Source organism: Centropristis striata, chromosome 13 (genome assembly GCF_030273125.1).
Source record: "Centropristis striata isolate RG_2023a ecotype Rhode Island chromosome 13, C.striata_1.0, whole genome shotgun sequence".
Taxonomy (NCBI): Eukaryota; Metazoa; Chordata; class Actinopteri; order Perciformes; family Serranidae; genus Centropristis; species Centropristis striata.
In genome coordinates, this window is record NC_081529.1 from 811515 (window position 1) to 883603 (window position 72089).

Below are 72089 nucleotides of genomic sequence, written 5' to 3' on the forward strand. Positions count from 1 at the left end.
AAACAGGAGTTTTGAAGTCCATGGAGAAAACAGAAAATCAATATTTTTATTTAAAAACCTGTAATATTCTAATGGGTTCAATAATTCTATTTTGTCAATCTGTAGCTGCTAGCTTAGCTCAAATAGCAGACACTCTCTGGTCACAGGTACATTACCAGCCTGCATGTAGCTACTAGTTAATGATGCTGCCAAGCTTCATAAATCCAGGATCAGTCGGGCTATATTTTCCGTGCCATCACATATATTTTGAAATAAGTTTTATTAACATTATTTTAGATCAATTTCATACGACAGCGTATTAGGGCCAAGTATGAAAAAAAAAATTTGTCAGATCTATGTAAATCTACGAGAAAAAGTTGCAGATTTAGCAGTAAAAAAAAAGGCAAATCTAAGAGAAAAAAAATGCAGATTTATGAGAAAAAGGTCAAGGTCAAGGTCACGTTTATTTCTAGAGCACCTTATATACAACCAAGGTTGACCAGGACAAGGTTGCTTTACATAAATGAATAACAACAAAAAATCCAATCCAATACAAGATACACAGTTGAATAACAATAAACTCACAAATAAAAATAAATGACAATTTAATCTAATAATATATGAGATGAGATGTGACAAATCTCTGATAAAAAAGTAGCAGATTTATGAGAAAAAAGGTTTTTGTATTTTGTCAAGGAACCTGAACACACCACACCAAATGCAGGGGATGCCACACGGACACATTAGTGAAGAGGTGCAGCAGTATTGAACATACGCGTATCATTATCAAGGCAAAAATTAGCCAAAAAAGTCAAAGCATTGCCTCTTATCTCTGAAAAATATTATAATCCAATTAATCTGCTTGAAGCAGAACAATTTAAAGTTCAATAAGAACCACTGCAACTGGATTACTGTATAATCTGTGTCTTCCCTCAGTGTTTTTGGAAACAACCAGGGGTCAAAGACTCTCATGGGTTCACTATTTAAAGGCATAATATGCAGGAATTGTGTTTGTAAACAACACTGGGCTCAGTTCTGTCTGCTCGTTTTATTCTCCTCATATTTTCTCAGTGCTGTGTCCACTATTTTTGATGCCCAGAAAAAAAATCCAGAATCCAGCAAAATAAGATTTAATTGGCAAATACAGGCAGAGAGCAGAGTCTCCATGGGGACCGGCCAATGGAGACGTCTCATACCTCCTAACTCACTACATACTGTTGTTTTGCCTTTGGCATCTAATATGTTGGCACACAGTACACCTTTGCTACACCTTTGAACATTTGTGTGCTAGTTACATGCACAGTGGCTTTTCAGAATAAACTGTCCAACTGTTCACAGGAAGGGGTTAAACTTGCAAAATGATACCATTTGACAAAGGCAAAAGGTAAAAAACCCCCCCAAAAAACAGGGTTGGGCTTAAAAAGACCTACTTTGACATTTAGCTTTTGGATGCAGTTCAGCAGGTTGACTCCACATTACAACGTTGACTCTTGGTTGGCACGAAAACCGGTCTCCCGGCTCAAAAACCAGGGTTTGTTGGACCTACGCACCTCCCCGCCCACCTGCACTACTGGCACAACATCATTTACCCGAGGCGTATTTCACTGCATGGATGTGTTTACAGTGCAGCCACTGGAAAGTCCAGAGGAAGACAGAGGGCTGTGACAGAATGTTGATATGTGGGATTCAGCTCAACAACAAGCAAAACTTTTTAATCATCCACCTTCACTGGCTCCCGGTTAAATCACACATTGAATACAAACCCCTCCTCGCCCCTCCATATCTGACTGACCTCCTCCTCCCCGACACACCATCCTGAACCCTGAGGTCCTCTGAAATGCTGCCTCCCTCCCTGGACATTTTCAAAAAAATTCTCAAGCTCCATCTCTTCACAAAGGCTTTTGGACTCACTCAACCCACTCACTGCAAAATAAGAAAAGTTGGGTGAACTCAAAATTTCAAGGCAACAAACTTCCATAAAATTTTAAGATGGACAGTTAAACTAAATATTTTAAGTTTTGTTTTTTAGTCTGCTCAACTCTGAATTCAGATTTTTGTCAACTCAACTGTAAGTTGTACTAACTTATAATTTTACATTGTAATAACTTTTAATCCTTACTTCTGCTAACTTCTGCAATGTGCTGAATTGGCACGATTGTAACGCCGCTATGAAATGTCAGCTAATGTTGCGACCACAATTTTGAGTTAGCATTGATACGCTAATGGCTACTCTTGTAGCTGTAACAAGCAGCGCCACTAGCATCAGTTAGCTGCTAGCATCAGTTAGCCACTAGCTTTCTAATGAATTTCACCGCTTTCCTGCATTTCCCAACAAAGAAATAAGAGTTATCAGAACTATTGTCCCTTGTTGTGAACCCCAACTTAAAGATATAAGTAACAACAACTCACCAACTTGTTTTTGAGCAGACAACTGGCTTCCTTTGTTGTGCTAACTTACATTATTGCCCTAAATGTCAATCATTTATATTTCCAAGTTTTACCAACTTAAATCACTGTTTTAGGCAAAAAATACAAGTTGGCTTTTTTGCAGTGCTAAACCCGTCATCAGTGCCCAATTTTTAGTCATCCTACTCTATTGTATTGTATTGTATTGTATTGTAGGGCTGGGCGATATATCGATATAAAAATATATCGATATATTTTTAGATGTGATATTGAATTAGACCATATCGCATATATCGATATAGTTCATTTCATTTTTTTATTCCTTTATATATAAATGCTGCCCTTACTAGGGTTTGTCATATTTAGTTATTTTGTAATTTTCGTTATTCTTTTCTCATATAAATATATTTATTTCATTTTATATTATCATTTTTTTATTTTATTTCATAGGCTATTTTTATTTAAGATATTTTTTTATTTTAATGTGCACTTTATGGAGCTTTGGTTTGGAAAAAAGTCACTCCTGTTGTTATACAGTATTTATGTTCACTTATGTAAATAAACATTTTCAATAAAACTACTTGTGACATGTCATATTTGACTTTGACTGAACATTTGCTCTCACTTTGTGATAAAAATATCAGGATATATATCGTATATCGATATTCAACCTAAATATATCAGGACTTTTGGTCCATATCACCCAGCCCTATTGTATTGTATTGTATTGTATTGTAAAGTGTCCTTGGGTTTCTTGAAAGGTGCTATATAAATTTAAGTTATGATCATTATTATTAATTCCAAATGAAAAATTTCGGATTTGCAAATACATTTTTTTTGATCTGCAATCATACCCTTTGAATCGCTTATCTCAGTTATTATAAAACTTATTTTGATTGCAGTTTAGAAGGTTTGGCTCTCAAACTCATCTTGTTTGATTGTTTGATAAAGACACAAAAGTATCCCCATAAATCTTGTAAATAAAAAAAAATCCACATCTTTGAGAAGAATTTCGTACAACATGGAAAATATTGGCTCTCCGTCACTGGCTCAGTCTGGTTCTAACAGTATGGGAGTCAGTCTGATTTCTATCTGATCTGTGAGCTTCAGAGTTCAACTCCAGACAGCCTGATAGATGACGGCAATTAGAAGTTTCTCATTAATGTTGTTTTTAATCCAGCCCATCCACAGAGGGTATTCATCATCTCCCTCTGGTACCATGCATGCATGTGCAGGTGTTTGTTTATGTGTGTGAGCCAATGTGTGTTTTGATAGTGAAACAAGAGACAGAAAGAGAGGGAGAGAAATCAAGAAACAGAGAGGAATGAATGTGAAGTGTCCGGCTGCTAGTCTGTTGCTTTTGGCTTGATGTCGCTGTTACTTGAGTTGAGGGGAGGGAGGAAGTGAAAAGTGAGGGAACAGCTCTATTTGAACAGACACACATGCACGTACGCACCTGTTGTTTTATGATTGGAGGTTGCTTTTTTTTTTTTGGTTTGTTTTCTTCTTTATATCCAGGAATTTTTCAGTCATTTGGCATCCTGACAAAAATTTTTAATTCTTGACATATTATCATGCGTATTAATATGATTTATGTTGCTCATAATGACAAATGTGGAAATGATGCAATTACTTACATGAGTAATGTCAAGGATTACAGCGGGAAAAAATATTCAGGAGTGACTTTTAATTTATTTTAACTTTTGCAACACTTTAAATGATTGCATTTTTTTTTAGTAATTTGCCAAACATTGATTTTTTCTGATTATGAACATGATACTTGTCTCTTTCCTTATGTATTCTGGGCATAAGTACAAAATCATGATTGAAATGCATGTTTTCATAAAAGGTTGCCGTTAATTCACCATTAATCGTAGAAAGAAACTGTAAAAACAGGTAATATTGTCAACTATTTCATCGAAAACTTTCCAACAGTCCTGATGTTTCCTTTAGAAAAAGTAACCAAAACAAGCCTTAAAATTGTGATATTCTTGTAGAAAAATCACTTTATTTTACATGTCTAATTTAAAACATGGAAAATATTAAAAAATGAAAAATAATAATACAATAGTAGAGAGGTCGCCCACTGATCACAAGGTCGGTGGTTCGATCCCTGCATGGCATCCAACATGTCAAAGTGTCCTTGCAAGTTTTGGGGTACCCATGGGTAAGATACTCAACCCCAAATTGCTCCCAAGTGCTGTTCATCGACGTGTGAATGACTTCCTGATGGCGGCAGGTAGCACCATGTAAGGTAGGAGGATAGTTGTGTGTGTGAATGGGTGAATATAGTGGCTGACAGGACACAAGGTTTGTTAAAGTTTATTTATTCTGTCATATATATTAGTGGCTATATTTGTTGTCTTAACTATAGTAAAAGTGCTTGTTAGCTCAAGTGCTAATGCTAATGTTTGTTAGCTCCTACGGTGGATTCACAAGGTGTCAAGGGTCTTATTTTTATGTTCATGGAGCGATTTTAAATAAAACTTGTGAACTATCAGTTAAAGAGGCGAGTCTTTGCAGGTGGGTACGTAAACCACCTTCAAAATAAAAGCACTGCGGTTGTATTAATTTCTAATTTCTGGGTAACCTCACGCGGGCCGGACCAGGACAGCCAACGGGCCGGATGTCTCACCTTTCTCCTTTATGCAACAGGTAACTAATCGTCCCTGAGTGACTGTAGCTATGACAGAATGTGACTGTTCTGGCAGACGTCCAATGATTCTGTTCCACCCAGACGTCCATCGTGACATCGGCCTATGGAAAACTGACAAAAGCTTCTTTTAGACATGTAAACATTTAATTGATGGTGTCATTACAGTCATTACAGTATAGATGCACCCTTGTAAATATAAACTGTATTTAACTGCATAAGTGCACCTATTGTGTTGCACTTTTTAACATTAGAACACACTTGGCTGTGGAATGCGTTCTTCTCTTTATCTTACTCTCAGACCAATTAGCTAAATCTGCTCCTCAAAGTGGGAACGCCTACCACACCCCTCGGGCACCGCGCATAGTTCAGAAAACACACACACACACACACACTGGAAACCCATGCTGAACCAGGAACCATTTACAATGAAGCACATGCATGGACACACACCTGCAAATATCAAAGCTAACACGCCTCGAACCAGCCTGCCCACACAAACTATGAAATGAAAAGAATAGGGTGTAAATAATTAAATAAATAATCATGCAGGAAAAACTAGAAAACACATTCCTAGAACAAACTCACAGCTGAGGAACTTTGGGGTTTCGGCCTCAAATAATCAGTGTCCATGTGCAAAATGAGAAAGTGCATCATGATCTACCTGTAGTGGGATCAAGGCCAAGACAAAAGATCTTCAATGAGGCGTTTAAGTCCAAACATTTGATTGTGCATCTTCCTCTCCTCTCACCCTGATGGTCCGTTGAAACACTGGTTTACTAGTTTTCCGATTCATTGTGCATCTGCGTCACGCTATCCTCATCAAAGAGCAGCTGTTTACCACCGTTGTCAGGAAACAATGCAGCACCCATAGACCTGCACTACATGACATATGCAGGGGAAAGGGAGTAGAGTGAAGAGGCAGGTGGAGACTGGAAGGAGCATGACCTCAAAGGCCTTGATCAGACTGCCAGCCCATTTTTTGTCATATCCAGATTGCAGCTGGTTCTCCCGCCAAAAACGTCAATAAAGGTTGTGTGTACAGACCATAGACTGTATATAAATACTGGACGTAGTCACCGTGACGTCACCAGTTGGTTTGTGGCCCGTTGGAAGCATCGAGTTCATCGTTATACTCGTCTCCATCTTGTTTCCGATACGGGGAGCAGACCATATCTGGACTGTGGAGGAGGAGAGGGATCTGATCACTACAGCCTCTCTACACCTCAACCTGACTGAGAGAAGCTGCTGCTAATTCATGTTAGCATTAGCTGGAGCATTAACTGGGATGTTAGCTTTGGCTAGCAAAAAAACAAAAACTAAATGTATCTTTCTGACCTCAGAAAACTGAGCAGCGACTCCTTGGAGTGTCTGTTAGTCCAACCAAACACTGAACAAGACATTTAATGAACAAAACGTTCAAATAAACTGTCATTAAGTGAAAATACAGTGAAAGGGTCAAAGTTATGAGACCAAACCGCTAAACGTCCTCTTTTCTATCTATATAACGTTATATATAACTTTATTGACACGTTGCCTTGGATACGCATTGTTCTGCTTCTCTCCTGGTGACGGCTCGCCTTGTTAGCCACCTGTCAATCAAAGGTAGCCCCGCCCCAAGTCATATCATCATATACTGTTCATACTTCCACACACGTCTGTAATCTCATCGTCATCTTCGATCCAACCCTCTCCTTTGAATAACATGTTAATTAGACAAAGCTGAACCAACGGTATATTCTTCAGCTAACTAGAGAAAATACTATGGAAATTTCCACCACACTTCATGGCAACTGAGCCATCATTTGCACAACTAATTCCTGGCTAGTTTGCCTGTTGGCTAAGCAAGTAATCTGTCAGCTGTGGGGAGTGAAATACTTCCGCAGCCAACTAGCGGGGAGCTAGCTTGTTTGTGAGCTAGCTTGTAAATTGTGCCATGCTTTCAGTTTACACTGTTTATTTTTAGAAAATGAGCCGAACAAAGTCCTTGTCGGTTATTTGATAATAGCAATGTGCTCTCTTATGCCGTAAGAAGAGTGTGTGGATGAAGCATGAAGTTGTAACATTTTACTTATTTAGCTGGTGGGGAACTCAAGCTTTAGCATTAAAAATCTGCAACACCAGTGTAGCCTAACCCCATAGTTACTGACGCCTCATCAGTGCAAACAGTCTGATGGATGGATGGATGGATGGATAGATCAGTGGGCTCTGTCCTGATGTGTTGTATAGGGCAGGAAGATAGGGCTGCATTGAGTCTTGCTAAAAAGCCAATGCTGAAAAGTGCAACAGTCATAACTCGAGCGGTGTACGGGACTTTGTTGTATTGTAAAATAGCCATTCGGGGTTGTGCGGTGTAAGGAACACGAATGTGCTAATAAAACTTGCTGAATAGAGTATTGAGTGCTTTGTGTTTGGCCAGCTCACCCATTAACTTAGTGCAGTTGTCACAATTGCCACGACGATGGATGGATGGATGGATAGATGGATAGATGGATGGATGGATAGATGGATAGATGGATAGATAGATACTTTATTTATCCCGAGGGGAAATTCAAGATTTGGCATGAATATGATATTTACCTGCTGTCTGATTGTAGCCAAAGAGGTAAAACAGCCTACTTCAACATTCCCTCTTGAAATATGGATGGTAAATGGACCTGCACTTATATAGCTCTTTTCTAGTCTCTTTTTGACCACTCAAAGCTCTTTACACTACAGACTGCGCTCATTCACCCTTTCACCCACACATTCATACTGGTGGCAGTTGCTACCCTAAACGGTGCCACCTGCCACCATTGGGAATTCATTCACACACCGATGAACACAGCACATCGGGAGCAATTTGGGGTTCAGTATCTTGCTCAAGGATACTTCGACATGTAGGCTCGAACCACCAACCCTTCGGTTTTGGGGGCAACCAACTCTCCCAACTGAGCCACAGCCGCCCAATACAACATATTAAGTGGAATTGTATTAGCTTGATTGATGGCCTTGTTACTACATCTGTATTTACAGAATAATGTGTTGGAAACAGTGGTAGTGGCACACAAACCAAATTCATATTACCAAAGTTTTTAATTGTTACATTGTGCAGTTTTTTTTTTTTTTTAAAGAGCAGACTGCAGCTGCAGATCAACGTCTGGAAGATAGAGGCAACGTGTATCTGAAGTTCAGTTATTAAAATGATTGTGGAAAAAGGTGAGGCTGTCTTAAAACGTAACTGCTGTACAGTAACGTTAGTGAACTCAAGTGAGGCACTATTATTCATTTGAACAAATTGCATGTTATTAAACCTATTGCTATTTGACATGTGACAGCAGCATAAAGCACATACTGCACGTCGACAGACACTGACACTGCTGAAGTGCCCTCAAGCAAAACAATAAAAGCTGCCAGCTCTGAGGTTCTATGTGAGCAAAACAAAAAGATTTTGTTCTGGCCTCGTTTCCCGTACCACTTCACAACACAACCACTTACACTTTGACCACAGTGGTGATAACGATAATTATGAGCTATTCCAATATTTTGAAGTGGTTTAACAGAGTTTAACAGGGATGATTCACAGGCTACTCCTCCAGGTAATCCTTAGGACTGTTCCAAGATTATCAGATTCCTTCTGTACACTTGCTACAGATGAACCAAACATGCACAAACATGTACACCTGTAGTCATGTACACAATGATAAATGTTCTCATGTATACACTTTTATGGAGTATTAAATTCATATTCCTCCTAAGTAGAGGCTTATTGACTTTACTTCAAACAAAAACTTCTCAAGCTTTTAACCTTCCTCTTGTGTTAGTGGCGACCCGTTTTTAGGTTTCAAATGCATATAAGTTACACAAAACTTTTGTTTATTGCATCAAGGCTTTTTGACTTTGTCAGGAACTTCTATTTAAACAAAATAAATAAAAAATAATGTTTTTTTTACTAAATTATAAATTTCCCTGGTGAAAATGATAACGTTTGTGTTGTTAGTGTTGGTTTCGACCCAGTTATAAGTTTATAAAACAATATTTAGTGCCAAAACTTAAATCATAAACAAACTGTCAGCTCAAAAGGACAACTGTCCACAGCTCCTCTTGGGGGCTGTCCGGATTTGTAAGATGCATAAAACTAATTAATTTCCGGGTTGGTGACTTGCAGAGCACACATCTCTAGTTTGCAGCATGCAACATTTAGAAGAATGTTTACAACAAGCCAAGTTCTGGATCATATCTTTACTGAAAATGAGGCACAGAGCAGCATAGTGGTGGAGCAGGTTTCTGAGGAGGACCATGTGGAGGATCAACCAGAAGACACAGACACGTTTGATGCAATAAGAACAGAAAGACAAATCTATTCTGCTTCTGCAAAAAAAATGTCTCTGCAAAGTCAGTTTTTGCCACACATGCATCTAAAGACACACACATACACATGCTTGTTCTTGCACACAAAGACTTGAACTAGTACGACTTGATTTCTGTTGGTTTGATTGGTTGTTGTTTGTTTGTACATTTTGTATTATTACATATTTTGCTTTACATTTTTTTATTTTAGTATATTAAAACTAATCTTTTCATGGATAAGGAAGCCTAACAAGATAACCAAGAGGTAAGAAACAAATTGGATGATAAATAATTGTTTTGAGGGTATTTTATGGATAATTTAAAACACGGGTCAAAACCGACCCGCGAACACCATGGATAGTAACAGAAAGCTTATAGCGTTCTAGCAAGGAGGAAACTTTGGCTACAATATAAAAAATACATCCATTAATCATCCTGCTGATTCATAGATCCATTGGAACTATTTGCATCTGTAAGTGAGCTCCTATGACATTTTATTTTACTTGTAAATTGATACTATAGATATCATCAGCTCCAACCGTGGAAAGCCTCGATAGCATGTCAAAGTCAGGTGACCCAACACGCACATGCTGCATCCTTTCTGTTGTCACATACACCGTCTGGGTTTGATTCACTGCTTCTATCTCCTTTTAGCTGTGACTTTTTGATTTTTTAATGCGCAGCAGGCATGTTATTTCAATAGCAACGTCTTCTGTTTACATTCTTAAACTGTAATTGCTTGCTAAAAATCTTGTTAAATTAGTACTCTGTACTCATTTTCAATAAAATTCTTGTAAATCCTGGTGAGCTCTCTTTCTGTTTTCAGTGATTTAAACCAGTAGTTCTCAACCTTTTTGAGTCGCGACCCCCAATTTAACATGCATGTTGTCCGCGACCCCCGCTCACTGAACACAATCTCACACGCACAGTTCAGATCATACAAAAAAAGAAACAAAATGACCAAAAAAAGGAAACAAAATGACCAAAAAAGACTCAAAATGACCACAAAATGACTCAAAATTACCCAAAATGACACAAAATTAACCAAAAAAGAAAAAAAGACCAAAAAAAGACACAAAATTACTAAAAAAAAGACATAAAATGACCAAAAAAGGAAACAAAATTACCAAAAAAGACACAAATTGACCAGAAAATGATCAAAAAAAGACACAAAATGACCAAAAAAAAGACATTAAGTGACCAAAAAGACTAAAACAAAATGAGTTGAGAATAGCTGATTTAAACAACAGGGAACGGCTTTGAACATATATGGTTTACTTTTTTTTACCTTTCTGTTATGTTCAAAGTTTAAAAAATCTAAAAAAAATAATAGTTAAAAGTATTTTTGTATAATTAAACACAATTAAACAAATTGACCCACGAACATTTTCGCTGTTCCTGAGAAACGAACATAACAACCTGTGAAGAAGCGCTTGGCCCCTGCTGGGGCCCCTGCTGTGGCCCCTGTGTCAAATTCATAATAAAGTGATGAAAAACAATGAACGACAGAACAATTCTTACTTATTTTTTGTTCAAACAATACCTCATTGTAGACAAAAGGAACCCAGAATTTCATAGTTTAATTGTTCAATAAAAGCTTGTATATATCAATCATTATTACTGTACTGCACTTCCAAAATATGAAAAAAAGTATTTGTGCACAAAAATGAGAAAATGTCATAGTGGTACAAAAATAATTGTTATTGTTGGTGAGTCCCATTGTTTCAATGTATTTGTATCTTCCAAATATACTTAAATGAGATGTTTAAATAAGCTAAAATAAAGGGTTTGAATGCTTAAATATCATCTTTGCCGTTTTTTAATGTGCCCTCTGATTAAACACTGGCCCCTGCTTAGCCCCCACAGGAACACTGGTCTAGAACTGCCACTGACAGGAGGGTTAATATAATTAATATAATTAAAAACCCACAAATGTGTTGTACCAGTCCAAGTGATGTTTGGATGCCAATGTAGGCTCACAAAGCCATGAGCAACATTTGTAAAGGGATGATGATGTCGTCCACCTTTGTGTTTATTACAGTTGCGTAGACGTTTCCAGACGCACACTGCAAAAAAAGCCAACTTGTATTTTTTGGCCTAAAACAGTGATTTAAGTTGGTAAAACTTGGAAATATAAATTATTGACATTTAGGGCAATAATGTAAGTTAGCACAACAAAGGAAGCCAGTTGTCTGCTCAAAAACAAGTTGGTGAGTTGTTGTTACTTATATCTTTAAGTTGGGGTTCACAACAAGGGACAATAGTTCTGATAACTCTTATTTCTTTGTTGGGAAATTCGGTCATTAGCGAAAGCTAGCGGCTAACTGATGCTAGCAGCTAACTGATGCTAGCGGCTAACTGATGCTAGCGGCTAATTGATGCTGGCGGCTAACTGATGCTAGCGGCTAACTGATGCTAGCGGCTAACTGATGCTAGCAGCTAATTGATGCTAGCGGCTAACTGATGCTGGCGGCTAACTGATGCTAGCGGCGCTGCTTGTTACAGCTACAAGAGTAGCCATTAGCGTATCAATGCTAACTCAAAATTGTGGTCGCAACATTAGCTGACATTTCATAGCGGCGTTACAATCGTGCCAGAGAAATTCAGAGTTGAGCAAACTCAAAAACAAAACTTAAAATATTTAGTTTAATTGTCCAACTTAAAATTTTATCAAAGTTTGTTGCCTTGAAATTTTGAGTTCACCCAACTTTTCTTTGTTTTGCAGTGCAGCCTCTGGAAGAGTTGGCAGACTCTTTGACTCGGCAGCTGTCTGTCATGATGAACAAGCAGCGTTTCACCACAGTGTCCCTCCGTCAGCTGTGAGAGGACAATTAGGACATGCTAAACTTTCCCAGAGACGTTTCCAGTGTTAGCAGGCTAGTTTAAATGAGTCGGGGTCAACTGGAGGATAAGGGCAAGATCTGAGAACACAGCTGCTGGAACTGCTATCATCTGTTCTTTCATCTCATTTCTTTTTCTCTGTAGACTGTTAAGTTCATGCAGTGGTCACACAATTTTGGTAAGTTGGTGCACATAAATAAGAATTGCATTTACTGAATTTCCTATACACATGCCAAGAGTATAAATACTTTCCTTTATGGATGTTTGCCCTTTTTATTCTGAATCCTTTTATTGAGAATTGGGGTTGTTGGCAGTGGATTTTTAGGGGGAGATAGCAGGTCACAAATGGCCAAGTGGTTTTAAAACACAAACTTATCGAATTGTATCAAATTTGGATATTGAGATTGACTGACTTGACACATTCTCAATTTGTAACACTTCAAAATAAATTCCTTTCAATGCCGCTATTTATTTTGGCACCAGAACAGAATCAGCTCACATTTCAGTCCTGCAGGACTCAATGACAGGTTTAACCAACACTCTAAATACTATCAACTATGCATTGTGAACCCTCAGTATTAACAACTAATCCTCTACAGGTAGTTTACATAAGACATGTCATTATGATGACAACTATTTAGGTTTGATTCTAAGCGGATGTCTAGTTGTGGAACAAGTATTCAGATCATCTTCCTGAAGTGCACATATCATGGAAAAACTCACTTTTTCAGTCTAGCTGAGGCAACTACATGATATTCAGTTAGGGAGTTTATTCCAGTGGATCCAAACGTAGGGTTCTGCAACACAAATTTGTAATATTTTTAGTTTTTTGGTTGAATGTTTTATTCTTTTGTTAAATGACCTCTTTTCTGCCATTCATTGAAATGAATCCATTGTAGAAAATTAAGAGTCAAATGTCCAAATGTTGAGGAACCAGTGGGTAAATCAACGTATTGTACTTTCCCGACCTGTTTATTAATTAACTGAGAGAAGTCACTGCTAACTCATGTTAGCATGTTTTGGCTAGCAAAAAAACAAAAGTCCAACCAAACACTGAACAAGACATTTAATGAACAAAACGTTCAAATAAACTGTCATTAGGTGAAAATACAGTGAAAGGGTCAAAGTTATGAGACCAAACTGGTAAACATCCATATATTTTTATATTTTTAACTTTATCGACACGTTCCTGTGGATACGCATTGCTTTTCTTCTCTTCAGATGACGGCTCGCCTTGTCAGTGACCTGTCAATCAAAGGTAGCCCCGCCCCAAATCATACGATTCTTTATCTTCTATTTTCTTCTAAATGGGGCCATTATTAGAACTATTGACATCAAATTGTCTTGAAGAAGATTTTTTAGTAGCCATTGAGACCATAGTGTTGTCTGAGGTAATAAATCAAGTGAAAGTTTTCTCATTTTGTATTGACATGGATGGACCCAAATGCTTTTGCAGTCGTACCATTAGTTATGCATTAGCAAAAGTTAAAAAGATAAAGTTTAGTTAAAAGAGACCATTGTTTGGACTAATACCATTTTAAATGTTATACCGCCATTGGATACACACTCATGCCTCCTGGTTGGTAGACCTGTATATAAGGAGCCATCCAATTGTGGTGGGAACCGCATTTCTTTTCAGGGTACTGAATCTTTAGAATCCCTTCTTTAAAAAGATAAGTACAAAAGATTTGTATACCGAATCGGTTAGTACCCCCCTTGTGCTCGCTAACAGCCATACATGAAAAAGCCAATTTGCTTAGAATAAAGTAGGATAAAGCTGCAGTTTGCAAACTCAGAGTTGCAATAACAATTATAAAACACACAGAAATACAAGACTATTAATTGGAGCAAAACTCGTTGACTGTATCAAACCTTGCTACCATGAATTACTAAGTTTAATTTCAACCAAAATTTATTTAAACACAAAACACAATGAAATATGCAAGATTACTGGGAAAACTTACCTTATGCCTCTTCAGGGCCTAAAACATAAAACACTGAACTCCTTGGCGATATTTTTACAGTTTATTCTCACTTGAGTTTTTCAGATAGACAGGAAGTCTCTTTTTGTCCTTTCAAAATAAAAACGTCCGTTATCAAAACAGCCGACTCTCACAGGGCTCCAGTTCACTGTACCAGTACTTCAGTGAAGTCAGTGAACGTCTCACTCAGGCCCCGTTTACACCAGGACGCTTGCGGGTAAAAACAACAAAATATTTTATGGGAAGTGCCCTTCGTTTAGATGGTGGCGGCGTTTTTGGGGCTTAAAAGCGCAAAAATCTGAAACCACCCTCCAAATGTCCAGGATATGTGCAGATAGTATTAGTGAACAGAGAAGGATCTGGAATTACCTCCATCACATTCTGGATGCAGCGATTGGTGGGAGGAGCCAGACGGCTGTGAACGAGACCTGGGAGATCTAGTGATGGAGGAGAACTTTGTGGAAGGAGTAGTAATGGACAAAAAAAGACACAAAATGACAAAAAAAGACACAAATTGACAAAAAAGACACAAATGGACAAAAAAAAGATGCAAAATAGCAAAAAAAAGAAAATAACGGAAAAAGACACAAAATGACAAAAAAAAATACACAAAATGGCCAAAGACACAAATTGACCACAAAAAGATGCAAAATGGCCAAAAACCAGCCAGACGGCTTTGGAGGAGACCTGGGAGATCTAGTGATGGTGGAGAACTTTGTGGAATGAGTAGCTGATGAAAATGTGTGGTGTGAAAACTTCTGCATGCCCAAAGATGCTCTTATGGCTTTAAGTGATGCCGCCTGGCTGCATACAATCACATTCACACACTTTAGATCACCGTATCAGCAGATTTCCTCCTGGAAACACTCGAATAAACGAGGAATTAAAAGTGAAGACGAGACGCCACTTTAGGTCTTCTGTTCAGACCGTCACCATGGAAACGGAGCCTCAGTGAGATTGAGACAGAGAGCGAATCAGGAGTCTCGGTCCACGGGATAGTTGAACCTTCAGTCCATGAACTGAAACACTGACAGGGACGGACAGTTTGAGAGGGCGAGAAGGAGCTCCGGGGCAGAAGGTGGCGGTAGTGCACCTGTGCTGGTTGTTAACCACAGGTAAAACACAAAATAAGAAAAATAAAAATGAAAATAAAAAAGAAGAAGTCTGGAGTGAGGGGCGGACGGGAGTTGAGAAAAGAACAAAACTTTTCAGGAAGGGATTCAGTAATTATCGTTCTGCCAAGTAATTCATTTTTTTCATTTTAGTGCATTTTGGTTCTTGTAAAAAGTCTGAAGATATTTTGTAAACCCCTCTTGTTATAAAAATATTCAAATTGTATACAAATTTGTGAAAGTGTTGTTTTTTTGTTTTTTTGTATGAATGGTTCCAGAGGGAGACATCACTACCATCCAACACATTAACCTTCCCTTTGTGTGGTTGGACCTTCCCCATTAAACACTCGGCAAAGAGAAATAGGTGAGAGGTTTTTGTGTTGGAGTCAGATAAATTAATTTGAAAGGTTTCCTCAATCCTATTTCCCAAAAAACTTAACTGAAATGTGTCCCATGTGGACGGTTTAGACAATGAAGACCCTTGGGGAAGAGAGTTATAAGACCAGTTTAAGGCCTTTTTCACATTGCTGAATTCTATTTATCTGCTTCAGTCTCAGTGTCTTGGTATTGTTCATGATGGCTCACTGTCATGACTTCCTGTGACAGCTGAATAAAACAGTTACATGTTGAGTTTGCTTTTATAATAAAGTTTTATTCTTCAATTGAAATTCCCACACACTGTGAACTGGGTTGCGCTCCATAAATATTCCTGTATGTGGACATCAGACCACAGGCATCTACTTTTATGTTCTCCCCAAATGAACCTTGCAGGTTTCTTTTGTGTCAGTCATTAAAGTTAATTTACAGTCAGACGCTGACGGTCGATGACAAAACCGTCACTTTAACAGGCTCATTTCACGGATGAAGCGTACCTGCAGCAGATAAATACAGGTGTACGTCAAACCTTGGCTCGTCCTCAAACTCCTTCACATACATCTAGAACGTACAAACATGCAAATCGGTCTCAGTCAGTCTTTCTCCGTTTCTCTCACACACACCCTCTCTAGTGTACACACACACACACACACACTAGGAGACTCACGTGGGAGGGTTGACGCCGTGCTGTCTACGGTGTGTTGAGGAGTATTGTTATTAACTGCGGTGTGAATAGAGGCAGCAGAACATCCCCTGCTCTCCGGCTGCTGCAGGGCTGCAGGGCTCGCCTTTGTTCTGCTCTCCATAATGGCACGCCATAATTACAGTCTTAGAGAGGAGGCACACAGCAACGTCTCCCTCAGCCTAGCCTCACCTCACCTCACAGCCTAACACACACACACACACCTCTTTTATGTGTGCACGTATATATTAATATGTAGGTCCATGATGTGTGTCACTGTCACTGGAACTCACTGTTCTGTTCTTCTGCTTCCTCTCCTTCCAGGAAACTCAACTGTTCTCATAAACACAGTCATAAACACAGTTCATTGAAATAAACTTAAATGACATATAGGAAGAGTTTTGGACATTAAGTTGTATGAAATACTAACGAGTAGTGGAGTGGATGCTTACATAAATGCATCAATGCAAATAATCTAATAATGTATTTAGAATACAGTACAGGCCAAAAGTTTGGACACACCTTCTCATTCAATGCGTTTCCTTTATTTTCATGACTATTGACATTGTAGATTCATCAAAACTATTAATGAACACATGTGGAATTATGTACTTAACAAAAAAGTGTGAAATAACTGAAAACATGTCTTGTATTCTAGTAAGCAAAGGGTGGTTACTTTGAGGAATCTAAAATACAAGACATGTTTTCAGTTATTTCACTTTTTTTTTGTTAAGTACATAATTCCACGTGTTCATTCATAGTTTTGATGAATCTACAATGTAAATAGTCATGAAAATAAAGAAAAACGCATTGAATGAGAAGGTGTGTCCAAACTTTTGGCCTGTACTGTATATTAATATGTAGGTCCATGATGTGTGTCACTGTCACTGGAACTCTCTGTTCTGTTCTTCTGCTTCCTCTCCTTCCAGGAAACTCAACTGTACTCATAAACAAAGTCATAAACAAAGTTCATTGAAATAAACTTAAATGACATATAGGAAGAGTTTTGGACATTAAGTTGTATGAAATACTAACTAGTAGTGGAGTGGATTTAGTTTTTTACTCCACAAAACTATGTGTACACTAAAAGGTCACTTAAGTTCATTCTGATACTTTTGTACTTTTACTTCAGTAAGTTTTGAATGCAGGACTTTTACCTGTAGTGGAGTAATATCACAGTGTGGTAAAAAAACAAAAACATGATACATTTAAGTGATTATGCATGTTTATAAATTAAACCACATAATATTTTCATGTTCAATCTTGACCTGAAAAGTAACTAAAGCTGTCAGATAAATGTAGTAAAGTAAAAAGTACAATATTTGCCTCAAAATGTCGTGACATAGAAGTATAAAGTTACATAAAATTTAAATCCTCAAGAAAAGTGCAAGTACCTCAAAATTGTACTTCAGTAAAGAACTAAATGTGCTTAGTGATAATATTACACTCATCGGTACACAAAAACATATTTGAAGTGAAGCTTGTAAGAGAGGTTATTTTCACATCAGAACACCTGCAACTTCCACCAACTTTATCCAATCACCACGTTCTGCTGACCGCACAGTCACACAATCATCCTTTGTTGGAAGCTTTGGCCTTTTTCGTCTTTGCAAATCAAGAGCAACGTGGATAAATAGGTCGTAAAAACACAACGCTTTTCATTGGCAAATTTTACCCATCCTATATATTCACATCAAAAGCAACATGACTATAGAATAGGTTCTCTTGGCGGGAAAATGAGTCATCGTTGAGCAATTATGAGTTGAGCATTATACTACAAAGCAGGGTGTGCGGTTAACAAGGTCCCTCCAGGGTTAACTTTAGCTTCTGACTTCTACAACCGTTGGCTCCATTCTTGTTTTGCAAATCTTTTGTAATTTCCATTCAAAAACATTCAAAATTAAAAACTGGGACACTTTTCTTTGTTGTAAATATGGACACTCATTCGAAATTTTCAGCAAGCTGCACAGTGGAACAACCTTGATGCAAAAAAACATAAATGTTACATTGTTGAGGTAAAAGGGTTCAACAACACAGTGGTTTAAAAAAAAATGTATTAAAAAATGTCCTCTGGCGTATGAAGACGTATGGAGTCGGGGTCAGTCAAAATAACACAATCAGTGTCCACAGAACTATTTCTGTCTGACTTCAAATAAAAACCATCATCATTATAGAGATGATCATCAAACCATATATGGAAATGAGAGAAAGGCTAATATTAGAGTTATTACCAAAACTGTCCATGTAAACATCCATCACATTTAGCAGACCTATTGTTTTTTCTGTACTTGCATGTTCACACATCCATTAGTGAGTGATGATGAGTGACAGGTGTGGTCCCTTTTGGTTTCACCCAGAAGAAGCTGGTTTAGATAATCTGGCTAAACTGGAGGCGCCAACCGGCCCAGTCACATGACCGGTCCTGCTTCTTCACAACAAAAGGCTGTTAACCTTGTTATACTTTTACTGTCAATTAATGTCTATGATCAATCTTAATCCTCGTCATTTTACCTCCACTGCACTGCAAAAAAGCCAACTTGTATTTTTTGGCTAAAACAGTGATTTAAGTTGGTAAAACTTGGAAATATAAATTATTGACATTTAGGGCAATAATGTAAGTTAGCACAACAAAGGAAGCCAGTTGTCTGCTCAAAAACAAGTTGGTGAGTTGTTGTTACTTATATCTTTAAGTTGGGGTTCACAACAAGGGACAATAGTTCTGATAACTCTTATTTCTTTGTTGGGAAATGAGGTCATTAGCGAAAGCTAGCGGCTAACTGATGCTAGCGGCTAACTGATGCTAGCGGCGCTGCTTGTTACAGCTACAAGAGTAGCCATTAGCGTATCAATGCTAACTCAAAATTGTGGTCACAACATTAGCTAACATTTCATAGCGACGTTACAATCGTGCCAGAGAAATTCAGAGTTGAGCAAACTCAAAAACAAAACTTAAAATATTTAGTTTAATTGTCCAACTTAAAATTTTATCGAAGTTTGTTGCCTTGAAATTTTGAGTTCACCCAACTTTTCTTTGTTTGCAGTGCAGGACCCTTCATTGATGTGTTTAGAACAGTTTTTGGACAACCATGGAGTTGTATGGTGGTACAGAGGAATAAGATATATCAGACTTTGGTTACACATCAAAGGAAGCTGTAGTTTTTTTAATCACATCAGACGTTTTGATCAGAATGGTTGTAAACAAAACTAAGGTTCAGTTAAAACTTTCATCCCAAATAAGTCCTGAAAAACTATTTTAAACTGATTAAAACAGTTAGATTTTATTGGCCTCCATGTCTTCTCTCCCTCCTCCTCTATGTTCTCTTTCTTTCTCCCTGAAGGTGTAAATTAATCCGACCACGTTCCCACAAGCTCCTGTGATTGAGCTGCTCTCTCTGTGGGACAGTAACTCATCTCCCCTTGACACCTCATGACAAATTACCTCCCACAGGCCAACAAATCAGTGAGGTTGTTTGAACGCGGTCATTAGTCGATATTACTTGTTGAATCAGAGGTGTAACACTGTACCTCACCTGTCAATTCATGCATATTTATTTTTCACAAAACTGAGCTGCAACCAGTGGTGGAATGTAACTAAGTACATTTACTACAGTTCTGTACTTAAGTAGAATTTTAGGTAACGCTTTATATTAAGGTCCTTGTAATAACCAATAATTAACAAGTAATAAGGCCCTTGTAAGTCCTTACAAGATGCTTATTAACATTATTGTGTGTTAATTGTGCCCCTAGCATCAGCGGCTAACTGATGCTAGCAGCTAACTGATGCTAGCAGCTAACTGACGCTAGCGGCTAACTGACGCTAGCGGCTAACTGATGCTAGCGGCGCTGCTTGTTGCAGCTACAAGAGTAGCCATTAGCGTATCAATGCTAACTCAAAATTGTGGTCACAACATTAGCTGACATTTCATAGCGGCGTTACAATCGTGCCAATTCAGCACATTGCAGAAGTTAGCAGAAGTAAGGATTAAAAGTTATTACAATGTAAAATTATAAGTTAGTACAACTTACAGTTGAGTTGACAAAAATCTGAATTCAGAGTTGAGCAAACTCAAAAACAAAACTTAAAATATTTAGTTTAACTGTCCAACTTAAAATTTTATCGAAGTTTGTTGCCTTGAAATTTTGAGTTCACCCAACTTTTCTTTTTTTGCAGTGCACCACTGGCTACAACCAATGATCACCTTCATGTTAAATGTCAAATAACTTTGAAGTGTTGCAATTGCTTTCATTCAGAAATGATTCAAGGAGAATTCTTCCTGTTTAGCACTTTATATTAAGTCTTTTCCTGAGACTAAGGCTGGAGTGATGATGGGGAGATGAGGATGATTCCCTCCAGCTCTGCCAACTGACGGTGTGAAACCCCCCGCTCCACCCCCTCACAACAAAAAGAAAGAAAATTTGACGACTTAGCAAGATTGTGCCACTAAATAACAGCATTGACAGAGCGAGGAGGGTGTGCCCGGCGCTCTCAGAGGTGAAATCAGGGCGGGGAGGAATGTTGGCTGCAGATGAAAGCTGGGATGTGTAATAACTCTCCACATATCAGCCTGCTGGTATAATAAGCCGGATCCTGGAGGCAAGAGAAGAGAAACCAGGAAGAAACATGCCAAAACACCTCTCTCTCTCTCTCTCTCTCTCTCTCTCTCTCTCTCTCTCTCTCTCTCTCTCTCTCTCTCTCTCTCTCTGTCTGTCTGTCTCTCTTTGTCCCCAGTATGTTCAAATCATTAGTTTTTGTTCAGCTGGCATGACAAAATGTATGCTGTCAACGCTACACAACTTAATGCTGATGGGAGTACACTGCAAAAAGAAAAGAAAAGTTGGCTGAACTCAAAATTTCGAGGCAACAAACTTTGATAAAATTTTAAGTTGGACAATTAAACTAAATATTTTAAGTTTTGTTTTTGAGTTTGCTCAACTCTGAATTCAGATTTTTGTCAACTCAACTGTAAATTGTACTAACTTATAATTTTACATTGTAATAACTTTTAATCCTTACTTCTGCTAACTTCTGCAATGTGCTGAATTGGCACGATTGTAACGCTGCTATGAAATGTCAGCTAATGTTGCGACCACAATTTTGAGTTAGCATTGATACGCTAATGGCTACTCTTGTAGCTGTAACAAGCAGCGCCGCTAGCATCAGTTAGCCGCTAGCATCAGTTAGCCGCTAGCATCAGTTAGCCGCTAGCGTCAGTCAGCTGCTAGCTTTCACTAATGACCGAATTTCACCGCTTTCCTGCATTTCCCAACAAAGAAATAAGAGTTATCAGAACTATTGTCCCTTGTTGTGAACCCCAACTTAAAGATATAAGTAACAACAACTCACCAACTTGTTTTTGAGCAGACAACTGGCTTCCTTTGTTGTGCTAACTTACATTATTGCCCTAAATGTCAATAATTTATATTTCCAAGTTTTACCAACTTAAATCACTGTTTTAGGCCAAAAAATACAAGTTGGCTTTCTTGCAGTGTAGCTGACATTGATTGATTCATTTAAACTGGCTTTTGTGTGTGTGTGTGTGTGCATGTTTTGCAGATCAGAGTGACAGCAGAGCCTTCAAAGAGTCCTGTCAAAACCAAGATTAGTGACTAAAGAAGGCCTCGGGGCCGCTCTACCTTTGACTGATGAAACTCTTCAGGAGCTCCAGCATTAATGGAAGAAATGTTCAAATTCTTTACTAAAGTAAAAGTATCAATACTGCACATTAAAAATACTAAATTACAACTAAAAGCCCTACACGAGTAGACAGCATGTGCTGATATTATGATTCCATATATTTAAACCTGTTTTAAGTGACATTTTGAGGGAATCTTTTTTTCTCTGCCGTTTTTATTAATGGTTTGTTATTTTTCTGCGCTGAGTTCGGTAGCTGTCCAATGATATGTCAGATACCCAGAGCTTTGACCCAGGACACCCCTGTTAAAACCCTTTTTATTGTTTATTTCATTGTGTCCAGTAGTTCTAAACTTAAGAAGTCATTTTAAGCCCAACCCTTTTTCCATAACCTTAACCAAGTGGTTTTGTTGCCCAACCTTATGTAGTTCAGTATCCATGTCACCAAGTTCTTTAGATAAAAAGCATCCGTGATGTGTTTAAAACAAGCACCAACATTTTGTAGAATATCGTACAGACGGCACTGCATAAGTCTTAAAACCATACCAACCCGTTCATGATAATACATGGGTTTTTTGTTGTCGTAAACAATTTGTTTAGTCCAGAGGTCCCCAGTTTAATTTCTTATTAGGGCCTCGGGGCAATCACACTACAGGATACGAATTTTTCTCGACATAAGTCGCGAAAAACTGCCCAAAATTTTGCATTGAAATGAATGGGACAGCCGAAAGAAAATGAGTGAAAAAGAACACTATTGGAGATTTTTAAACGTCTACTTCTTTGGCATAATTTCACCTAGAGACTCCATTTAAACTTTAAACAGTAGACACAAGTCTTGTGTATCGGTGTATTAATCCACGTTTCGATAGGTCATATAGTTTTTTATCAATCCCTGTTCAATGACCATGATCATTTTTGGAGAAATTCTGAGATTATAATGGGTGTGTATTGCACGGAATGTTCGTGTCACAGTGTGTGACATCATCGCCAGAGTGTAGAGGGAGAGAAAAAACTGTCAAAAAATAAATTTGAAAACTGCGCTCCAGGCCGCAAATTCCACTCTACAGAAATAATTTATACATAGAAACATAGGAAAATTAGTCTTCTCCCTCACAATCCTCTGGTAAAGCTGTCAGAGTTATAGTTTGGGCGTAGGACGCACAGATGATCCACCAACACCACCAACAGCCTCATTGGCTCCCATATTAAAATCGGAGATAAAAAGGGAGATGTAACAGTTTTTTTAGATCGCTTTAACAAAGCTATTTTTCATTTTTCTTAAAAAAAAACAATATGTAGACGTTCAGGAAGAACTCAGGAGGCTCAAAGTGAAGTCGAATCAATGATAGGTATTATGGTTTTGCCAAAAATGCTTTCTGTTCGAGGCCAGAAATTCCAGTCCACCTCTGCTGTCACTCTTCCGGGACATTAGCAAGTGTCAGTTAATTCTGTTGACACACACACATTTTGAGGTTAAAGGGCATAGTTTGAAATCTCTGATGAATCTCATCATAGTGTACACACACCGGCAGTAGCCCCCGTGGCCCTTTCAGAATTTCCCCAGAGGAAATTTTCTAGATTTTATTTCTTCTCCTGGTGAAATAGTGGATACTTTTACCTCTTTGGTAACGACATCTAAAACGTGGCAAGAAACCCGTACTACATACTGCTTTCATCAAAAGGTTGGGAACAACTGCTTTAGTCTTTAAAAATACATTTCAGTTTATATTATGTTTTAGGTCAAATCCTAAGTAACTACAACTTTAAGATAAATTCAGTAGGGTAACAAGTACAATAGTTCCCTCTAACATGGAGTAAAGTAGAAATTAAGTACCTCAAATTGCACTAAAGTGCTTGAATATTTATAGCTACTGAGCTGCATGGTGAGACCGACTCAGTGGTGAAAGAAGTATTCAGATGTTTCAAGTTAGCAGCAATACCATCAGTGTAAAGAATGCTCAGTGACAAGTAAAAGGTATGAGCAGCAAAATAAAGTCCCAAAGTAAAAGAAGGAAGTGTGCAGAATGAACCGTTTCGGAAAATTACATATTATTAGTTTGTAATTACTGATGCATTAGTGTGCAGGCATTACTTACTTAACTACTGCCAGGTATCTACATCTATAATAATGCATCATGATTTATTAGCTGAGTGTTATTCAATATTAGTTATATTTAGTATTGATATATATGCATAAAAAGTAACCAGTAGCTCAAACAAATGTATTGGAGCAAAAGGTGCAATATTTCCCTCTAAAATGTAGTGGAAATAAATAGCATAACATTTAAATACTCAAGTAGAGTACAAGAACCTCAAAATTGTACTTTTAAGCTACATTTCTTGAATAAATAGTTACATTTCAGAGCTTGTGCAGACTGAACATGTTGAAGTCTGATTTTATCTTGTGTTTCCTTACATTCATCTCAGTAAATTTTTAAACGGAAACTAAAGGGAACCTGGTGTTACAAATGGCCCCCTATAGTTGAAGCTATACAGAGAAATAAAGACTCCATTATATAGATTTCAGCCTGTTTGGTATACATGACAAATCTCATTATTACACATAATAAATAGCCCGTTATATAGGGATATTATTTATATACACTACTGGTCAAAAGTTTTAGAACACACCAACTTTTCCAGAATTTAATTGAAAATGATGCAGTTTAATGTCTCAGTGTACTCTGAAATTAATGCACATTTGCAACATTTAAAATTCTTTATTGAGCATGATAGTGTTTTGAAAGTAAAAAAAAGATTCAAAATCACATTTTATGTTGGACTAAAGGACTAAAAAAAGACACAAAATGACCAAAAAAAGACACAAAATGACCAAAAAAAGACACAAAAAAAGACACAAAATGACCAAAAAAAGACACAAAATGACTAAAAAAAGACACAAAATGACTTAAAAAAAGACACAAAATGACCAGAAAAAGACACAAAATGACCAAAAAAAAGACACAAAATGACCAAAAAAAGACACAAAATGACCAAAAAAAGACACAAAATGACAAAAAAAGACACAAAATGACAAAAAAAGACACAAAATGACTTCCAAAGACATGAAAAGAATTCAAAAATGGACAAAATAGCCCAAGACTCCATAGAGTTAAGTTGTTAACCCATTTCTTGTTCCCTGAAAAAGGCCTACTTGTATAATTCTGAAATGTACATTATTTTCCAGTTTTGGTTCAGCTTACCTTTTTTTATTTACCTCTGGCAGTTCACCACTTACCTTTGGACCCTTTCAAGCTGTTCATTTGACTTGAACTGCTTGAATTTCAATAAAAAAACTGGAAAAATTGGGGTGTTCTAAAACTTTTGACCGGTAGTGTATGTGACGACATAAACTAATGCGGATGCAATGACTTTCCGCATATCATAGTATGTGTCTGTGGTGATAGTGAGTTTAATTTGAGGCTCTCAGTCCGGGATTTCCAGCGCAGATGAGCATAATGACCGAGAGCTGAGTAATGACAGTGTCCGAGCTCTGCTCTGCCCAAATCACAAGTTTAGAGTTTCTGTAGGGCGATGTTTGTTGTAATTGTCCCTCGTGTGGGACCACAGGCGGTGCCCCAGTGTGTGTGTGTGTGTGTGTGTGTGTTGGCGTTAAATCATGTTGGTCTCTATTAGGTTTTCATCGTTTCAGCTTTATTTTTGAGCCAAAAATAAAACAAAAGAGAGAAAAATAGAACAATATGATTTTTTTTTTTTTTAGAACAATAAGAAGGGTTTTTTTTGTCTCGTGAATAAGTCAGCATAAGTGTGTGTTTAATAAAATATAATTTGGATAATAAGGTCTGCGGCCTTTCAGCAGCAGCTTGTGGAGGTAATTTGGGTCTGGTCCGCCTTATTTTGCTTTTGGCAAGCAGGAAGCATTTTATTTTGGAAAGCCGCTGCGTTTTACGAGCCAACCTGCCATTGTCATTTTATTTTACGAAATAACGCGCAGCATCGGTGAACAGTCAGTATTATTGTTTTATTTTAATATCCAGCCAGTCATTTTACATTGTTGTCCGTTTCTGACACATAGCGACAAAAATGAGGCCTTTTTCTAGGCCAAATATTACGAAAGAGACTGTATATTTATCCAAGTGTGCGTCTGTAGGACTATTTGTGTGTGTGTGTGTGTGTGTGTGTGTGTGTGTGTGTGTGTGTGTGTAGTGACGCTCGAGTGACTCAAAGGCCAGAAACATAGGCCATTATTATTATTTTATTCTTATTACTATTTTATTGTTTTTATTTTAGTAGGCCTATTTGATTGTTTTCATTGTTTTTATTTATTACTATATTTGTGTTTGATGTTTTATTGTATTTTAATAACTGTACAGCACTTTGATCAGCTGAGGTTGTTTTTAAATGTCTATAAATAAACTGTGACTTGACTCGATAGGCTACATTTCTATTGGTTCAAATACAAAAGATAAAATGTTTTACATGACAGCTTTGGTGACCCATGTATAAACACTTTTGCATATATAAAAGCGTGGAAAAGGTTTAAATATCACTAGAGCTAAATATAAAAAGTTCAGACTATTGCACAATCTAGTAGCCTATATACATACTACATCTCCTACATAAAACATATGTAGCCTATGAAATAAAATGAAAATTAAAAAACAGTTACAAGGTAAATTTTTAGCAGTTATCAGCCTTTGTGCTATTTTAAAAAAAAATCTATTTATTTATTGAGTCAGTGAGTGAGTGAGTTCATTAGAATAAACCTCTGGCCTGTAATTGTCTTTAGGCCACCTCGTGAAAAATAATGGCTGCCTGTAGATGGTTCTGTCCAGAGTTTCACACTCTAGAAATGATATTTTAATGGTTAAAGCGGCTCCTCGCTGGGCCCGGGGCCTCCTGGTGCCTCCTGCTGCCTCCTGCTGACTCCTGCTGATTAGTGACGCTGCGCGTCGCCGCAGCCAATGAGCGCGCAGCGTGCCAGGTGGAGCAGAGAGCTGCTGCAGACGCGCAGAGAGCTGAAGAGGAGGAACACTCTCCTCTCCTCTCCTCTCCTCTCCTCTCCTCTCCGCTCCTCTCCGCTGCCAAACGCCTCCTCACAACACCAGAGGAAACAAGCTCCGCTGGCTGTTTGGAAGAAGGAAAATAATTTGAATTCGAAGGATATTAAATCAGTTTACGACCTCTCTTTTTTTGTGGGAAGTTCCTCTACGGGTTGGTTTTTTGGCTGCGCGTCGGGCCGTTCCGCGTCTCTTCTGTCTAAATGTTGAACTGTGATCTTTGTGGACCTTCAGCTGGATGTAGCGGAGGGGAAACCCACCTAGAGCCGCCCCACACTCCTCTTCTCCCAGCAGGAATACAGTGAGATTAACCGGTGAAGGTAAAGTAAATACTTTTCCAGACTGGTTCATGGTGGGTTCTCTATGATGACCCTGGCCTGGAGGTCTTAGCTGACCCTGCTTATTTTACCCACCACATCACTGCCCCTCACCCCAATGATGACTATGAGCTCCATATCGGACAGTTTAGTCCCGCCTGATCCCTCCAAGTCGGCGTTTTTGGAGTTCGGCGGCCACGGGTACCCGGGCCACCAGCAGCCGTCCCCCGGCCTGAGCCACAACCACTACCCGGTGCACGGGCTGCACGCCGTGGGGCCCTCGCAGCACGAGGGGCCCTTCTCCTCCGGGGCCTCGTCGTACGGCCGCCCGCTGGGCTACCCGCCCTACCACAGCCCGGTCAGCGCGCACCACCCCGGGGCCTACCTGCCCTACCAGCACGGGGGGCACGGCGGCGCGCTGGGACACACCAGACTGGAGGAGGCGGGTAGGTCTTACACTGGATAATTACTAGAAAAAATACTTAGAATATTCATCTTTGCACTTTTGTTTTGCAGCCACAGTGTCACAGCTCAAGTCTGTAATATTTGCCATGTGGGATATTATCACGTGGGCCTAAAAATCAGATTAATTTATTAATTGAGAGCCAAACAAAACATTTTGTTTCATTGGATCAAAGCTTATTTAATTTTAACTCGTGCTAAAAATGCATAAAGTGCCATTAACTCTCATATTATGATTTAAAAGCGTCTTGAATAAGAGCAATAACGGCCTGAGTCAAAATGATGCTGGACATTAAATGCAACAAAAAATATTGTTAGAGGGACAGAAAAAAACCCAGAATATTCCTACCAGATGTGATAGTTGATGTGGTCTATAGAGTATTAAACATGAAAATGAACCACAGCAGAGCTCAATAATTGGATGCACACACAGGTCTGCCACAGCGGCCTGTTCACTGTACTTTAGGGTTGGACGGGATGAGTTCAGGGCCCGCAGAGACTGTGGGACTCGCCGGCACCGGGCCTGTGGTGTCCCGCAGCGGCCCGGGAGCTGCGAACCCAAAACCCTCAGACATCATCAGCAAATAACATCCAGCCTGCTGCCTCCTCACACCGCTATAATAATAATAATAATAATAATAATAATCATAATAATAATTGTGCTGTCTGCCACCACTTTCACACATTATTATCATAAGTAGAGTTCGATTAAAACAAAAATGTTAATTGAAGCAAAACACATTTCCTGTTTTAGTAATAGATTGAAATTTTCTTTCAAAATAAAATACAGCAAGAATACTAACCTGCGAGGGAAAACAGATCACTTTAATAATTAAAAAACAGAAATATTACATCTGTATGATGCGTTTATTTTTAACAGATCTTTCATTGTGCTGCAGCCTCACGTGCTGCTTGTCACTCATCATATATGATACTTTTATTGTTAACAGCTGCTTTGTTTGATTATTTACTACGACTATTACTACTAATGATGATAATAATAATAACAATAATAATATACAGGTCTCTGTATACACATGCAATAAAAGAGCAATTTACAACAGTGAATAATACACTGGTTATTCTGGCAAAAGTCTTTCTTTCTTTCTTTCTTTCTTCTAATTAATGAATGATTTATTTTCACCATAAACTACGAGCCTGACTTCTTATTCTGTCAGAAGACAAAATACAAGAAAAATGACGGCAGCAATAAAGTACAAAACTTTCGTGTCAATCAGTCAAAAATATAGTAAAAAATTTGGTTTTTGTAAGTTTTTTGTAAGGTTTTTGTAAATTGGGTTATTGTAAAAAATTAAATTGTAATACAGTTTATTTACATGGAAAGTTATTTCATCCCAAAATACATTTTGTGCATTTGAAATCCCACGGCTGTAGATTATGGAACATATTTACAGCCGTGCTAGTTTAGTCCTTTATGCTTCTTATGTTTAAGGTCATTTATCAATCTGCTGCGTGCCAGAATTAAAATGTTTTGATATATGTATTCTACTTACCTTGCACCATTTTGAGGATTTTTTTTGTTATATTTAAACTCCTTTTAAAACACAAATGAGCCAGTTAGTGAAAGATCCACATCAATACTTTGTGTCCAGCTTTATATATATGTATATATAGATATATATAAAGTGATATTACTATAAATTAGACTACAGCTCAAAGAAAACACTTAATATTGCTTTTTTCGGCATTATACTTTCTACTTTATAATTTCACAATTTTATGAAAATTGTTCCTAAACTTGAAGTTTAAAAAAATCAGGTTGTGTTGAAGAACAGAGCGTATTTGTATTAGACAAAGACTGGAAACATGTTGGTTATCATGTATTATCAGAATATTTAACCATTAAAAGTGAAGCTGGACAGTCACTATTTTCTTATTTTCTTCTTAACATGATTTTGAATCGTTGAAATTTTTCACAAGTCTGCTAAAGAAAATAACGCATGTGTAAAACATGGTTCCATATTGTGGATATTCATATTGTCTGACTGTGTGTGATTAATGTTGACAGTTCTGTAGTTAATAAGCAGCACTACGGCTCACAATTCACAAATAAGTGGAATTAAATTTCACTTATTGTAGTTTTATAGCAGTTTGTTGTGATGAGGTCAGACAGAGAGTCAGACGGGCTCCAAATGCCCAACATGACGATCTTTGTCTGTTTTTATTTGAATGGGAAGCAAAAATAAGATATAAACTGTCACACATAGCTCATATAACATATAACATGAAATATTGACTTATTTGCGTGTACTTATAATATAATATATAATATATAATGCCTTACGGGGTTTTTTGTCTCACCACTTTCAGTACATTTCCTTTTTTTTTCAATAGATTACATTAGATTCTACTTTATTGTCATTGCACATGTCACAAGTACAAAGCAACAAAATGCAGAAAGCATTAAGCAGTAATTGTGAATCATAATGCAATATATACAGGAATGAATTGTATAAAAATGCAGTGTATATAGGTATTGATTATATAATAAATAAGATAAGTAATAAATGCTGATTTAACTGTACATTAGTGCAAGTACATATATATATATACACACTGTAAACAATTGTCTTGTAAATTAACAGTAAAATTACTGTTAATTTTAAAGTCCCCTTACTGTTATCTACTGTGATAAAACCACATATTGAATTACAGTAAAATCCTGCATTTCATTGATTTTTACAGTAGACTAAAACACAGTATAGTGCTGAAGCTAGTTGCAATATTGTTGCAGTATATATATATTTTGTAAATAGAGCATATTACTGTCTGAAAGACAATTACTACGAATTAATCGCTGTCTTCACAATAACCTCAGTAATTTTAATAAACCATATACTAGAAAATATCACAGATATATATCATATATTTTATGGGAAACTGCAAGCTAGCTACAAATATTGCCCAGAATGCATTGTTTTCTACAGTATAATACCTTTTTAATGGAAAACAGTATGTTACTGTCACAATTTGGCTGTTTTCTTACAGCAATCTGTTACAGTACATACATACATAAACACACATATATTTTGGGTTTTAATCAGGTTTTAAAGGGGATAAAACAGTTTCTTTTCCCAGCCAATGTAAACAAACACAAGGCTTAGAACCAATATCTGGTTGGAAATGTTCACGCTCACAGTAAGGGTTATTCTCAGACTGAGCGTCTCAGAGTCTCAGAGTTTCTCTTTGTCTCGTGTCCCGGCAGCGCGGCGTGTCCCGCTGCAGGAGCTGCAGCTCAGCTCCAGAGTGAGTGTGTGAGCGTCTTGTGGGGCCTCGGCGTGTCCACAGCTGTTCTCTGCTCCACTGCAGGCTATAAGCTCATGTCATAACAGAGATCAGCGTGGGCGAACAGACACAGTCGTATGTATCGCTTTCTGGAAAAAAAAAAAACTAAAATGAAGAAAAAGCCTCTCGGCTGAGCTGCACCAGAACCAAACTGCTCTGGAGGGAACAAAGACCTTTAATCTGCTGCTTCCACTGTCAATATATATATATATATATATATATATATATATATATATATATATAAATATATATATATATATATATAAATATATATATATATATATATAAATATATATATATATATGTCATCACGCTCAGAGGACATCATACTTTATGTTACAATACTGAATTATACTCTATTATATTACTATTTACTACACTGTAAAAAAAGGTTTGTAGAAATAACAGTAAAACTCTGTCAAATACATCAGAAATCGGGCATAAAATTAAAAATTGTATATCACCGTATTAGACACTTTTAATTACCGTAAATCAAAGAATAGCACAAAACTTTTACTTTTTTCTGTCATAAACTGGAAGAAACACACAGTTTTGCTGTAAAATATAACATTTTCATGCAAAATTTATGGAGAAATACCATGATGTGTGAATGAATGACACAATTACCCTAAAAATAACAGGAATACTCAGTCTAAATTACAGGTTTTGCTGATATTTACATTTAAATTTAGAATTTAGAATAGAAAATCCACTCACTGTAATTTTTACGGTGAAGTTCTGGCAACCACAGCTGCCGGTATTTTACGGTAAATTAAACAGATTATTTTTTACAGTGTATATTACTATTAGTTCAGAGCAGTCTGAAGTCGTACGGTGAACTCATGTTCTCACACAATTATTCTGTCTAGAATTGAAAAGCCACATATTTTCAAACTTCATTACAAATTCAAATTTTATTCCACAGCTGCCACCAGCATTTTTATTCTATTTGGTGGATAAATTCTAGATATTTAAGGTAGGATCTTCACAATCTTCTATCCCGATATATAAATCATTTCATGTCCTGTTTTCTGGTCAATCTGTAAATAAATAATCTGCACAAACTCCTGTGTAAATTAGATATTTGAGAAATGATAAGGAGCGAGTATTTTCTTATTAATAAAGAACTTGAAGTGTGAAATTAACATAAATTATAGAGAAATAAATAAATATGTTTAGCTACACATTCACTATGTAATATAATATAAGTGTAACATAAAAACAGAACTTCAGTGCTCAAATATTCCCTAAAAATATCAGATTTTCGGCAAAATTTGAGTCCGTCGTGCCTATTATTATCAGTTCAGTAATTGTGCATCACGATATCATGTAATGATGAAGTATGATAGATGATCATATTTGAATATCTATATCCCTATGTTAAGCTGCTCTACTGTAATAAAATGCTTGAGCCCATACACACATTTTACTATTTATTTAGTAAACACTGGCGTACATATTACCTGTGAAATATGGCTGAACGTGTTGCTAATATTTAGATTCTAACAGAGACGTTTATAAAATCATAATGTTTTATTTTTCAAATTTAAAGCTGATCAACAGCAGTCAGAAGAAGCAAAACTGCACAGAAAGACAACAACAAGCTAAAATGGGCCACAAAACTTTAGAAACAAAAAAAAATTATAAATAAAATACATATAAATATATATTAAAAACCAGCATTTTTCTGGTAAGAATACACTGTAAAAAAAAGATAAACAATAGCTACTCAATAAAATTGAGGCAACAGATTGCATGCAATATTATTTATTAAATCTAACTACGTTACAAGTTGAGTTAATAACTTAACAGGAAGTGCCTGTCAATTAAAAACTGACTAATTCTATTGTGTTGGATTCATTCAAAATTCTCTTGATTTAGAATTACAGACATTTTTTTGGTAATTTTGTGTCTTTTTTAAATAATTCTGTGTCTTTTTTTGGTCATTTTGTGTCTTTTTTAAGTAATTTTGTGTTTTAATTCTATTGTGTTGGATTCATTCAAAATTCTCTTGATTTAGAATTACAGACACATAAAGATTATATTTAATGTGATCAGAATAAGTAGATTCTATCTCAAACATTTTTATATTAAAGTTACTTAAACAACTGCCTCAAAATCAAGGACGCATTTATATGAAGTAATGAAGTAAAATGAAATGACTACAGAATAATTTATTACAGTGTATGTGTATATATATATCTACTTGCACTAATGTACAGTTAAATCAGCATTTATTATGTATCTTATTTATTATATAATCTATACCTATATAAAATCAAAAGTAATAAACTGATAATAGAAAAAACAAATGTATAACATCAACAAGTTATAATGACAATAATAAAAACAATTAAAAACAAAAATGAACATGTTATAATTGTGTAAAAAAGTGTATTTGTGTGTGAACTAGAATGTTAAAACAGCAGTTAAATGAGCTTTTAGACATCTTCTGAAGCATTTTACAGAGATGGAGTCCTTTTCCAGATGGGAAAAGCTTTTTACTTAAGGTTTACTTTAGGTAAGTTACTTAAACAACTGCCTCAAAATCAAGGACACATTTATATTTAATACATTTTATCAAATATATGAAGTAAAATGAAATGACTAGAGAATCATTTATTACAGTGTAGCAACATTTTCTGACATTTTAAGACATTTTTAAGGCATTGAGTGTCTCGCTGACGGACGTGTAAGATGAAACCAGCTGAAACTCTCTCTGTTCCCACAGGAATCTCTGTGTTGATATTAAACTAAAGAATTCTCTCTTTTCTCCTCCTCCTCCTCGTCCAGACCACGAGAAGCCCACGGCGGTGATCGAGAACGGGGAGGTGAGGCTGAACGGGAAGGGGAAGAAGATCAGGAAGCCCCGGACCATCTACTCCAGCCTGCAGCTCCAGGCCCTCAACCAGCGCTTCCAGCAGACCCAGTACCTGGCGCTGCCCGAGAGGGCCGACCTGGCCGCCAAACTGGGCCTGACGCAGACACAGGTAACACACACACACACACACTAATTATATACAGCAGTACACTCTCAAACTATACCTTTAACCCTTCATCAGGCAGAGAACTATACCTGGTAACTTCAGGTAATATTTCCAGAAAAAAGTTGCAAATTTACTAGATTAAAGTGGCAAATCTACAAGAAAAAAAGTAGCAGATTTAAGAGATTTAAAGTGGCAAATCTGTGCAAGATTTACGAGAAAAAAGTGGGAAAAAAGCAACTTTTTTCTCCCAGATTCACCACTTTAACCCTTAATAGGACACTCATTGAAATATTTGCAAATTCCAAATTTCAACCCTAAAGAATATTGGAGGATATTACATACTGCCAGAATGTGTAAAAAAAAAAAAAACATACGAAACTTTTAAGATTTAAAGTGGTGAATCTGGGAGAAAAAAGAATCTTTTTTCCCACTTTTTTCTCGTAAATCTGCAACTTTTTTCGTGCAGATTTGCCACTTTAAATCTCTTAAATCTGCGACTTTTCTTCTTGTAGATTTGCCACTTTAATCTAGTAAATTTGCAACTTTTTTCTCGAATATTACACAACACCATTATAAACATCACATCAGTGAGTGTGGAGATGAATATCTGCAGTGACAGGAGTTGGAAATATTTCTAATATGAACAAAGTGTTTGCTAATTTCTCTAATTGAGGGTGTGAGCGTATCATGTCTTCATCATTTCCAAAGTAGACGTGACACACGGGGAGGGAGCTGCCAAAACCATCCCTACGATGCCTGACCACAACAAGGCTTAACCAGGAAAAAATCACTCAAAACGTAATTTTCTAGCCCTTTTGCATCTGGAAAATTATCTATTCCTACTGACAGATGAGTAAACCTTCATTTAAGATAGTTTCATCCACTGTTGAAGACATTAATTCCAATGGGTCGTTGGTTCAATGATACAATGTTGCAACAATGCAACATTCAAACAAGAAACTGGTTAAAAAAGTTCCTTTTATAATGTTTTTAAATTAAAAATGTTATGTATTGTTCCCTGTTGAAGCTACTGAATCTTTTACACATGTTTATTAAATAAATGATGGTATAATTAATTTTTAAAACTTTCTAAAAACTTTTTAAAACTAAATTTTTCACGTAAATCTGCAACTTTTCGCGCAGATTTGCCACTTTAAATCTCTTAAATCTGCAACTTTTTTTCTTGTAGATTTGACACTTTAATCTAGTAAATTTGCAACTTTTTTCTCGAAATATTACCTGAAGTTACCAAATATAGTTCCTTTTATAATGTTTTTAAATTAAAAATGTTATGTATTGTTCCCTGATGAAGCTACTGAATCTTTTACACATGTTTATTAAATAAATGATGGGAAAATTAATTTTTAAAACTTTCTTTTTCACTTGTGCACCGTTACGGTACGATAAAACCCCAAAAACTTAAAAAGAAAAAGAAAAAAATAATAATAATTATACATTTTCTTCAGATTATGTTTATTTTGTCTATTTTAAGACAAAACATTTCCACAACTGGCATCATAATGCGTACCATAGAGGGTTTATCTTGCTATATGGACATTTTATTTTTTACAGAAATACACAAAAAAAAAATCTGAATTAGAACCCTAAAATCTTAATCCGTCATGACTTTGATTGTTTCCATGGAACTGATTGAAAGAGTTTTATTTGTTTCCAGTGAAAGGAAAATCCTTTCAGAATAAAAGCCCAAACAGGCAGCGGTGCATTCTTGTTAACCGGTGTTACTGCACGTTTCTCTTTATGTAATTACACACTGCAGGTACTCAGATATCCTTCAGTGACATTTGAAGTTTAGTCACAGTTTCTTTGTCCAGACTTGAAAACAAAACGGCCGGAAATATATCTGACAGATAGAAAGAAAAGGTTGTGTACATAAACATGTGCTGGGTGTAACGATGAATCAGCATTTATTTATTGTTGTGCTGCTGGTCATCTGTCTCTCTCTCTACGCTTTTTATTTGTCTCTTTCTTTATTTCCTTTCTCTCACAAAACACACACACACACACACACACACACACACACACACACACGTGCAGTAAGAGGCTAATTAAAAACGGCCATTTTGTCACATGAAGTCACTGAACCAACGCCGGATCGCTTTTTCAGCCTCTTGCACATGTTTTTATTAGCTACTCTGCTTTTTAATAATAAACCTATAAAATGTTCATATCAGAATCAGAATGACTTTAATAATCCCCACGGGGACGTTGCTTTATTACAGAGAATTATGAGAATAAAGATATAAAACAAATATACAGTTTGTATACAAAGTATATACAATATACACACAATATATATATTATAAACATAGATATAATCCAATCCACTTTATTTGTTTCACACATTTAAACACAAACGTCTCCAAAGTGCTGTTCATAAAATCAACAATAAAACAAACAATTCCATATACCAATCAGCAATAAATAATAAGTGTATCAATCTAAAATGATGCCATAAATAAAACAATACAATCGAACAGATAAACACAGTAAAATAAAATAAAAGATGCAGTTAAAAGTAGTAAAATAAATAAAATAAATAAAAGACACAGTGTTAAAAAGCCAAGGAATAAAAAATTAGAATTTATATATAATTTATATATACATATATAGAGTTAGATAAGCGTCTACTTCATATTAAAGCTCAGATATTTGTTTTTCTAAAGCCTCATTGTGGGAACAATATATCGATATTTTACTTTTTTTTTTACCTGTCTGCAAATATTTTGTAATTTTATCAAATGTGTCAAATATTCCTGTGTTGCTGTGAGTTGTCTAGTTCCAGTTATTAGACTGTTTTATGACTTTGGGACAGTCAGAGTTTGGTTCCTCTGAATGTTTCCTCATTTCCTCATTGCATCTTTAACGGACAGAGAACTAGTTGTGTTTCAGGTCAGCTTCTTTAGGTTGGTAGATCTTTTTGGAAATAACTTATTAGCTGCAAGCAGGAAAATATACAGAATAACAAAGTCAGAACCAAAACTGTGTTTTAAAAAAGGAAAATGCTGTCATAATCAGTGTGTTTGACTCATACAGTAGTTGATAATAGTATGTTGAGCCAAAGTATAGTCATGAACGCTTCAACTTTTGCAATTTATGATATCCTACAAAATATCACTAAGGTGTTTAAAACACATCACGGACTCATGATACAGACTACTTAACCCTTTATCAGGCGAAGAACTATATTTGGTAACTTCAGGTAATATTTCGAGAAAAAAGTTGCAAATTTACTAGATTAAAGTGGCAAATCTACAAGAAAAAAAGTCGCAAATTTAAGATATTTAAAGTGGCAAATCTGCGCGAAAAAAGTAGCAGATTTACAAGAAAAAAGTGGGAAAAAAGCATTTTTTTTCTCCCAGATTCACCACTTTAAATCTCATAAATCTACGCATTTTTTTCTTGTAGATTTGCCACTTTAGTCTCGTGAACTTTTTTCTCAAAATATGACCCCCCTCCCACGGGTCCGTATGTTTTTTTTTTTACACATTCTGGCTGTATGTAATATCCTCCAATATTCTCTAGGGTTGAAATTTGGAATTTGCAAGTATTTCAATGAGTGTCCTATTAAGGGTTAAAGTGGTGAATCTGGGAGAAAAAAGTATTTTTTCCCACTTTTTCTCGTAACACATTAACAGCTTCATACATTTAAATATGTCACTTAAAGGAACCACAAACACACTGAACGCCAAAATCCGAGAGAACAGCTTTTGCTATCGGCTAAGCTAGCTTATTTTAGCTAGCTCTGGTGTTGACTGCCTCATTTAATTAAATTATAGGCTACTAATAATTTATAATTTATAGTAATAAATAGTTACCAAGATGTTAGTTCATTAAAATAGATAATGTTCAATTAAAGATAACAGCAAGGAAAAAAATAATGGGTCAATTTAGCTTTTTTTTTAGCTCTTTCTTTAGCATTTGTTTCTTAGCCGCGTAGCCGTCACAGCAAGTAAAAAAAGCTGTTTTCAGAGCATGTAAACATCCTTTGACACAATACAATTTTTATAATAAAACAAAAAAGTCTGGCTTACACTGTAAAAAATATTCTGTTTAATTTACGGTAAAATACCGGCAGCTGTGGTTGCCAGAACTTTACCGTAAAAAATACAGTGAGTGGGTTTTCTACTGTAAATTTAAATGTAAATATCAGCAAAATCTGTCATTTAGACTGAAAAATCACTTGCCATTTTATCCCTATTGTGTCTCTTTTTGGTAATTTTGTGTCTCATTTGATAATTTTATGTATTTTTTTGGTCATTTTGTGTCTTCTTTTGATAATTTTATGTCTCTTTTGGTTGTTTTCTGTCTTTTTTTTGGTCATTTTGTGTCTTTTTAGATAGTTTTGTGTCTCTTTTGGTCATTTTGGGTCCTTTGGTCTGCTATTATTTTTAGGGTAGTTATGTCCTTGTGACGTTATGGTATTTCTCCATTCATTTTAAATAATTTGACAGTGTTTTACTGTAATTTCTACAAACATTTTTTACAGTGTACCATGTTTAAACAGTCACTGTTATCATCCTTGCTGTTATTTTAGTCATTGTTCTTCACAAATGCTCGATTTTGCAGCGTCAAAGATTTGTTAGACACGTGCAAAAGGTGAAAAAACAAGGTTTGAGTTTGAGTTTTGAGCAGGTGACTCATTGAGGAAACATTAGACACAGTAGGATTGTTTGAAATATGATTCTCGTGTGTGTGTGTGTGAGTGTGTGTGTGTGTGTGTGTGTGTGTACACAAGCAGCTGATGTCATCAGATGAACTGTCCTAATCCCGTCTGAATTAACCACCGCAGCGCTGTTTACACAGGGAGCAGGAGATGATCTGTTCATTTGCCTTTTCCTTTTGTAGTGACAAAGTGGTTTTGAATGCGGTTTGCTGCAGGTTATACCTCACATGCATGCTTGGCAAAGCAGCAAACTGTGTTTTCTGTATTCTTTGAGGTGTTTTGGATCAGGGAAAGTGGGCTTTGACTGGATGTATTATAGTCTTTATAGTACATCACAGTTCAACTGATAGCTACTAGAGTCAATTAAAGGATCTAGCGGTACTTTTAGGAATGCAGACACGTTTTTTGTGGGCCGGGGACAAAGAACGGGGTGCTTTTTTAACTGAAGGCTCCTTTTGTGTGGGTGTTTCATGCAGACAATTAAGTGTCAAGGTGAGACCTTTTTAGATATAGCAATGCTGCAAAGCAGAGTTCACCATTCATGGTTTTATTTCACTTGCTCCGTGTGTCAAACGCTTCAAAAATCTTCGTGCATGAAGTCAATATTTCCTGTATTATCTGCCCTTTCAGACCTAATACTAGTTAAAGTTCTGCCCACATCCTTTGGTGCCATTGGTAGCCGCTAGCATCAGTTAGCCGCTAGCATCAATTAGCCGCTAGCTTTCGCTAATGACCTCATTTCCCAACAAAGAAATAAGAGTTATCAGAACTATTGTCCCTTGTTGTGAACCCCAACTTAAAGATATAAGTAACAACAACTCACCAACTTGTTTTTGAGCAGACAACTGGCTTCCTTTGTTGTGCTAACTTACATTATTGCCCTAAATGTCAATCATTTATATTTCCAAGTTTTACCAACTTAAATCACTGTTTTAGGCCAAAAAACACAAGTTGGCTTTTTTGCAGTGTAGGTCCTTCTACAGTCCTTTTACAGGGCTAGCCAGTTGAGAGCATGGGATGTGCTACTTTCAAGTTTTCTATTTTCAAGACATGCTCTGCGTAGCATTGGAGTCCTCGGAGCACCGAGGTACCAGAACCCAGTTTGATGAGGTCCTACCACCTGACCAATGGGCTACCGGACCACTGGAAGTCAATGCCTATCCTGAACCAATCTGGCTGCTACCCTGATCACGTGACCTCTTGCTGGCAAATGTTATTGTCCTTTAACCATCTGATAGATGCCATATTGTAAAAATAAGTGTAAAAAACGTTGGTCATGATGGTCATAATCCAGGGTTTCAGAGTTTTATCCATTCATATTATGTTCTGTCTGGGGAAAGGTTCAGTTTTGGAAGCTAAGATAAAAACAAAAAGCTAACCTGTAACCTGAATACCTGAAAGTTTTAAAAAATATCTTCCTATTGCTCACTACCAATTACCTGCAGATGTTTTTGGAGGGTTTTAGTTATAAAAAGTTATTTAAAAATTAAGAATTTTCTGACTAAATGCATTAGAGCTTCAATGATTTCACATGAAACAATGTTGGGTAACACTTTACAATAACCAACTAAGTGATGTTTATAGATGGTTCATAAACCAATTATTAACCATTTACAAAGTGCTGTACATATTTAATCTTTAAATGTTTTCAACCAATTTCTTAAAGGTATAGGAATCATTTCAAAATCATTAACATACTTAATATGGTGTTAAAAATGTTATAATGAGTGCAACTAAAACTATTGATAAACTATTAATTATAATGTATTGGTTTCTTAATGGTAAAGTAACTATAAACTTACATTAATATACCATCTATTTGTACTTTATGAATGATGGAGTTAGTTAGACATTAATAAATTATGTATTTACCATTCTAAATGGTCTGTTTACCATTTATAAATGATGGTTATTGTAAAGTGTTACCCAATGTTGTTGTAAATATTGAGATATGTCGGGGCGGAAATGATAGTAAAATTAAAATATGACCCAATGTTGAAGTGACACAGTAAATAGATGGAGACACAGAAAAAGCTTGTAATAAAACAGTAGTGTTGCTCTCAGTCTGCTGTAATTAGCCTGCTGTGCATCTGTTACTGCACACACACACTCATACATCTAGTCAGACATATGTAACTCATGCATGCATTTTCATACACATCTACAGATGGAAACATAAACAGGCACACTTGTAGATAGTGATCATGCACCACATTGCTGTCCTGCCTCCATGCCATTAGGCCGGCAGCCAACACTGACCACTTTCCATCTGAACCTCTAATGTTCCCAGACGCAGCTGAGAAATGGCACGTAGCAACTTCTAGCATTTTTCCTAGAAACCCTCTCAATCTATCCATCTTTCTCCCTCACACACACACACACACACACACACACGCTGCCCATACAGATTAAATCCACCCCGCCAAATGGACGCCTAAAAAGTCCTCACAGGACAACTTTTTTTTTTCACCCAGTACACTGCAAAAAAAGCCAACTTGTATTTTTTTTGGCCTAAAACAGTGATTTAAGTTGGTAAAACTTGGAAATATAAATTATTGACATTTAGGGCAATAATGTAAGTTAGCACAACAAAGGAAGCCAGTTGTCTGCTCAAAAACAAGTTGGTGAGTTGTTGTTACTTATATCTTTAAGTTGGGGTTCACAACAAGGGACAATAGTTCTGATAACTCTTATGTCTTTGTTGGGAAATGAGGTCATTAGCGAAAGCTAGCGGCTAATTGATGCTAGCGGCTAACTGATGCTAGCGGCTAACTGACGCTAGCGGCTAACTGATGCTAGCGGCTAACTGACGCTAGCGGCGCTGCTTGTTACAGCTACAAGAGTAGCCATCAGCGTATCAATGCTAACTCAACAGAATCTCACTTTTAAAACTTCAACAATTACTTCCTGAACGCTAACTGAGTGTTGTTAAAAGAAAAGATGATGCAACACAGTAGTAAACATGTCCCTGTCCCTCCTTTTTTGAAACATGTTGCAGGAATCAAATTCAGAATGAGTGTTAGCGGTGTGCCATATCGCATCTTTCACGATAATACCGGGATATATAAACACGATAATGGCAACATTCCTACTTGTTGACATAGTGACGTCAAACCATTGCATTTAAAACTTACTGAAGTAAAAGTACAAAAGTATCAGCATCAAAATGTACTCAAAAGTAAAAATACTCGTTATGCAGAATGACCCCACTCAGATTGTTTTATACATTAGCTGACATTTCATAGCAGCGTTACAATCGTGCCAATTCAGCACATTGCAGAAGTTAGCAGAAGTAAGGATTAAAAGTTATTAAAAAAAGTTATGTAAAATTATAAGTTAGTAGCCTACAACTTACAGTTGAGTTGACAAAAATCTGAATTCAGAGTTGAGCAAACTCAAAAACAAAACTTAAAATATTTAGTTTAATACGTCCAACTTAAAATTTTACTGAAGTTTGTTGCCTTGAAATTTTGAGTTCACCCAACTTTTCTTTTTTTGCAGTGTAGACACACACTGCAAGCTTTGGTTTAATATATCATATTAACACACACACCCCCCCAGCAGCAGCAGCAGCACCTGGCCTGCCTCTCTCCTCCACTAATGTCGGAGTGGTTGGCGTCTCTCAGGGAAGCTGTCAGCTCCGTGTTGCTGCTGGAATATGAAACCAATAATTAGGGCAGAAATCCTCTCAGTGAGCTGCATTAAGTTAACGTGCTGTTGATTGACTCGCGGGCTCATAAGCTACGCTCCACAGACTCACTTTAGGGTTTCATCCGGGTAATTATTAGACTGCAGGCGCTGTGGTTTGGTGGCTGTCACTTTTATGACTTTATGCAAGACTTTAACAACTATAAGGAAGTTCCACTACCTTGATTACAAAATCATTGGGATGTGGTGTAAAACATGGAGAGTGCAATCATTTGCGAATGCTTTTTGACATGTTATTGTAAGTGAAAACGGTACAAAGATAATTTAATATTCAAATTGCAAGACTTTATTGTTTATTGTAAATATACACTCATTAGGGATGGGCGATACGGCCCTAAAAAAGAAAATCACAATATTTCAGGGTATTTTAGCAATAGCGATATTCTTGAGGATATTTTTTATTTTTTATTTGATATTGATTGATTGTCTTTATTTCGAACATGCAAGCAAAAAAAAACAAGTTTAAATATTAATAGATGAATAAATAAAAAACAAATAAAAAAAACAGACACTTTCTGCATGCTCGAAAGGGGGTAGGAGGAAGTAATAAAACGTATCTAGTCCTACTCCTTATATGACAAAATGCTTAATAATATATATGGAAAATATGATTTTTTTAAATTATTTTCGAGTCTGTATAAATAAAAATCATCCATAAATCTAAATTGTGGCGTAAAGTGAAAATCTGAACATTTGGCAAAAAAAATAAATAATTACTCTTGGCTCTTCAGTGCAATATAAAAGTGTTAGAAAACAATAAAAACCAGGGGACACAACTCCCTTTTCATTTTCCCAAAAACAATTTGAAACGTGGACTTGTCAGAGAACTGGGCTGCTTTAGATGCTGCTGATATTTGGGTTTAACTTGTAATTATTTTTATTTATTAACTTACTTGTTCTTAACTTGCATTTGTTGCTGCAGCAACCAGTTTCCCCCAAGTGTTTTATGTTCAACCCTATATCCCATAAAAGTTGTGATGCATCAAGTAAAGAACTCACAATTTATATTTACAAATTACAATTAAGTCAAAAAGCATCAGCAGGTGAACTAATATCTTCTCTCTACATTTTACGTCCATTGACAGCCATCCTTCTATGGAGCTGGTTGTAGTGATGCCCTTTCATACAACCATCTTGGTTTTAAATGCAGTGCTGCCTGAGGGGTCAAAGGTCATGGGTATCTAGTGTTAGTATTCAGCTTTGCCCCTTGCATACAGAGATTTATTATAAATTCTCAAACACATTTAATGATGTTCTGGGCTGCAGATGGTGAGATCCTTGAATTACTCACAATCATGCTTTGAGAATCATTGTTCCTAAACTGGTGGATTATTGCCCAGTTTTTTACAAACTGGTGAACCTCATCCTTAAACTTTCATAGCCAATCATTATCCTCTGCCCTGTTACTAATTCACCTGTTTACCTGTGGAACCGTACAAACAGGTCTTTTTTTAAGTGTTCCTCAACTTTTCTAGTCTGTTCTTCCCCCCCGTCCCAACTTTTTTGCAATGTGTTGATTAGATCAAATTCAGAATTTGCATGCATATGTCCAATGTTGGTTTTCAGCATTGAAATCTACAACTACAAAATATCAAAACACATGTAATGATGCACTGGGTTGCAGATTGAATTCCTTGCAACTGTGCTTTGAAAATCATTGTTCCTAAACTGTTGGATTATTGCCCAGTTATTTAACAAAGTGGTGAACCTCAGCCATCCTCACCTGGGAACAACTTCACCTTTCATACTCAATCATCATCCTGTCACCTGTTACTAATTCATCTGTTTACCTGTGGAATCTTCAAACCTTTTGTATTCCTATTTATACTGTTAAACATGCATTTGAGCACGAAATATGTTAAGTTACTGCACTGTAAACAAAAAGAAAACCCAAAATTACCAAAAAAAGACTAAAAATGAACAAATAGACACAAAATGAAAAAAGGACACAAAATGAACAAAAAAAGACACAAAATGAACAAAAAAGACACAAAATAACCAAAAAAAAGACTCAAAATGAATAAAAAAAGACTCAAAATGAACAAATAGACACAAAATGAAAAAAGACACAAAATGAACAAAAGCATGAAATCTTAAAAGTGCAGTGTAAAAATGCACAAAATTACTTTGTAATTAATGTTGGTCTGCTGTTCTTACACTGAAAAAATAAAAAGAAATCACAGTAAGTGGTTATTTTTTATTTGCTTCAAACCTTTTGTATTCCTATTTATACTGTTAAACATGCATTAGAGCATGAAATATGTTAAGTTACTGCACTGTAAACATATTTAAAATGTCAGTTTCATCATATCTGGTGAAGTGATGCTCCTATATGGTCATGGTTCAATGAGATTTTTAAATGCATTGACTTTTAAAACATATATTTTACATTTTTTTCTTTTTATGAAAAAATTCTTCTAACTATTTCTTTTTTTTTCTCTTTTTAAACTTTGAAATGGGTCAATTTGACCTGCAACATAACAGAAGAGTTAGGTGTTGCTCAATGTTTCCATCTTTTATTTTTGTGATGTGTTGCTTAGATCTAATCCAGAATAAGCATACATGTACAAAAATCCATGAAGTTGATCGGGTAAAGCATTAAATATATTGTCTTTGCAATGTTTTTAATTGAATATATGTTGAAAAAAATAGCAAATTATATATTTTTTATGAACATATTGAACATTGTGCAGATCGTGGGGGATTTTCTTTGTGATATTAAATCAATATTGAAAGAGGAGAACTTTGCAAAAGAGTTTAAAGTGCATGTGAGTTTTAATTCCTTCATAAAAAGCATGATGTGGTGTAATTACAATCGTATTACTTATTTATGGAGTGGCAGTTTGATTTTATGTCTCTGCCACCATCCATCCTAACTTCTACCAGGCTGTGATTGACGTCAGCAGATACACGGAACAATAGAGATCAAATTAAAAGTCACGTTTTTGCTCTGCAGGACTTCTTGGCTCCGCCGGCTGAACGCTGGGCGTGAAAAGCTCAGCGCCTTTTTCATGATCGGATCATTTTTTCCACATATTTAGAGTCAATTAGAGCAGTCTGAAATTAGAATCTTTATAGAATAAAATATCTTCCATAAACCACTTCAACCATTTTCATAAATAACTATAAAATCCCGGGGTAATAATTCCCAGGACTGACAGTGTGGTGGAGAAAACAATTTTAGCGCCAAGCGTGTTTTCTCCTCTTTTTTCCTTTTCTCTTTGATCTCGACTCGCTCGCCGCTCATGCAGCTAAAGTCCTTTGGGCGTTCGTTTTTTTTTTTTTCTCTTTGCGGCGCAGTTAAAACCTGTTTGAGACAAAAGTATCCTTCACTGACTGTGTGTAATTATTTATGATTCATTTGTTCCCACTAAGCTGACAGGTTGCCCGAGAGGCATATTAGTGTAATTTGATGCTCAATTTGCAAGCAGGCTGGAAACAGAGAACATGGCAATTATATCAACAACAACACACTGAATCATCAACCACAGAAACATGATTGGAGTTATGTGCTCAATATTTTGATATGTTTCAACTGTCTGTCTTATTCACAAATATACATATTATATTTATTTTGGGGCTGTGTTCAAAGGAATTTATACACTTTTTTAAAACCTTGACAACTCCATAAATTGACATTTGACCCTATTATAAACCTATAATAGGTATATTATTATAACCACGTGTCTAAAGTCATCACAAAGATTTACAATAATCATATTATTATATTATTATGAATATTTCAACAGAGCATTGTCTGTGGGAGTCAATGGTGCGGTGGCATTATTGTTGGCACACCCACTCTAATGGTATGTTTGTGAGTTATATTTCTATAAGCTTGTTACACTATAACTTTTTTACAATTATTGCTTTGTGCGTTTAACTTGTTATAACCTAATTGTAGGTTACTTGACTGCATTCTCATCTAATGGTTGGGCTGTGGTTGATGTAGTATACATACACATATATATACTATATATGTATGTATATATAGATATATATATCTATATATACTTTTTATCTCATAATTATGACTTTCTCTCATAATTTCGACATTTTTATCTCATTATTTTTTTACTTTTTATTTCATAATTTTGACTTTTTATGTCATAATCATGACTTTCTATCTTATTATCATGACTTTTCATCTCATAATTTTCACTTTCTAATCATAATTCTGACTTTTTATCTCATAACTATGACTTTTTATCTCATAGTTTTCACTTTTTATCTCATAGTTTTCACTTTTTATCTCATAATTTTGACTTTTTAATCACATAATTTTGACTTTTTATCTCATCATTTTGACTTTTTATCACATAATTATGAAGTTTTATCTCATAATTTTGACTTTTTATCTCATAATTATGACTTTTTATCTCATAATTATGAATTTTTATCACATAATTTTTACTTTTTATCTCATAATTATGAATTTTTATCACATAATTTTTACTTTTTATCTCATAATTATGACTTCTTATCTCATAATTATGACTTCCCATCTCATTATTTCAACTTTCTATCTCATAATTATGACTTTTTATCTCATAATTTTGACTTTTTATCTCATAATCGTGACTTTTTATCTCATTATCATGACTTTTCATCTCATAATTTTGACTTTTTATCTCATAATTATGACTTTTTATCTCATAATTTTGACTTTTTATCTCATAATTTTGACTTTTTATTTCATAATCATGACTTTTCATCTCATAATTTTTACTTTTTATCTCATAGTTTTCACTTTTTATCACATCATTATGACTTTTTATCACATAATTTTGACTTTTTATCTCATAATTTTGAATTTTTATCTCATTATTATGACTTTTTATCACTTAATTTTGACTTCTTATCTCATAATTATGACTTCCCATCTCATTATTTCAACTTTCTATCTCATAATTTTGACTTTTTATCTTAAAATGATTATGCTTTATCTCATAATTATGACTTTTTATCACATAATTATGACTTTTTATCTCATAATTTTGACTTCTTATCTCATAATTATGACTTGACGGTCATTCAACGGTCCCCACTGTGACTTTTAACACTCTCTCTCTCTCCTTGTCTCTCCTTCAGGTGAAAATATGGTTCCAGAACAAGCGATCTAAATACAAGAAGATCATGAAGAACGGGCCGTGTGGACCTGAAGGAGAACACCTGGCCGCCCCGCCGCCGTCCTCCTCCTCGCCCTGCTCCTTGTGGGACATGAGCATGGCCGCCAAGGGCGCGCCAGTGCACTCTGGAGGATACATGAACAATTTTGCTCACTGGTACCCCGGACACCAGCAGGACTCCATGCCCAGGACTCAGATGATGTGACAGTCAGGGGACGCAGCAGCTCCAGGACTAACGGATGGATTTATACCCGCTGGAGCTGTTAGGACACGGACATTGTTCACGGTCGGAGACGCTCTGGAGGCACAAATAATAGAACTGGCAGAGAAAAATGATTGTGGCTTTCCCAAAAGACGAGAAAAAAGATTAGCAAGGTTTTTGAGACGTGCACTGCAAAAAAAGTTGTATTTTTTGCCTAAAACAGTGATTTAAGTTGGTAAAACTTGGAAATATAAATGATTGACATTTAGGGCAATAATGTAAGTTAGCACAACAAAGGAAGCCAGTTGTCTGCTCAAAAACAAGTTGGTGAGTTGTTGTTACTTATATCTTTAAGTTGGGGTTCACAACAAGGGACAATAGTTCTGATAACTCTTATTTCTTTGTTGGGAAATGCAGGAAAGAGGTGAAATTTGGTCATTAGCGAAAGCTAGCGGCTAACTGATGCTAGCAGCTAACTGACGCTAGCAGCTAACTGATGCTAGCGGCTAACTGACGCTAGCGGCTAACTGATGCTAGCGGCTAACTGACGCTAGCGGCTAACTGATGCTAGTGGCGCTGCTTGTTACAGCTACAAGAGTAGCCATTAGCGTATCAATGCTAACTCAACATTGTGGTCGCAACATTAGCTGACATTTCATAGCAGCGTTACAATCGTGCCAATTCAGCACATTGCAGAAGTTAGCAGAAGTAAGGATTAAAAGTTATTACAATGTAAAATTATAAGTTCAAAAATCTGAATTTAGAGTTCTCAAACTCAAAAACAAAACTTTAAAATATTTAGTTTAATTGTCCAACTTAAAATTTAATCGAAATTTGTTGCCTTTAAATTTTGAGCTCACCCAACTTTTCTTTTTTTGCAGTGTGTATCAATTTTAAAGGGGGAAGAATTCACCAAATATGTAGCTTATGTAGTATTTTTTTTTTTTACCTGGAATGAAAATAGATCTTTTTTATATGTAGATTGGACACTGATGCACTGACACAAAGGAACTCAAAACACTGTTCTTTTTTAAATGGATAACATTATGCATACAATGTATTACATTGTCAACATATTCTAGAAACAGCTGATGAAATACATTTTTTTTATTATTTACAAAATAAACATCAGTGTTATATGTTGAGTATCAGACAATTGCTGACCATTAAAAAAATAATAAATAGAAATAAATAAAAACCTTACATTATTTCTAAATCCTTTCAAATGTAATTTTCTACATTATAAGTTCTGTAAAAACCAAAGTTTTCATATTGGCAATTATGACGGTTATAACTGTGATAGGCCCAAAAAATGGATCAGGCTCAGACTTCTCATTTCAGAGTAATAAAGTAATAATTTAATCCAGCCAGTCAGGTTATTTCTGCCTCCAGAGGAGTTCGGCCTGCCAAGACATTTGTGATTAAGCTACAACTCAAACTAAAGCCAGCCCTGCATCTCTGATTCTGGACATTTCAGGTTTTTTCTCTTTTCAGTGGGATATGGTGGGGCGAACCTGGTCTCACAGGAATCCGTGTAATAGCCACGGAATCGCTCAAATTTCCGTGAAACTGACACGGATTTGGCTACAATGCCAGTTAATGACATCATATCCCGTGGCTATTCCATGGATATTTGTTCCTATTGGTTTGTTCCAAGTCACGTGACTTTCAAGGTCCCAAAAAACATGGCGGACAGTTCTCTCATTTTTAGTGAAAAAATCAATATTTTGACTTAGTTTCTGCATAAAAATGGATTTTGATCACATTTCTAGCGAGAAATATATGTTTTATTTTCTAAATATTCACTCAGTGAATGTACATAATCACTTTGTGGTGAAGATCTCACCAGAAAAATATGACTTTCATTAACTTGCATTGTAGCGAAATCCGTGTCAGTTTCACGGAAATTTGAGCGATTCCGTGGCTATTCCACGGATTTTGAGTTGAGCGAATCCGTGGCTATTTCACGGATTCCTGTGAGACCAGGTTGTGTGGGGCGGGTTCACGTGTAAAAAGGGTTTTTCAGGGTTTCCTGATAGTTGGTCTTTAGGGATCTGATTCAAGGGACCCTCATTGGGACCACTGTGTGTATTTTAATGATTCTGACAGGGTGTAACACTATAAGGGTCTGTTAGCATGGCAGCACCAGCAGATATATATATATATATATATATATATATATATATATATATATATATATATCTGATATATGGACAAGCAGCCGTTCATGGTACTAGACTCCACCTGTTTAAGACTATGTGGGACATTGGCACTGAATGGACAAGGTTACTTTATTGTATGAGTCAAATTTTATATATATTTTTTCATTATAATAAAACATGTCAAATAGTTAAAGTCCCCCTCCAGTAAAAAAATGTGTTTTTCTCATGTTTCTGTCCCGTTAAATGTTTCGCTATGACTATAATGACTGCAACGTTTTCACATTTATCTGCTGAATCGACAATCTGAGGTACATCACTACTTTGAAAAACTAATCAAAACTGGTAAAAGAAACCCAAAACCTCCAGCACAGAGCAGACTCATCAGTGTAAACAGCGATAACACAACATCACAACAGCATATGTTTCACACTAGAGATGGGAATAATTGATCCATGATCCATTAATGGTCGTTCAGAATTTGGTCGATCACGTGGAAATTTTAATCCCTCTGTGTATTTTTTTGTTTTTATTTTATCTCTGACTGCATATCAGTACTCACTGAACTGAAACACATGAATAAGCCAACGAGCTGAGAATTAAGTTGGATAAAGCTACAAATTGCAAACTAAAAGTTGCAATAACAATTATAAAACACATAGAAATACAGCTCACTGTATCAAACCTTGCTTGCATGAATTACTAGGTTTAATTTTATTCAAAACTTATTTAAACACACATAAATATGCAAGATTACTGTGAAAACGAACCTCATGCCTCTTCGGGGGCTCAAACATTACAGTATCACCTCACTTTAGTTAGTTTTACCATCCACAAGAAGTCTCTTTTCGCCCCTTTCAAAATAAAAGCGTCCGTTATCAAAACAGGCTTTTGCATTGTACTATCTTTATTTTGCCCATGTATGCATGTTTTTATACTTACTGGAGTATGTATAAAAACATAGCAATGAATCAATTAATTGATCGTTAATGTTACAGATGCTGGAGTTGGCTTGCACTACTCTTTCATCAGTCAACCTACTAGATGAGCAGGATCAAAGAATCAAAACAAAACAAGTTTTTTCTACACTGCAAAAAAAGCCAATTTTTTGGCCTAAAACAGTGATTTAAGTTGGTAAAAATTTGGAAATATAAATTATTGACATTTAGGGCAATAATGTAAGTTAGCACAACAAAGGAAGCCAGTTGTCTGCTCAAAAACAAGTTGGTGAGTTGTTGTTACTTATATCTTTAAGTTGGGGTTCACAACAAGGGACAATAGTTCTGATAACTCTTATTTCTTTGTTGGGAAATTCGGGAAAGCGGCGAAATTCGGTCATTAGCGAAAGCTAGCGGCTAACTGACGCTAGCGGCTAACTTAAGCTAGCGGCTAACTGATGCTAGCGGCTAACTTAAGCTAGCGGCTAACTGATGCTAGCGGCTAACTGATGCTAGCAGAAGTAAGGATTAAAAGTTATTACAATGTAAAATTATAAGTTCAAATATCTGAATTCAGAGTTGAGCAAACTCAAAAACAAAACTTAAAATATTTAGTTTAATTGTCCAACTTTAAATTTTGAGTTCACCCAACTTTTATTTTTTTGCAGTGTGCATGTTATGAGACTCTTCCCCTCAAAAATGCCCCAATCTGTCATTTCTACAAGCTATATTTACCTCCACTGTCCTCTAGTGGCTGAGATAATAATAAATGATGTCATAACTTTAGAGAAGTGGCTAAATTCAAAAAGGCTGCAGCCTTTCTTTACAACACAGCAGTATTCTGTTGTTTTAGTGTCTGGAGGGGGACTTTAAAAGATCAAGAAGAAGAAAATAAAATGCTGGATGTAAGCCATGTATGTGTGTGGGGAAAATACACAAGGTCAGTGAAGTCTAATGTGATTTTCTCATTTTAATAATGAATTCCATTGACTAAATTAGAATGTTTGGGCCAGTCGCTCCAAGGAGTAATTGTTTAATTTTGTTCCCAGAAAGTGTTTTTTTTGGAGGCTTTTGTGATAAATGATGGGCTGTTAGATGCTTCAGAACAGGGTTTAGTTAATTGTGGTTCTACACTTCTGATTGTGAACATTTCACCTTTATTTTAATTGATTGCTGCTTGCTGTCAGTTTAAATGTTTCATCCCGGCACTCGATCTTTTTTCTGCTCACTGTCTGATGTGGGAAGCTCCTGGAGTTTACACTCATTAAACGCCGTGATCTTTTTGCCGGAATTTATTCAACAAATTCTTAAAATACTGAATGAATTAATATTTGGCCGATAATATATTGGCTATGGGTCAGGACATGCTGTGTTATCTGAAATAAATCAAACCCAGTGATCATCGCCACCTATTTCATTTTGTTCATTTAACTTACACATCTAACGTTTGTTGATGCACCTTCAACACATAATATCACATAATATGTGATATTATGTGTTGAAGGCCTAAGTCATTTTTTGGCCAAATTGTGATATCTGCCTAACTTTACTCTCCTACTACTGCTGCATCTTTCTGCCTTATTAGGGCCTCGGGGCAATCGCACCGAGCACTACTGTTATACTGTGGATTTCTTCTTCTTCCTCTTCCGGACGCAATTTCGTCCCGCTACTAGTCCTACAACTTGAAGAGTTGCAGGACAAATTATATATCAAAACGTGCGGTTTGATCGGGATCGAACCGCACGTTTTGCATTGAAATGAATGGGACGGCCGACAAAAAATTAGCGAAAAAGAACAATAATTGGAGATCTTTAAACGTCTACTTCTCCGGCATAATTTCACCTAGAGACTCCATTTAAACTTTAAACAGTAGACACAAGTCTTGTGTATCGGTGTATTAATCCACGTTTCGATAGGTCATATAGTTTTTTATCAATCCCTGTTCAATGACCATGATCATTTTTGGAGAAATTCTGAGATTATAATGGGTGTGTATTGCACGGAATGTTCGTGTCACAGTGTGTGACATCATCGCCAGAGTGTAGAGGGAGAGAAAAAACTGTCAAAAAAAAATTTTGAAAACTGCGCTCCAGGCCGCAAATTCTACTCTACAGATATAATTTATACATAGAAACGTAGGAAAATTAGTCTTCTCCCTCACAATCCTCTGGTAAAGCTGTCAGAGTTATAGTTTGGGCGTAGGACGCACAGATGATCCACCAACACCACCAACAGCCTCATTGGCTCCCATATTAAAAACACAGGAAGATTTCTGAAAAAAGGAAGATGGAACAGTTTTTTTAGATCGCTCTAACAAAGCTATTTTTTTAATTTTTCTTAAAAAAAATCATATGTAGACGTTCAGGAAGAACTCAGGACGCTCAAAGTGAAGTCGGATCAATGATAGGTATTATGGTTTTGCCAAAAATGCTTTCTGTTCGAGGCAGATCAGAAATTCCAGTCAGTCCACCTCTGGCTGCTGTCACTCTTTCATTAACAGCTGCAGTTAATTCTGTTGATTGCTTTGATCTTTGATGTGATTACAGTTACAGATACACACACACACACACACACACGTAAGCACGCACACTCCTCACACATGCATACACATGCTTCAAACACACACACACACACACACACATATACACCGGCAGTAGCCCCCGTGGCCCTTTCAGAATTTCCCCAGAGGAAATTTTCTAGTTGCCTATTTTCTCAGCCTATCAGAACACTTGTTAGACCAAAATCACTTTCTGCCTTAGTCATCTCTTTGACATTGTGGCATTTTTGCCACTCCATACAAACATGGCCGACCGCATGACAAAGAGGCTCTGCTGACCACAAGTGAAGTAATAAATCTTCTCTTTGATTCATCTGGTAAGGTAGTTCATGTTTCTTCAACTTTCTAGACAATAAATGTACTTTCAGTCAATCAAAGGGATTAGGAGAAGTGTGTTTTTACTTTTAATCACATTTCTGCAGCAAGGTATGATGAAGTGATGTAAACGCTAGCAAAACACTTTTTATTGTAAGTGTAAAGAGATTTGTTTTGACTAGAAATAAGACATTTTGACAAGATATAAGATCAGTAATCTTGGTTAGATTTTGAGTTTTTGCAGTGAACCTGTTGCAGAAGTACTCTGTGTTCGTTCCAAAAAAAGACCAGTGTGATGTATGTATAATTTTTTTCTTGTTTTCCGAAACGCTCAAACATGCTACGAGGCTAACGATGTCAACAATAACATATTCCTTCTCTTCAGCTCTCTGTGGCCCCAGAGGCCCCCGGGCCGTTTTCTCTCAGGTCGTAAATCAGACGAGGCGGGTCACGTCTTTCACCCTCCAACATCTGGAACAGCACAAAGAGTCGTCAAACATCGTCAATGATTTTATAAAATGACCACGTCAATTATAGGCAATTTAGGACACAGCTTGTTAAATAAAGCTTTCACTCCGACGGGTAATTATCTGTAATTGTCAGTCGAGGGAATATCCTCCTGCCTCGGGCTGAAGGAGGCGTTAGGAAGTAGTGGATTACATCCAGCGGGATTACTGACGCCTGATCCTCTCACAACAAACTCATCTGTTGACTGATTATTAGAAAAATCATTCATCCAGTGGCGGTTCTAGACCAGTGTTACTGTGGGGGGCTAAGCAGGGGCCAGTGTTTAATCAGGGGGGCCCATTAAAAAACATCAAAGATGATATTTAAGCATTCAAAACCTTTATTTTAGCTCATTTAAACATCTCATTTAAGTATATTTGGAAGATACAAATACATTGATTATTGATTTAAATAATGAATGAATTAATGAATATAAAATAAAATTAATGAATAACAGTTTTTTTTGTATGACAATGACATTTCTCATTTTTTTTTATTTTGAAAGTGCAGTACAGTGAGAATGATCTTTATATATATATATATATATATATATATATATATATATATATATGTATGTATATATATAAATAATATATAAATACGTAAAATACTGAAATACTGAAGTGAACCAGTGCAGCTTCTATACGTACAATATTTTATTGCACAATTAAACTATTATACAATGTAACATTCTGGGTTCCTTTTTTGTGTACAATGAGATATTGTTTGAACAAAAATAGGTTAGAATTGTTTATTTATTTTTGTTTTATTTATTGTTTATCGTTATAAATTGATCATTTTATTATTAATTTGACACAGGGGCCACAGCAGGGCTTCTTCCCATTCATACATGCACTGCAAAAAATTCAACTTGTATTTTTGGCCTAAAACAGTGATTTAAGTTGGTAAAACTTGGAAATATAAATGATTGACATTTAGGGCAATAATGTAAGTTAGCACAACAAAGGAAGCCAGTTGTCTGCTCAAAAACAAGTTGGTGAGTTGTTGTTACTTATATCTTTAAGTTGGGGTTCACAACAAGGGACAATAGTTCTGATAACTCTTATTTCTTTGTTGGGAAATTAGGTCATTAGCGAAAGCTAGCAGCTAACTGATGCCAGCGGCTAACTGATACTAGCGGCTAACTGAAGCCAGCGGCTAACTGATACTAGCGGCTAACTGAAGCTAGCAGCTAACTGATGCTAGCGGCTAACTGATACTAGCGGCTAATTGAAGCTAGCAGCTAACTGATGCTAGCGGCTAACTGATACTAGCGGCTAACTGAAGCTAGCGGCTAACTGACGCTAGCGGCTAACTGATGCTAGCGGCGCTGCTTGTTACAGCTACAAGAGTAGCCATTAGCGTATCAATGCTAACTCAAAATTGTGGTCGCAACATTAGCTGACATTTCATAGCGGCGTTACAATCGTGCCAGAGAAATTCAGAGTTGAGCAAACTCAAAAACAAAACTTAAAATATTTAGTTTAATTGTCCAACTTAAAAGTTTATTTGTTTGTTGCCTTGAAATTTTGAGTTCACCCAACTTTTCTTTTTTTGCAGTGTGTATAACTGTATTACTCTGCTTGTGGTTTTCTCCTTTTGGATATTATGTAACATACAGAGCTCACTTAATTTTTCTCTGCTTTTTTTTCCAGGGCCAAAAAAGAAAGTAGTTAGAATATATTCCATTATAATACAATCCAAAAAAAACTGTCCATAACGATATGAGGTACGTGTCTGAGACATTTGTGTCTCATTTGTGTTTTAAAAGAAGAGAAAATATATTTTTCCTGGCAGAGGAAGACATTGTTGCGCTGTGACACTGTGATAGGTTGAAAGGTCTGATGTGTGGTGGAAAAAGTATTCAGATCCCTCACTAAAGTAAAAGTACTAAAAGTACAAAAGTATCAGCATCAAAATGTAATTAAAGTATCAAAAGTAAAAGTACTTTTAATACTGAATGGACCCACTCAGATTGTTCTATATAATCTAAATACATTATTGTGTTATTATTATTGATGCATTTATGTTAATTTTCTCAAGATAGGGCTCGTTTTAACTACTTAATATACTTTTATGAGGTTTAATTTATAGAAATAGCTAATCACCTGAAATGTTTTACAACTTTACAAGTACAATATTTGCCTCAAAATGTAGTGGAGTAGAAGTATAAAGCTACATTCAATTGAAGTACTCAAGTAATGTACAAGTACCTCAAAGAAGTACAGTAATTGAGTAAATGTACTTAGTTACATTGCACCACTGCTTATGACAACAAGAGTGAAATCATACAGCACGATGGTCATTTAATCATCTGAAAGTGCCAATGGAGCAAAAAGTTTGTTTAACACACATGGCTGGAATCAGAACAGCTGGCAACATGAAAATATGATCTAAAAACAAAAAAATAAAGTGTGTAGGTGGTCTATTTTTTATGGAAGCCCATTTAGGCCAGTTATAAAAATGAAAATGAAAACTTTTTATCTCATAATTTTGACTTTTTAAAATCTCATTATTATGACTTTTTATCTCAGAATTTAAACTTTTTTGTGTCACAACTATTATTTTTTATTTCATAATTTCAACTTTTTTATCTCATAATTTTAAATTTTTTATCTCATAATTTCAACTTTTTGGTGTCATAACTATGGTTGTTTTGTATCATAACTATGACTTTTTATTTCATAATTTTGACTTTTTGTCTCATTATCATGACTTTTCATCTCATAATTTTTACTTTTTATCTCATAGTTTTCACTTTTATCACATAATTTTGACTTCCCATTTCATTATTTCAACTTTTTATCACACAATTTTGACTTTTTATCTCATTATTATGACTTTTTTATCACATAATTATGAATTTTTATCTCTTAATGTTGACTTTTTATCTCATACTCTTGACTTTTTATCTCATAATTTCGACTTTTTATCTTAAAATGATTATGCTTTATCTCATAATTATGACTTTTTAGATCATAATTTTGACTTTTTATCTCATCATTATGACTTTTTACCTTAAAATTATGACATTTTATATCATAATTTCGACTTTTATTTTTAAAAAATAATGACTTTTTATAACATAATTTCAACTTATAGGCAAAAATATGGGCAAAAAAAAAACTGGGCTTCCATATGTTTTTTCCATTAAAATGTTTTAGGATATTTCTGACTCTCGGTAGTTTTCATCATGATGGCCTGCTCAAGAGACAGTCTGCTTTATTTTGAAAATAAAATGCATTAGTTATACATAACGAGTTCAGTAGTTAAAGTCAATATATGAAAATATTGTTATTTATAATAAAAATTTGTAATAAATAATTTAGATATTGAGATTTAGATATTTATTATTATAAAAAATAATAATTAAAAAACAAGAGAAAGTTTCAATATCATGATTTTAAATAATGACTTATTATTTAAAAAAATAATATGTTATTAACTAAATATAAAGTGACACTTTCTCAAAAACAAAGACTTTTTTTCTCCAAATAATACACAATACATAAAAGTATTATAATAAGTAAGTGTATTTGGCCCCATCTATTTATCTCTCTGCTTCAGAAAAGGAAAGGACTTGTTTTTGTCGACTCCTTCAAGTATTCATTCCCTTCCACGAGTTACTTTTGGACATTATTTATGGAACAGAGTCAGTGTTCTGTATATTTAGAACCAGGACCTTGTTCCAAATAACATGTTTACTGAGTTATCTGGATAACTGAGTCAAACTGGATCACTGAGTGCTGAGTAAAACCCATAAACTGCTGTCAAAGTGATGTCACTCATTGGTTTGTGGAGTAAAAACACACAGTTCACCATGGTAACGATCTGTAAATAAGAACCTTAAAGCATGTCCTCTTTATCTTTTATTCTACTCTAAATGGGACCAGCATTTTTTTTAAACCACGCTGTATTGAAGAAGACTTGAAACTACTGTTTGAGACCATAAACTCATTAGGAAAAAGTTTACTGAGGTGATAAATCAAGTAAGAACTTCTTTTTGCAACCAGTAGAGTCGCCCCCTAATGGCCATTAAAAATAATGCAGGTCAGGCTTTATACTGTTCAGGCCCAGAAGTTGCTGCTTTGTAAAACCTGAAACCACTACACTGCAAAAAAAAAGAAAAGTTGGCTGAACTCAAAATTTCAAGGCAACAAACTTCAATGAAATTTCAAGTTGGACAATTAAACTAAATATTTTAAGTTTTTTTTTTGAGTTTGCTCAACTCTGAATTCAGATTTTTGTCAACTCAACTGTAAGTTGTACTAACTTATAATTTTACATTGTAATAACTTTTAATCCTTACTTCTGCTAACTTCTGCAATGTGCTGAATTGGCACGATTGTAACGCCGCTATGAAATGTCAGCTAATGTTGTGACCACAATTTTGAGTTAGCATTGATACACTAATGGCTACTCTTGTACCTGTAACAAGCAGCGCCGCTAGCATCAGTTAGCCGCTAGCATCAGTTAGCCGCTAGCATCAGTTAGTCGCTAGCTTTTGCGAATGACCGAATTTCACCACTTTCTTGTAGCTACTCTTGTAGCTGTAACAAGCAGCGCCGCTAGCATCAGTTAGCCGCAAGCATCAGTTAACTGCTAGCATCAGTTAGCCGCTAGCATCAGTTAGCCGCTAGCTTTCGCTAATGACCAAATTTAACCGCTTTCCCGCATTTCCCAACAAAGAAATAAGAGTTATCAGAACTATTGTCCCTTGTTGTGAACCCCAACTTAAAGATATAAGTAACAACAACTCACCAACTTGTTTTTGAGCAGACAACTGGCTTCCTTTGTTGTGCTAACTAAGTTTTACCAACTTAAATCACTGTTTTAGGGCCAAAAAATACAAGTTGGCTTTTTTGCAGTGTATAAAGGTCTGCTAAATGAATCTACAGTCTCTACCATGCTAGTTTCTTTATGGATTGTTAGAAACTTCCAAGTATATGTTGATGGATAATGTAATGTAATTTATAACATTACATTCACAGATTAATGAATTGAAGAGCCTAGAGGTTAGGAATCGGACTTGTAACTGAAGAGTCGCCGGTTCGAATCCCAGTACTGACAGGTCTGTGTAAAAAAGGAAGGGTTAAATGCAGAGGTTGAGTTTCCCCATTGTGGGATTAATAAAGTAATCTTCTTCTTCATGGCTGTTTGCAGCTGTATGCACCGTTGGCCTTGCATGGGAAACCTTCTTCCTCTTCCTCTTCAGGTTAGTGCCAGTAGACAGTAGACTGCAGTCTCTTTAAAGGGAAACACATGTTGGGGAACCTGAGCCTTCTGCCACGATATCAGTGGACCACAGAAATATACGACTTCTTGAAATTATTTACATATTGAAAATTGGTAAAACAAGATTGTCAGAAAGCATATTCTTCTTTTTCTGTCTCTCAAAGCTCTCAAAATATTTTCCTTTCCTCATTATCTTCTTGTCCAAGGATTAAAACAGACAGACTCGTGGGTTTTCAGAAGGCTCGTATTTAATCTGCTACTTGGAGCAGACTCCTGTTGCCTCTGGCCAAGTTCACACCGTAGAGTTTTATAGAATAGTTTGCTTGGCAGGCCTCAGACACGTCGTATTGTCCTAATGAACTGATGGGGGAACACAGCAACACCACACTGTCTGCTGGGGAGACGGCAAAAGAGGAAGACAGCAAAAAAAGAGAGAAAACTCACTCACACATACAGAGAAGTGGTGCAGATTGCGGACCTGGATTTTGTTTCTTTCCTTCCTGAGGATCAACTCTGTTTCCTTACAAATTACAAATTCCTGTACAACAAAACTGCATCTCAGTTGTTGTTTCAGGGAAATAACTTCTCTCCCAGATTACAGTTGTGGTACTGAATCTACTAAATCAGGCCGTTTAGATGAGACGATCTGGACAGAAAACACAAGAGTGGCGTTGGGTTCTCACTTTTTATTAATGAACTGAACTGATTGATGAAAGATACAGATTATTACCCACTAGAGGTGTGAATCACCAGAGGCCCCATGATACGATTTTATCCCGATACTTGAGTCACAAAACGATATTATTGTGATTTTAAGCATTTTGCAATATGGTGAGTATTTCGATACTATATATTGCAATTTAACTGTTTAACTGCATTTTGTGTCCATAAAATTAAATTCAGTCAAGAATTGTTTTGTCAAATAAGAGTAAACTCTCAGTCTATTCATCTCACTTCAGTCTTTTTATTTCTCGACAATGAGAGTCAAAGCCACAGACTGACCAACAAAGTATTCAGTCAAACTGAACTGATATCAAACATGTTGGACGACAACAACTGCAGCATTTTATCAAAAAAGAAACTTAAAAAAAGCCTAACTTTGCAGCGTTATTTCGACAACTTCCCGAAAAGGAAGGATTAAAGGATTTAGGATCAACCCTGTTTCCTTACAAATTACATTCCTGTCCAACAAAACTGCATCTCAGTTGTTGTTTCAGGGTAACAACTTCTCTCCCAGGTTACAGTTGCGGTTCTAAATCAGGCCGTTGAGATGGAGACGATCTGGACAGAAAACGCAAAAGTGGCGTTGGGTTCTCACTTTTTATTCCGCATTTAGACGAGCGTCTTTAGGGGGAAATCTGCGTGCATACGGTGATGCAAAACTCTGTGAAATTCAATGTAGTATGCAGCAGGTGGCAACACAACACCACGACACTTCTCTTCTCTTCTACTTCTCTTCCTAGTAGCGTGAAATAGAATAGAAATAGAAAAAATTGTCCTAGGTAATTAATAATTAATTCTGCTTAACTGCTGAAATGACTCCTGGACAGTTTTCAGAGCTGCTGGGCAACTGGACTGTCTGACTGATGGAAACAGTCCGACATGTTTGTTGTCGGTTGCCTAGACGACACATGATGTTACATGATGTGACATAAACGTGTTCGTGATCAGAGCCAGTGTCAGCTGATCAGAGCTTCTGTGTTTTCAACCCTTTAAACAGAAATGCAATGTATTTATTTACTGTTTAAACTGTCATTAATAACGCCTTACCAGGATGTTTTTTTCCCTAAACCTAGGTCAGTGGTTTTGTAGCCTAAATTCACAGAAACTACAATCGCAATATTTGCTAAAAACTGCCCAGCTGTTTCAGAAAATCAATGAGACTTTGAAGGTTTAACTAACTGACTGAGTCAGAAAGAGTTCAGGTTAGGACCAACACCTTGTTGGTTTTGGTCATTGCATGGGATTTGTGAACAATAAGAATACATTTAGACTAAAACCAGTCATTAACATGTGTAAACATACCAAAAATAAATGCTTTTAAAGACTTTTTAAGACCTGTAATAATTATTTCATGTGACTTTGCTTCAGAAGGAGAAAAATCATTGACCTTTAGTTGTATCAAAGCTATGAGTTTGTTCAGGATGTTCATAAAACTGTTTCATAAGCTACGCTTAGATCAAGGTGAGAGAAAACAACAGGAACAAGATAGTCAGTGTAGACTGTAGACCATGAAGTCCATATACTACTGTTGATGCAGAAAAACAAACACCAAGAAACAAGAAACACCACCAAAGATGGAGCAAAACTAGAGAGACTGCGTCAGGACAAAAATGTAAAAACTATAAAACTGACTTCACAACTTGCTACTGGGCAGATGACAGCATGCAGCCCCCTGTAGAGTAGAAAGAGAGAGAGAGAGAGAGATTCATAGATGGAGAGGTATTGAGACAGAGAGGGAGAGAGAGAGACATGGGGAAAAAACACATTAATTAAAACAAGTCATAAACAGTAGGGGTCACTTTATATTTGCTTGTTAAACTTGACCCATGCAGAGCGAAAACACATAGACGCTCAGTTTCTAAGTGCAACTGACATACTGCAGAGCTTGTGTGTGTGTGTATGTGTGTTTGTGTGTGTGTGTGTGTGTGTGGCGTCATGAACTGTACAACACAGATTGACCGATAGATTCGGCTGATATTAGTGCTGATATCGTCCACTGTATGAATGTGTGAGAATGCTTTGTTTGCTGATTTCTACTCTGAAAATTCATTCACATTTTTAAAGAATAATTTCAGGTTTTAGACTGCATCAGAATGCTTGATCGGCCCAATAATAACCTGAGCCCACAGTCATGGGGTCTCATCCCAGTCTGGGATGCTTCATGACAAGCAATACTGTATGTTTGTTCACCTTATTACAGAGAGTTCAAGTTGTTTGTGATTATACCAACGAAAAGTAATGCACTATAAATTGTAGATAAGCTACATAATTGATGGTTCGCTGGTTCGCTGGTAAACCCAAGGCTAACGTACATGGTCCAAACACTATGCGGTTTGAAAGATACCTTTTAGACCAGTAGTTCTCAACCTTTTTGAGTCGCGACCCCCAATTTAACATGCATGTTGTCCGTGACCCCCGCTCACTGAACACAATCTCACACACACAGTTCAGATCACCCAAAAAAGAAACAAAATGACCAAAAAAAGGAAACAAAATGACCAATAAGACACAAAATTACCAAAAAAGACACAAAATGACAAAAAAAGACACAAAATTACCAAAAAAGACACAAATTGACCATAAAATGATAAAAAAAAAAGACACAAAATTACCAAAAAAGAAACAAAATGACCAAAAAAAGACATTAAGTGACCAAAAAGACTAAAACACATGAACACTTTAACACAGTGGAGACAGAGCTGACTTCCAAAATGATTTGGCGACCCCCAGAAATCATCTCGCGACCCCAATTGGGGTCCCGACCCCAAGGTTGAGAATAGCTGTTTTAGACTATAGTTTCACACAACTTAATTCATTGTAAACGTAACATGACCATTTATATTAGTATATATATATATATATATATATATATATATATATATATATATATATTTATTTATTTATTTTTTTTATATTATTAATGTGAAATTTTTATAGAAAACTGGCCAATGTGGGGTAAGTGATGCTAGCTATTAGCACTGTACAGCCCTGTATTATGTTAAGCTCCTAGCAACATTGCTAGCTAGCTTAGTGTGCTAATTTTACAGACGGTGTCATTAACATTAGTTTGTTGGACTAGTTTTGCACTGGATGTGGTAAGAATACTAGTTGACAGGAACCATAACTCTTAAATGCGGTTTGGGTTATCTCATCTAACAGCTAGACAATCGTTAGTTAGCTCATGTTTGCTAGCTAGCAGCTTAACTTGGAGCAGACATTCGTGTGTCTTTTGATCTTGGAGATATTAAGTTGGAAGTGGGGTCTCCCACACTGTTTAATCCACAGCCAGCGATGCTCCTTCTTGATTTTTGAGTTCTGGAAAAGGTGAGAAAATGACTCCTCCAGCTAAACTCTGAGTACCTGTTGTCAGATTTACAAATCCCATTTACACACGTTTCACCTTGTTGCTCAGAGCTCAAAGCTTGACGGACCTTCTTCTCTTAGTAACGGTTGCTAAGGTATGATTGGACAAGGATCGTTCGGGGGAGGAGTTGCGGTTTATTACCTTATAACCCCCCAGTGGCCATAGTAATGACTGAAACAAAGAAGTTAGGCAATGCACTAACAGGACCAAGCAGCAACAGGTGGTGCCTCCATTGTTTGCAGAAGAAAAGTCATTTTGTATCTAAGAAAAGGATCACTTCACACTTAATTTACTACATCAGGAAGCATTTTTCTGAGTTGTTTATGGTGTCATGTCGACATGACGTTCATTTGGTAAATGATGGACCCATTTAGAGTAAAATAGATATTGTTAAAAAAAATGTGTTCAATGTTTGGTCGGACTAAAAGACACTTTAAGGAGTCAGCTGTTCATTGTGAATAACCATTGCCCCTTGCTTACCAATTCTAGCGAGCTTACGCTAGCATTAGCTTATGTATAGTTTTATTCCATCTCCCAATCAGCTCTGCACACACAAAAATGCAATATGACAACAGCCATAATGCAAGATACCGGCAGCTAAAACAGTCTATGATAACGGCTGAGGAAGTCTGTCACAGTGGGAGGTGGATGGATGAGACGTTACGGAGTGTAAATCTGTGTAAATCTCTAAAAGTCTTTTTTTGTATATCAAATCAAGAGGATATATTGGAGAGTTACAAAAGAAGATTGATACCGCTCACTGTAGCCTACGTACGATAAATATGAAGTAACAGCTAGCAGCCAGTTAGCTAGCAGCCAGTTAGCTAGCAGCCAGTTAGCTTAGCGTCGCATCATTACCCAGAGGTAAAAAAAAAAAAAAAGAAGCTTACTGATTAACATATTAGAATTTATTTAATTAAGATATAAGATTAAGATATAGTCTGGAACATAATCCCTGTAAAGTGGCAAATTAACATTTTTACACTGAGGTGTTTCCATGGTAAAAGCCTGATATAAGATGTGAGTTAATGAGCTTTAGATGTGCTGATAGGCAGATGTTGTTACTTTTGGACAGAGCTAGGTTTACGCTAGCTTTTGCCTCTGTTTTTATGCCAAGCTAGCTGATTGCTGGTGTATCTTTTCTCTATAGTTATATCCATGGGTGCACAGTTGCTTGGATTACTTTTGATACAGAAGAACATTTATACTATATCATCACATAGTATCATTTTAGTTATAACATTTTTTATGAAGTCAGAGCATTCTGGTTTGACTGAGTTATGACTCTGAGAAAGAGGGCTGCCATTTTTAACCCATAAAAACCTATGGTGACACCCGTGTAACAAACACTTTAAATGTTCTAGAATCTCCCATATTCAGCTTTATGCTTCACATTAACTCATTAAATCCCTCAAGTGACTTCTTCAAAATATGTGTGTGACTGGAAACAGAAATGAAAAAAAAATTCAAAAAGCTTATTTTTTGTTACTAGGCTAAGTTTAAACCAATTTAACAATTCTAATTCTAATCTAAGTACATTTGACCAAATATGAAAAAAAAATAATCCTGTCCTGTCACAATTTTGATAAATGTTGTGGAGATGCAAAGAAAAAGGCAAATTTGTGTTTCTGTGAGCAGAAAAGGTGTCTAGTTTATTTATTTTAAAATAAGAAATATCATACACATAACTTCCATAAACGCCCAATGTAACATATATGTCACATCACAGATCTTTGACATTTAGGGGTAGAATTTTTTTTTTAAAACATTAGAAATGTGTTCTATGTGGTCCACTTGGTCTGTGGTAGATCCCCCATAATTTTCCTTTAAGAATAAATAGGTCTGGGTTCTTATGGGTTAATGTAAAGTGTCCCAGTAACTGACTTGGTATGGCTCTTTTTAGTTTCTGGTTTCCACATAAATGTCTATAAAATGCTTCAGATTATTTTCCAAAATGTGACAAAATGTTTCCCATTGTTACCAGATATCCCATATTGTCCTTCGTTTGTAAAAAGGCTTCAGTATCGGCTCTCAGAGACACGTATCAGTGCAGCGTGGTGTGCAGCTCATAGCTGGAGGCTGGGAAAAGAAAGTAACGTCAGCTCCAAATCTTTCATGACACTGTTATAAACTTTTCTTCCGCTCCCGAGTTGAGCTCCCAGCGGCTGATGTCATCACCTCGTCTCACCTCTCCAGCCTGCCGTTAACGCCAACCAGCAGAAACTGTAAAGCTGTCACCTCAGCTCACCTTCCACACACTCCGTCCAACTATTCATGATGATACAAAAGATCAGGCTTTCATTTTAAGGTGAAGAAACACTTTGGACATGTTTTAAGATTCACAAAATTCATAACCATGAAAAAAACACAAACCCAGCTGGTTTTTCTTTGCTGTAAGTTCAGACTATGAGACACTGTTTTTGTGTTTTACACCAAACTCTGTTAACTGGAAGCCCAATACAGTGGCTTTGGTGAAAACCGTTTTTCCTGCAGAGTTTCAGTCGCAGGTTGCTACAAGCCCGTCTGCCCTCTCCGTCTGTCTCCGTGTGATGTTCAGGTACATTCCTGTCTGACACCTGGAAGTAGAGGCTCAGCACAGGAAGGCAGGAGCCTAAACAAACATGGAAGGTGTCCTGGTGGATCTGGGGTTTAGGGTCCACACCCTACACACTGCTGGATACATTTAACATGATCTGATAATGTCTGTTTGCCCTTCCCGACTGAAAGTCACATTTTTCAACTACATTTTAGATGGTCTGCATCATTCTACAGTCTTATTGATGGAGAAAAGGCCCACACACACCTGGGAGATGATTTAGATCAGGGGTGTCTAACACAAATACACAATGGGCCAAAATGTAAAACTTGAATAAAATCGCGGGCCAACATTGAACAAATAAACCTTTTAATATACACTACTGGTCTACTAGTTTTAGAACACTTTTCCAGAATTTAATTGAAAATGATGCAGTTTAATGTCTCAGTGTACTCTGAAATTAATGCACATTTGCAACATTTAAAATTCTTTATTGAGCATGATAGTGTTTTGAAAGTAAAAAAAAGATTCAAAATCACATTTTATGTTGGACTAAAGGACTAAAAAAAGACACAAAATGACTAAAAAAAGACACAAAATGACTAAAAAAAGACACAAAATGACCAAGAAAAGACACATGAAAAGAATTCAGAAATGGACAAAATAGCCCAAGACTCCATAGAGTTAAGTTGTTAACCCATTTCTTGTTCCCTGAAAAAGGCCTACTTGTATAATTCTGAAATGTACATTATTTTCCAGTTTTGGTTAAGCTTACCTTTTTTTATTTACCTCTGGCAGTTCACCACTTACCTTTGGACCCTTTCAAGCTGTTCATTTGACTTGAACTGCTTGAATTTCAATAAAAAACTGGAAAAATTAGGGTGTTCTAAAACTTTTGACCAGTAGTGTATACCAAATGTTTTGCTTTTACATTAAATATGGAACCAGCAACGCTTATAAACATACAATATATAACTAAATAGTGCAGACATGCAAAATCAAATTTCAAATAAAAAACACTTCAATGTCATTAATTTATTAAATAAATATTAAATAAAAATCGTATGCCTCTTTTCTATTTGCATCCTTCTGATTTAAATATCAAAATAAACTTTTTCAACAGGTTAATACATTTAAAAATAAAATAACAATAATAAATCTAGTATTAGCGGTAAATGCGCCGTATAATACCGGCGGGTCAGCTTTTATAGTACAATAATAAAATAATAATTTAATATTGGCTCGCGGGCCAAATAAAATTACACTGCGGGCCAAATTTGGCCCGCGGGCCAGAGTTTGACACCCCTGACTTAGAATAAAGCAACGTTGCTCAAAGTTGCTCAACGGCAGCAAATGGTGATTGAATTTCCAGTACTAAACATTTATTATGCTTCATTTAATAGACGACTCAGCTGCTGCATCAAACGGTGACCTCCTAACGAAAACTTTTTGAAAGTGTGTCACCAGAAACACATTCTGTCATCAAGGTAAATACTATAAGTCTGCCGTTTAATGTGGATGTGAGATAGAAAAGACCGTGGAAAAATGGCTATATGGTCGAGGAGAGAAGGAGGTTTCAGGAAAAATGGAGATTTCAGGAGACAGAAAAAGTTACGTGGATAACCTGCAGCTAAATAAACAGCTGAAGTTATGCAACCAATCACAAATCTCACTACAAGTTCATAGCTGAAGGCCATTAGTTTTGCAACCATAAACCAGTGTACTGGACGAATTACGACCCTGTGGTGCAATTTATCCTGAGGGGGGTTTGAGTGTATGTACCAAATGTCAATTTCATGAAAAAGTTGAATTATTTCAGTAATTCCATTCAAAAAGTGAAACTTGTATAATGTATACATTCATTCCACACAGACTGATACATTTCAAGTGTTTATTTATTTTAATTTTGATTATTATAACTGACAACTAATGAAAATCCCAAATTCAGAATCTCAGAAAATCAGAATAGTACTTAAGACCAATACAAAAAAAGGATTTTTAGAAATGTTGGCCAACTGAAAAGTATGAACATGAAAAGTATGAGCATGTACAGCACTCAATGGAATGAATGTATACATTATACAAGTTTCACTTTTTGAATGGAATTACTGAAATAAATCATCTTTTTCATGATATTCTAATTATATGACCAGCACCTGTATTACTCTCTTGTCCAACAGCAGGAAGTCTGTCTGCAGCCTTTTATTTTGGTTCCAATGACTAAAAGCCAGTCTGATGAAAAACAGCCGGACACTACAGCCAGAACCCTGAACAGGTCTCATGCCTCGACAGAGACCAAGACAAAAAGCTGTTTTCATCAGCGTATATGGCAACCTGTGCTATAACCAGATACAAGTGCTAGGCAGATCGATAACTCCACCAGCATCAAGTAAATCCCTTTTTATCTTTTTGCTGAGGACTCTCATGTCAGTATAGTAAATATGAAGCTTCCACTAAAAGCCAATTCACTGAGCTCAGCATGATGACTGTGTCAAAGGTAACAAATTCTGTGAACCATTACCTCTAAAGCTGATCTAAATTAACAATGTGCAGCATTATTTACTTAACTTCTGAAAAACACCATATTATGGGATGTCCAAAAATGTCCCCCTTAAAAAAAAAGTCATACTACAGCATGTTGATTTTTGTCAAAGACGGTCTGTTAGACATATTAGAGCATGAAAGGGCCAGAAATGAACATTTTCTGGAAAAAAGGAACACATTGCTGGTTGGCTGGTGACATTGCAGCGTCAGCAGGACTACGAAGTTTCTGGGCCACTTAAACCAATATGCAACATTTCATGCTTCAGCTTTTGTACAAATGAATCAAACAAGAGATTGCATGTTAATTATGTTAATTACGGAGCTCTGGCGGTGCTGATAGATGGATCTGGAGCCTTACAGAGCCACTCTAGCTGTTTCCCCATTAGATAACCAGCTGCTGGCTGTAACTATGAGTGGTATATATATATATATATATATATATATATATATATATATACACTACTGGTCAAAAGTTTTAGAACACACCAACTTTTCCAGAATTTAATTGAAAATGATGCAGTTTAATGTCTCAGTGTACTCTGAAATTAATGCACATTTGCAACATTTAAAATTCTTTATTGAGCATGATAGTGGTTTGAAAGTAAAAAAAAGATTCAAAATCACATTTTATGTTGGACTAAAGGACTAAAAAAAGACACAAAATGACCAAAAAAAGACACAAAATGACTAAAAAAGACACAAAATGACCAAAAAAACACACAAAAAGACTAAAAAAAGACACAAAATGACTTACAAAGACATGAAAAGAATTCAAAAATGGACAAAATAGCCCAAGACTCCATAGAGTTAAGTTGTTAACCCATTTCTTGTTCCCTGAAAAAGGCCTACTTGTATAATTCTGAAATGTACATTATTTTCCAGTTTTGGTTAAGCTTACCTTTTTTTATTTACCTCTGGCAGTTCACCACTTACCTTTGGACCCTTTCAAGCTGTTCATTTGACTTGAACTGCTTGAATTTCAATAAAAAACTGGAAAAATTGGGGTGTTCTAAAACTTTTGACCGGTAGTGTATATATATATATATATATATATATATATATATATATATATGTGTGTGTTATATTTGTAACTATAACATTGTGCCCAAGTGCCCTTCTCTTTGTTTTTGTTCCTCATCACGCCATCTTTTTGTTAGCTAACCTGTGGGTTTGGTTGGTTGAGAGGCTAAGAGAAGCTTGTTTGTTGCAAACACACACACACACACACACACACACACACTCTCCTCCCTCTCCAACTGTGTGCCACATGAAAGCAGAGTACACCCGACTCTCTCTGTGTCAGCGGTGTGTTATTAGTATCCAGAGACTCCAGAGTGTCTGCTGCACTGTCACCTCCCACAACCTCTTTACACGCACTCTGTGTGTGTTTCTGTGTGTGTGTGTGTGTGTGTGTGTGTGTGTGTGTGTGTGTTTCTGTGTGTGTGTGTTTCTGTGTGTGTGTGTGTGTGTGTGTGTGTGTTTGTGTGTGTGTGTGTGTGTGTGTAATATATAGATGGGTGCAACCTGTATCTATTGTCTGACTCACTCCAGCAAAGCACCGTCAGCACACTTTCAACGCCTTTGTGTGTCTTTGTGTGTGTGTGTGTGTGTGTGTATGTGTGTGTGTGTGTGCTGCAATCACACGTAAATACAAACTGAAAATAACACACTCGTAGCAGATTCAAATATAGACATTTTATTTTTGACTCATTTTCTGACATAAAAAGCTCCTAAAGACACAAACTGTGCCACTTTTTGCTCTACAGTTGTCTCTATAAATAAAAACCTGAGTACAGAACATTTCCTAATAGAATATATATACAACTTATTAATTAAATGTTTTAGCACCAACTCGCTTCTTTGCTCCTGGTAAGTGGTGAGGACGTGTTGTGAGCAGGAGTTTAAGGGCTACAGGTTTACCAGTCAGAACCAGTCAGAACCAGTTTACCCATCATGAAGGAGAGTACTGGAAACTGTTTCAGCGTGTCTCCTGTGGCCCTGAAGGAGCTTTGTTGAATCACCTTGATGATGTCACAGTGATGTCACCAGGGTTAACTTGGTTTAGGGTTGGAGATTTTAAATTCAAAACAGAAAGTCTGCCTTAAAATGCAGCAGAGTTCAAACGTTCTGCACATTTTCCACTGTAGATATATTTGGGTTAAAGTTCAATGTGCAAAGTTACACTGTCAGAAATAGTTTTTTTCAGAAGGTTTTGAATTTGATAAAGTCTTTAAATAAAACAGGCTGATGATGATTTCTTGAGTTAAAACACTTTGCATGTTTTGTTTAAAATACCAATAAATATCTTATATCGCCATTCTGCCTAAAAAATACCAGGATATCAGTTTTGGTCCATATCGTCCAGCCTTAGAGCAGCGGGTCGCGAGATGATTTCTGGGGGTCGCCAAATCATTTTGGAAGTCAGCTCTGTCTCCACTGTGTTAAAGTGTTCATGTGTTAATGTGTTTTAGTCTTTTTGGTCACTTAATGTCTTTTTGGGGGGGTCATTTTGTGTTTTTTTAGTCATTTTGTGTCTTTTTTTTGGTCATTTTGTGTCTTTTCTGGTCATTTTTTGTCTTTGTTAGATCATTTTGTGGTCAATTTGTGTCTTTTGGGGTCATTTAGTTTCCTTTTTTTGGTAATTTTGTGTCGTTTTTGGTCAATTTGTGTCTTTTTGTGGTCAATTTGAGTCCTTCTTTGCTTAACTTTATGTAATTTTTGGTCATTTTGTGTCTTTTTTTTATCATTTTGTGTCATTTAGTGGTCAATTTGATTCTTTTTTGGGTAATTTTGTGTCTTTTCTGACAACATGCATGTTAAATTGGGGGTTGTGATGACCGAATCTTCACTACTATTAGTAGCTCAGTAGCCTCAAGCAGAGTGGAGGAGTCAGCTATAAAGTTCTGGTAAGATATCTTATTTCTTATTTCTTTCTTGTCTCATCCCTCCAATCTTTTTTTAAACTTTTTTAACTCGTAGACCAACTGATTCTGCCTCCAGTGACATCACTTGAGGCAATCCACCAGACTACACAAAGCTCCTCCTGGATGATATTATTGCCTGTTGTTTTGTTTTGTGCACATTTATTTTACTTTGATCTGCCTTGGTGCATTTCATAAGAAATAAAACTATTTCTACAAAAAAATATTTTAGACAGAACTTAGGTAAAACAAGGTAAAATGAAGTACAAAAAAAATGTAAAAAAGGAAGTTAATTGTCCACTCTTTAATGTATGGTAGCCCTTTTCCGCCAGTAATAAAGATAAAAGAGAAAACTTGGCTTTGTTAAGATTTTTTTTTACAAAAAAAGTCATGACTTTTTATCTCATAATTATGACTTTTTATCTCATAATTTCACCTTTTATCTCATAATTATGTTTTTCTTCATAATTTTGACTTTTTATC

General features: G+C 36.1%; 1 protein-coding gene across 1 annotated transcript; it reads left to right on the forward strand.

Annotated features, from left to right (window-relative positions):
• Positions 1–27105: 27105 nt before the first annotated feature.
• LOC131983763 (homeobox protein Dlx4a-like) lies at positions 27106–48068 on the forward strand. Its single transcript, XM_059348575.1, has 3 exons — positions 27106–27775; positions 33891–34087; positions 47568–48068. Exons 1-3 carry the CDS (start codon positions 27448–27450, stop codon positions 47808–47810), a joined length of 768 nt encoding a protein of 255 aa, XP_059204558.1. The 5' UTR covers positions 27106–27447; the 3' UTR covers positions 47811–48068.
• Positions 48069–72089: the final 24021 nt, after the last annotated feature.

What these genes read in the sequence shown, in the direction of transcription:
- LOC131983763 (XM_059348575.1), top strand. Translation starts at nt 27,448, where the DNA reads ATGATGACTATGAGCTCCATATCGGACAGTTTAGTCCCGCCTGATCCC. An exon ending in CACCAGACTGGAGGAGGCGG is followed by an intron (nt 27,776 to 33,890) that starts GTAGGTCTTACA and finishes CTCCTCGTCCAG; the next exon opens with ACCACGAGAAGCCCACGGCG. An exon ending in TGGGCCTGACGCAGACACAG is followed by an intron (nt 34,088 to 47,567) that starts GTAACACACACA and finishes TCTCTCCTTCAG; the next exon opens with GTGAAAATATGGTTCCAGAA.